A 55,584-nucleotide genomic window follows, 5' to 3' on the forward strand; every position below is an offset into this window, starting at 1 on the left:
AAATAAACAGTTGTTCAGGAATGATGATATCTAATTAAGCTGGGGGCACCTGAGTTCAAGTCCATTTTTGTCAATAAATGTCCACTGAATGACTATGGATCAGTCACACATTCTCAGTTTAATCTTTCCCACAGGGTTATTGTTGGAAGAAAGAAAACTAATTATGCTGCCTTGAGCTCTTGGAAGAAAGATAAGGCATAAATTTAGCAAATACATAACAAAATAAAGAGATAGAATTACTGATTTCTTCTTTTATTGTTGACTTCTAAGAACATAAATATTCAATCTATCAATGAATTGAGAACCAGGCTGAAACATCAGATCATCAGCCTGATCTTAAAGGATTAAGGATACTTGAAAATATACTTAATGTTATTGAATTCAAATCTCCAATATAAACAATGGATAGAGTTTTCATTAGACCAAAACAAAAACATTCTTCTGCATTCTTCTACACTTAATAATTAGTTCATTCTTATTATTAAATGAACTAGCCAATAGTCAAACAAAAATTATATCCATTGGTTTTTGCCTTGTTTTGTTGGGGGTTTTAAATCTGTGTTGATTCTGGACAATTTTGTGGACAAGTCTCTGCCCTTTTCTAGGCAAGACGAGATTATGGAAGTGGCCGCCCATTGCCAAAAGAGAATAACTGGTCCAAGGTCATTCAACAAGCTTTGTATCTAAGACAAGAATCCCAATCTCCTGGTTTCTAACCTGGTGCCTTAATCACTACACCAATTTCGGCTCTCTATTTTTATTTCTAATCTAGAAATGCTACAGAAATATTTTGAGAAATCCTAAATTACCATGTGGAAAGAAGATATGGTGTAGTGGTTAAGATGCTGGGCTAGAAGTAAGATAACCTGAATTTAAGTACAGAAGTCTACTGAGTAACACGGCCAGTCTCAGCCCTTGGAAGAAGACAATGGCAAAATGACTCCTGAAAACATTTCCTAAAAAATTGCATGGCTTGCCCATGTTCAGAACCGAAGTCTGACTCAAAAGCATGCATACATAAATAAATTTAAATTAACAGATGACTGGAAGAAGGCAATCGTTGTTCCTATTTTCAAAAAGGGCAAAAGATAGACCCAAGGAACTACAATAACTAATTGTGACATTTACATCTGTGAAAATTCAGTATAAGAACCTTGAGAACAGTGAGGTGGAAGTCAATATGGAGTTGTTAAGAACAAGTCTTAATAGACTAATCTTGTTTCACTTTTTCATTAACTTCCTTAATAGATTAAGGAAATGCTGTGGATTTGCTTCATTTCAGCAAAATATTTGACAAAATGTCCCATTGACTGAGTAGCATGTGTGGATTAAAATTCAACTTGAAAACTGTCCTCGGTTTCTCATTAATACTTCTTCAAACTAGAGCGATATGCCAGGTGTGCAGCTACAGATTTATCCTGGGCCCAGTTCTTTTCAACTTTTTCACTAATGACTCAGATAAAGAGGTGGCAGGAACATTGATCAAATTTGCCGATGATACAAATGTAGGTGGGATAACTGCTACTCTAAAAGATACAGTACAAACAACATTCAAATGATCTTGATAGGGTAAGGAACAGCTTTGCAAATAAGTACAGATTTAGTTGGGGAAAAATAAATCAAATTTACTTCACATGACACAACAGCAGTGTTCCGATATATGAAAGGCTCTCCAGAGCACCTGAAGGCAGAACAAGAAACTAATCAAGGAGAGAAGCAACTTAGAACTGAGGAGAAATTTCCTGACAGTTAGAACAATTAATCAGTGGAACAGCTTGCCTCCAGAAGTTCTGAATGTTCCAATACTGGAAGTTTTAAAGAAGAGATTGGATAACCATTTGTCTGAAGTGATGTAGGGTTTCATGCCTAAGCAGAGGATTAGACTAGAAGGGGATTGGACTAGTCCAATCCAAAGTCCCTTCCAACTCTCTTATTCTATTATTCCGCAATAAGTATGGATTCTGAAGGTGAGCACAAATGAATAACAAAGCAGAATGTGAAATATGGAGCAACATAGATATTAAAATGCAAACAAAATATTAGACTATAGAAATACAGAATTCCAAATCGGAAAATGTAATCTTTCCACTGTCTTTTCAGTAGCTGAGGCCTATTATCTCTGATTCTGGACACCATACTTTAAGAAAGATTCAGAAGAATTGAGTGAAATAGGCAAAAAGGTTAATAAGGATAATAGTGAATTAAAAATTAAGTCTCATGAAAAGATATTAAAGGAATTGTGTATGAGTGCCAAGAAATGATGACTAAGAAGAATATAATATATTTTAAATATCTGAAAAGTATCATATAGAAAACCTATTTTCTATAAAGTATTTTTTATATATCGTTATATGGGACACAGAGATAGTTTCCAAGAAGGCAGAAAGCAGTTGACAGTTATAACATTATAATCCATTACTCATTAGAGGGGGATCGCTATGGATGGATTCTCAAATAATTATGATGTTCAATAGTTTCTCTCCTTTTAGGAAACTGCCAAATTCAGTAAAGCAACCAGAAGATATAATACATAGTTAAAGAAGAATTTCCAATTTGCTTTTCTAAAGTACATGACATTAACTTGTTTACAATTCATATTCCTGAATCAAAAGAGTGGGGGGAAATATAATATATACAGAATATATATATTTTGTGTTCAGAAGTACCCTGTGTTTAACCCACTGCCTTCTTAAATTTTTCAAAGTGACAAGTTTAGATAATATAAAAAGCTCTTCTCTGTTTGTGACATTGAAGATTGTCTCCCTATCTAGATGAATTGTTTGACATACTACAAAATAATCTCTCTCCCTCTCTCTTTGTCTTTCTCTCTCTTCTTGCATCAAAGCGGTAATGCCTCCACAGACTACCCACATACTATTAACTTCCCTTTCCCCTGAAGTCACCTTACTTCTGCAAAAATAAAATAAAAAAATTGGGGGGACGACCCAGATCATTAAAAAATAAATGTTAAGTTACAACAGAGGAATTTTGTCACTAGCTCCCAAACTGTCCCTCATAAGAATGAAAGGAGGATCTGATAAATCAGACAAAAGGCCCATCTTATCCAGCATTCAGCTGGTCACACTGATTATTAGGATGCCTTTGGAAAATCCACAAGCAGATGCCCAAGACAACGGTTACACAACTGTATCATTAAAAAGTCTTAACACAGCGATAGCTGAGACACTAGTATCTTAATTGTAAACACCATTGCCTGCTTTCCTTAAAAGATAAAAAGCACTCTTGCCTCATCAGATAAGATGTTCTTGTACGTTCAGGAAACCACAAGGGAAAACTGAATAATGTCATGTTGCTTGGGGATGAGGGAAGGAGAGAGGGGGAAAAAGAAGTCAAAGACTTCTCCAAATTGGTTCCCTCATACTCTCAGCCAATATGGGCATCTGCACTGGTCTGGGATAAGGAGAGTTGTACTCTAATATTGCTAATTGGAAGAACTTTGAACAATACGCTGGTTTCACCAAAGCAGCAAAATATAGACTGAAAAGCTTGGACAATCTTGTATCATCCACACTTTTCCTAAGTTACCATCTTGTTTTAATATATAAAACCAACCAAAAAAAACCACAAACCTTCCAATGAAGCAGAAGACTTGTTAGTTATCCTGGCTTTAGAGGATTCATCCCTAGTACAATTTAACATCTGTATACACTCTTAAAATGAGTTAATTAATAGTATGAGTATATCCTGTGAGAGGGAGTTTGGAGTCCTAGTCATTTAAAATGAGCCAGCAGTGTGCAGCAGCTTCCAAAAAAGCCAACACAGTTCTAGGCTGCATAAACAGAGGGATAGAATCAAGATCACGTGAAGTGTTAATACCACTTTATAATGCCTTGAAGTCAAAGACTTCTCCAAATTGGTTTCCTCATACTCTCAGCCAATATGGGCATCTGCATTGGCCTGGGATAAAGAGAGTTGTACTCTAATATTGCTAATTGGAAGAACTTTGAACAATACGCTGGTTTCAGCGTATTGGCGTACGCTGGTAAGGCAACACTTGGATTACTTCATCCAGTTTTGGTCACTACGATGTAAAAAAAGATGTGGAGACTCTAGAAAGAGTGCAGAGAAGAGCAACAAAGATGATTTGGGGTCTGGAGGCTAAAACATATAAAGAGCAGTTGCTGTAATATGTTTAGTTTAATGGAAAAAAGGACTGGGGGTAACCTGATAGCAGTGTTTCAATATCTCAGGGGCTGCCACAAAGAAGAGGGAGTCAAGCTATTCTCCAAAGCAGTTGAAGGCAAGATAAGAATCAGTGGATGGAAACTAATCAAAGAGAGAAGCAACCTAGAACTAAGGAGAAACAATTAATCAGTGGAACAACTTGCCTCCAGAAGTTGTGAATGTTCCAACACTGGAAGTTTTTAAGAAGAGATTGGACAATCATTGAAATAGTAAGGGCAGTACTGGCAAACCTTTTTGGCACAGAGTGCCAAAATGGGACCGTGTGCAGGGGGGAGCCCCGGAAACTGGAAGAGCAGCTCCATGGAGTTCCCGGCATGCATATGCGCACCAGAGAGCTGCTCTTCCGGTTTCCAGCACTCCTGCATGGGCAAAACCCAGGTAGCTGGCGCCCGGAGAGATGGCTCTGCATGCCACTTCCAGTACGCATGCCATAAGTTGGCCATCATGGTTATAGGATTTCCTGCCTAAGCAGTGGGGTTGGACTAGAAGACCTCCAAAGTCTCTTCCAACTCTGTTATTCTATTCTATGTGGGAGATTAATTCCTGAATTACAGATGTATGTGAATATTAGTCTACTCTGTTGAGGCCCTCCCTGGTGCCTGTATTTACAACAGACAGGAACACTTCCTCTACAAAACACACAAGAAATGAGAACTTGGAATTGTGTGACATCTCATGAATTTGGAAACAAAGCTGGAGCTTAACTCTTTCTTCACATTTATAAGAGGAGGTTTTTGGTTTGGAGATGGGAAGAATTGGGGTTCAATGACATATTTAGCTATGAAATTTATGGGCCCCAAACCAATTATACACACTTTCCAAAATAATCTTTATGCTGATATTCTAGAAAAAGGTCCTACACAATGTCTATAAATCCTTTGATTCTCATGTAAACTGTCTCTAGAAACTGGCATTAAGTATGAAGTACTGTATAGAATCCAAGAGATTTAAAGAAATCTGAAAAATCATTGCAAATCAAGATGCTGGCTTGTGGTATGTCAGGTAATTGGCCCATTTCTGCAAGGATCGACAGATGCAGACCAGCCAATTTCCAATTACTTGACACTGTATAGTGGTAGAAAAGTTTATCCTCTTGCCAAATTAAGGTATTAAGAAATCTAATCTGTAGGGATTCCAATTTTGATAAAAAGCATTTCTAAAAGTAACTCGAAAGCATGGGTTCTAATGTTTTCGTGGCCAAAGTAAGGCCATCAACAAAACAAACAGAAAAAGCCAAACATTTGTGCTAATAGGTGAGTATAGACCTTTTGTCAGAAAAAAAAGTGAGTTGCACTAGACTAGATCATCAGTTTTACCTCTTCTCAACTATTCTCAGCTGAGAATAACTCCTCAGCTATTCTAAATTATTGTTTTGTATATCTTTCTGCCGCTGCTTGTCTTCAAGATTCTAAGGCAATATCTTTCTAAAATATTTTTTTCTGTTATAGACTGGCCATTTTTTATACTTCATGGAAAATGTAACAAATTCTATATGTTGCAAAAGAAACTGAGCTATTGTAACACCCAAGAGATTATTAAGGAGTGGTAAATTTTACCTCTTTTGTCATGAGCCCTCTAGGTAAGACCTTATCACATATGGCAGAGGTGCCCAATTTTTACCAGTTTCAGGACTATATCAAGCTTTGAGCATCTTAAAGTCTGAGGAGCTCCAGGATCCATCCATACTGCCTTTTAAAAACTTTGAGAAACTCAAAAGGAAAAATATCCACCCTTCAAAGGATTTGAGGATCACAGAAAGGATGATGCTGACTGCAGTTCTTGAATTATACTCTTCGGAGTTCTATTTTAAGAGATAGTTGAAAAGGAAATAAAATAATATAAATTGCACACCCAGTATGTATTAATGTTATGTCTCCATGATGAATTACAGTTAGCTTCCAATTAAAAATCCTTGGGAAATAAAATTCTTTAATTCTGGCGCCTATTTACCTTTCAGTTTTCAGGGATAAAAATATGAACGTCCTTAGTTTGCTCTCAATCCTTAGCTTGCTGTTTCTACCTGGATACCTTCAGACTCTTTTAATTAATTAGCAGTGGTAAACAAGATACTCAAAAGATTGTTTGACTACTTCTGACATCTGCCTGTTGCAAAATTATCATAAAATGTTAATGGCAATCTGGGGTTTCTGAAAAGAAAGTGTCTGGAAAGAAAAACATTTTTACAAGGATTCATGATGTGTCTAGACAAATACTGATTACTCCCTGAATCCCCAATATTGCATGGAGTAGCAACATCCTCAGTGACATGTTTCTTGGATCCTACCAGGGTCTAGTTCATTTTATTTTATTTATATTATCTTTATGCCTTGGACATTATTTTTATTTTTAAGAATGCTCTTGAGTTCCTCAACATTTCCATGGGCATGCTTAGAAAAGAAAAGGCTAGACTTTGTTTAAGAGGGAGTCTAGTTGCCCAGGAAATAATAAAAGAAGCTCAAGCAGTAGAAACCTAGAAGATCAGTTAGGAAAACTTCACCAGTTTGCCTTCAAATAAACATGGATGTAATGATTTGCAACGTTCTGCATGGAAGCCATTTGATGAAACTGCTAAAAGGATGTTCGCAAAATTCTAAATATTCCCAGAAGAACCTCGGTAGAAAACAGAACAAAATATAAGATCCATTAGAATGATGCAGACATTGTAAGAGAAGTTGTGAACAAGGCACCTAAATATCACCAAAAGGTATGTATCATTAATTCGAGGCAGGTGGCAAGGAAAAAAGGAAGATAGAGCATAGTACAAAAAATTGCCCAAGTACATAAGCATCTGACAGTTTCCCTATATCAACTGAATAGTATCCTCTAAAATATGTAGTATCAGAAGATAGGTAAAGGTAAAGATTCTCCTCGCACATACATGCTAGTCTTTCTCAACTCTAGGGAGCAGTAATCATCTCCTTTTCAAAGCTGAAGAGCCAGTGCTGTCCAAAGATATCTCTGTGTTCATGTGACTGGCATGACTAAACAACGAAGGAGCACAGAACGCTGTTACCTTCCCACCAGAGATGGTTCCTATTTTTCTACTTGCATTTTTACATGCTTTCAAACTACTAGGTTGGTAAAAGCTGGGATAAGTAACGGGCATTCAGTCCATTATGCGGCACTAGGAATTCGAACCGCCGAACTGCCAACCTTTCTGGTTGACAAGCTTAGCATCTTAGCCACTGAGTCACCACATCCCTCTGATCTTAATCCAAGGCCAGTGTTTAAGCATGCTTCTAGAATTAAAATCAAATATCACCAATCCTAATTCAGGGCTATTCTTTGAATGGCCACCCAATTCAGTGTGGTGGTCCCACATGGAAAGAAATGCTTCCAGACAAACACGGGCCTGGATTTTGCCCAATTTGTCCATGCCCAAGTTCAGAAGTATAGATCAGATGGTTATTCACAGGCTATATTAATGCAAGGTAAATTAATGAAGGAGGATAAAAATATTTCCATAGATATATCAGCAACTGCAAAACAAAAAAAGATAAAATATATAATCAAAGTGGTAAGGAACAATTTGTAAGCCACTAGCATTTGGTCAAGCTTCATCATTAGCAAAATGGAAACACCTCACCAGATGATGATGTAATTCGAAAAAAATTAGACTGTGCTGAAATGGACAGACTAACTTTAAAAATAACAGATAAGGAAAACACAGAATGTTACCGTATTTGATTGGGAACAGATTTTATGAGTAGTTAGAGACAAGAGGTAGAAATTAGAGAAAGTAAGACTATGGATGTTTGAATTAAAAATAGTGATGGTTTATAACTACAATCATTACAAGTAACAAAAATGTAAATAAGTCAATATAGAAAGAAACTTCATTAAAAATACTTGTCATTGGTACATGTGTTATCATATTATTATTACTATTATTAGTTTATGTGTTATTATTTTTTCACTGGTCTTTATTTTTTGTACACCACAACAATACATTGTATTCAAAATGCTTATTAATAAAATCTTTTTTTAAAAGTTTCATCATTAGCCTACAGAGATCTTACAAAATGAGTAGTGATATATCTAGGGTGAGAATAGAGAACTAATTGTGGGTATAGAGAAGGGACTACACAACCTTCTCTTGAAAGAGAAATGTCTTCCACTGAACACTGGAAGTCTTTAAAATGATGTTGGATAGCCGTTTGTCTGAAATGGTATAGGGTTTCTTGCCTAGGCAGAGGGTTGGACTAGAAGACCTCCAAGGTCCCTTCCAACTCTGCTATTGTATTGTATTGTAAGAAGGGCTTCCATTCCACAGTTCCATAGAGCATATCTGCACCATCCTACATTTGATTACTGACGTGGTTCAGAGGGGCTGCCTGACCACCGTCCATTTCAACATACTTTGCTAAGTCTAACTTCACTTAGAGCTGCTGTAGCTTCAGGATAACACTATTTTCAAAGAATACAGGTGGCCAAGCCTCACCCAAAGTCTTTTGGCCTGTTCCCTTTGCTTGTAGCTTCACGTAGCTGAGAGCTACCCCACAAATAGATTTAACCACAGCTCCCTGGTATATGGGGAGGGGTGGAGGCAAAACTCTGAGACATCGGGGTGAGTAGATATAATTTCCTGCTCTACTTAAGAGAAAAGAGGCCTCTTGACACTTCCTGTGGTTTGGGTCTGGGAGGGAAGGGAGAGATAGCAAGAGTCATGTGATTATCTTCTCGAGTGGGAGGAGAAACTAGGCGGGGAGAAGTGACTAGGCATCTGCTATAAATGGGCCAAGCACCACTGCTTCCATCTCTCTCTACTTCATCTGGCAGCTGGTGGTCCGGAAAGATTGCAAACAACCAAGAGGTAGTTTTACGAAATTGCTATGGGCTGTTAAGGGGAAAGGTGGGGCTCTATGCATAGTTGTTCAAATTTCAGCTATGAACCTAGAATAATCATTTGTCTCATGGAAGACAATGGATCCATGTGGTCCTTGAGAGCCTCACCAGTGTGTCAAGTCAGATATTCTGAGCAAGAACCAGGGCAAAATCGTTTAAGGGGAAAATAGAGAAAGGAGTGCTTTTGGGTCCATATTTTTAACAAGAAGCAGGGGTTAATATAGGAATTTAACAGACTTAAGGACAACAAAATGGGGTTGTTTTCCTTAAGTGTGTTAAATTCCTATATCTATGGTTGCAAGTAAATGTTTCAAGACAAAAAAAAAATTAAATCACCATTCCTCACATTATCCTATTTTAAACATACTTAGGACGGGAAGCAAAAATGAGGAAGTTACATACGGTAAGTCATAGTCTGACTTAAGAGGAAATATGGCGGAGATGCCAGCGAGGGCACATTTTGGCTTCTTCAGACACTGTGTAAGGGAACTTTGAAATTTAATCATGTGCCCTCTAGTGTTGAGAAAGAAACTCAAACTTCTTTTCAAACCAACTCTGCTCTCCTGCCCAAGAGTGTTAATAGTGTTTAAAGCAGGAGTCTCCAACCTTAGCAACTTTAAACCTGGCAGGCTTCAATTTCCAGAATTCCCCAGCCAGCTTTGCGGGCTGGGGAATTCTAGGAGTTTAAGTCCACCAAGGCTTAAAGTTTCCAAGGTTGGAGACCTCTGTTTTAAAAGAATTCTTTACCTTCTGTTCCATTGTTCACTTGTTCTAAGGCTATTTCTTTCTGTATAGAAACCTATGTTGTTGGGGTGTAAGGAAATTCTTGCACCTTTGCACATAAACTTAATCTGAAAACTCCCCTTTGACTCAGGATACAATCAATCTTCCTTCATGAATCCTGCCTCTGGACCAGGACTGGCTGGTAAGACATGCTGAATTATTTCTTTTCCTCTATTTTGGAACCACAGCGAAATGCAGTGTCAAAGAGCAGAAATGATCCTTTCATATTCAAGAGTTTGTGAAAGCACACTCTGTAGGAAAGCGACCCACTCCTATAGTGCCTGACCCATGCTTAACAATAATGCTCTAAAGGCAAAGTTGAAAGGCATTTGCCAAAAATCATTGAAGGAAGTATAAATTGTCTAAGTTAATTGTATGGAGATTCTCAGTCATCCAGGTCACAGTTCTCCCAAAGGTGCTTTTTCAAGAGGCAACTGGACTTTCTGGTGTTTTGTTTTTTCTTTCAAGACGTTGGCTTCTCATTCAAGCTTTATGAGAAGCAAAACGACTTCAAACAAAAAACGAGAAAGTCCAGTTGTCTCTTGAAAAAGCACCTTTGTCTAAGTTAATACACAAAGGATCTAGTTTAATAATTCTCAACATGTGGTTCAGAGGCCACTAATGGTTTGCAACAGTACTGCAGGTGGCTGAAATAAATTTCTTAAAATGGCCGAAACCCGAAGATAATACAAGTCTCCAAGATTTTTAATATTCATGTTTAAAATTATTGTTTTCCTCCAAAAATCTCCTAAGATTTTAGACAGAAGCACTATACCAAATAATCTATGAGAGTTTTGTATTCTCAAAAATGTTGGTCTTTAAAAAAAAAAAATTTGGTTGAGGTTCAGACTGATCCTACATAGCATGGTGCTTGCGTAATGGGACTCTAACACTTTCAATCACAACGCAATGATTTCATAAAAGAAATTTTCTAAATTGCCGCTTTAATAGGGAGAAGGGCAGTAAGAGATCAAAGACAATGAAGAAAAGAAAAATGGATAGGAGATCTCCGGTTAAATTAACCATAATAATATTCTTTAAATGTCAATATTTTGAGAAAAAAAATTAGGGGAAAGAAGAAATTTCATCAATATATCTCCACCATTTTAAAATCACATTAACAATATATCTGTGAAATAGCTGCTTTGTAAAGCTCTTTTGTTCATTTGGGAAAATATTTAATAGAATATTTAATTCTTTATTTAATCCCAAGTGATAGAAGACTTGACTTTCCTCCAAGGGATTATGAACAAGCCAAGAGGTTCTTTATACTGTATTTCAAAAATGTTTACTGATAACCCAATATACAACAGTCATAAATTCTTATGCTGCTCTTCTATGGGTCTGCTTTGCCACATACTGTGATATTATTTAGAAATAAGTCAAACTGATATCTGTAAAGGTCACATTCAAGTAAATGTGATCAGATCTAAATTCAAAATGAGATCTTCTCTGAGCCAATGGATATATTAACTTTTGTTTTTTAATCTCTGTAAAGCAACACATTACATCATATGCCCTTTAGTATGATGACTGAAAAATAGCATATTCACTTAATTAAATCAAATTGTATTCTGATAAATTGTCTATTACTTTTGAAATTAAAACAAAAACAAATATTTGGTATAGAAATGTTCTTTATACTAGGTAATATCTCATTTCCCGACCCCAAAACATAATTACAACATTCACCTCTTACAGACCACATGTGATAGTATGTCACACTAAACCCGTTTACCTATAACTGCTCCCAAAAATTACATTTACCCATTAAACAATCTAATACATGGTTTTATAGTACTGTACCCTGAAAAATAGCTATACTTTGCTTGTCTGACTGGGCATTATGAAATAGGTATGCTATTCACACTATGCTGTATTGTTTAAAGATGATAGTAAGGTACTGGAGCAGATTAATGTGGATGGCTGCTTTTCTCAGCTTCACTTGCTATTTCTACTAAATCTGTTTATGTTGGATTAATTTTCCACTATTCTCATTGAACTTAATGCAGGTTACATAAGGATCACTCTTCATTTTATCTCTACCAAAATGTTATAAAGCCGTGATTGACTTAAAGTTGACCTGTTTATTGTTTTTCTAAACTGAGTTGAGAAGGAAGGAATTTCAAATAGGATTTAGTGTGCTAAATGTTTCTTTTACAAAAAAAAACAAAAAACATTTTTTCATTAACTAAAACTAAATTGGGGTGCTTTTGAAAGTTAAATCCTGATTTTAAGAAAGATGAAGTCAACTTCTTAATATGAAGACTACAGACTGCGAAAGTTACACTGGTTTTCAAAGCTAATTGCTCACCTTTTTTTTAAATTCTCAACAGAAATACTTGCTTTCTATAACAAAACCTGAACTACACATGTCTGTTTCCACAATCTGCAAAACTTCTGCCAAAGAAAATAGGAGATTTCAAGGTGAGGATTGAGAAATGTAGTATCAAAGAAATATCATTCAATAGCTTTTACTCAAATAACTTTTTCCCAATTCATCACCACTCTTGAATCATGATCAGGCATTCTGCTAAAACCTCAGGCACAGATGATTTATTTCTAATCCAGTATAGAGTGATTCTGTGTCATTTGAAAGTTTTGAACAATTTACATACTACCTTGCAACTCCAAGTGCTATTTGAGCGGAGTGCATGAGCAGAAAAACTGAAATGCATCAGTTTATCTTCCTCTACTCCAATATCACACCTCTTACTGGCTAATCTCTAGAGCTAAACATACAACATAAACAACTGTAGGAAGTTAATTAAACTGGAGTGATGGCTACCAATACTGGGGAGGGGAGTTTCTTTGGTTAAACATGCACAGGGTAAGCCAGATTTTATCACTTACTTCAGGACCAATGACATGACAGATCTGTTGTTTTTGTAAAAAAAATTAATTTTTATTAATGAGATCCCTATATAAAAATCAGTATGATTAGCACTTAAAAAGAGGGTTCCAGAAATCAGGACTGCACAGAGAGAAGTTAAGAGAGGAAGAAATTCATAAAAATAATTTGGGATACAAAATGAGCATTCTATGCCGGTCTTGGTACACACACTGCTAAAACATGCAAGCTGTGCACATATTCATATATTCTCAGCACTTTGCCATGTGAACAGGTTCAAAGGAGCCATATGAAATGACCAGCTAAAAAGTGAAATGCTAAGCACCGGTTTTTCTTTTTTTAAATGTTTTTACTTATAATCTAGTTTACAAGTTACTTAAGTCTTTCTACAACTGGGGCGGTGTGGGGGAGGGGTGTTAGATGTTCGGATAGAAGGAAACGGAAGAAAAAAATATTGGGGGGAGGGAATTATGCCATTCTCAGGAGAATTTGAAGCCTTAGTTCTACACAATTTTGCCATGTGTATCTAGTAAAGCAGTGAACCTATCCAGATGTAATTTATTCACCCTCTGTTATTAGAAGCAGTAGAAACCTTATGTAGGCTGTGAATGTATCTGGGCAGCAAGAATACTTTTAATATTAAAAATGCTGTCTCACTCTTAGCCCACAAAACAGACTGTCAAACCTCTCTCCTGTTAGCGTCTCCCTGTTTTATCAGCCACCAGGGAGCCGTCAGCGGGTGGGGTAGGGGAGACTTAGGGGCAGGACAACTCAGAAGGTGGTTCTGGATGAAGATGACAGTCACAGATCAAAGCTACATTTTATGGACAGTGGACTCATCCATAAAGTAGAAAGCACTACTAAACGCTTGTGTCCAAGTGTAGTGTTTCCTACTTTATGGATGAGTGTACTGTGAGCAACGGAGGCAACAAGGGACAACATAATCAAGAATGGAAAACAGAAGTAGAAGCATAATGTGTAAGTATTATCCACAGATTGTATTGCACAATATTTTATTTAGGTACAGATTCCTTTTGACATAGTGCCATTATATTCATCCCTCTTTCCCAGCATTTGGACTCAAAAGTCCCCAAACTACATTTAAGGCCATTGTTCATGTTTCTGCGTTTAAATAAAATAAAGGAAAAAAAACTAACAAAGTGTTTTTTTTGCTTGTTCTTTTTCTTCATGCTATTTTGTTATTTCCTCCATCTTCCATGTCATATTCTCTCCTCAGCTATATTTCACGTTTTTGAAGAGTCAAACAAAAATAATTTTAGTTGAGCAAAGCCAAATTCAAAACTCTATGATGTTTCATTTCTTTTGCTGGTTACATTTAGAAACTCATTAAATAGTTCCCTCCAAATCTAATTAATTTTGCCAATTATTGAAGAGGTTGGCTGAAGTGTGAAGAATGATGATGATGACAGGATAAGTAAGTGTGTATATGGAAGGGGGCTTTCTAATTCTGAAATATTTCATATCCATTGGTGTAATGAAAATAAATAAAATATTAACACAAACATACATTGAATTTATTCACAAAGGTTGGAAAAGCTAAGGCTTAACAAACATGGGCATTTTAAAATTTCAAACTCAGTTCTGTTATGTTCTCAACCAGTTTGCTGATTAGATACAAAGAAATTTAGTTGCATTAGGCTCCATTGGAGAAAAAAAATATTAAATAATCTATTAACCTAAATTGGACCTTGTTTACAAAAACATCAGAGATTTTAATGTATCAACGGCTTCTCATTAATTAATTAATAATTTATCTAATCAATCAAATATTGTTATTTAAAGTTAACCTAAGGGCTAAAGGCAGTAGGCTAGAAACCAGATCATCTGCTTCAGTACTGGCTTAAGCACAAAGCTAACTGGATGACTTCGGGGCATTTAGTTTCTCTTAGCCTTTGGAAGAAGGCAATGGCAGACTACTTTCTAAAAATGTTGGTAAGAAAATTGCAGGGATTTGTCCAATAATCATAAGGCATCAAAGTACATGCACACACACAGGCTTTTTACAACCAACTATATGAATGCATGCAAGTATGAATATCTAACGATGTTAGAGATCTGCACTTCCTTTAAAACTTGTGTGCAAAAACTGTTCATTTAAAACATTGCCTGCCTCAAGAACTGGCACTTTATTAGCAAAGATGTAGAGAAAAGGGTTAAGTACAGAGTTGTTTTATTTTTATAAAATGAAAAGGGGAAGTACATTTTACCTTATTTACAGCCCTGAATTATTTTTATACATCCCAACCTTTGTCTCTTTTAAAGTCTGCATGCCACACGGGAAGATTAAAGCACAATTCAGTTTACCTGAAAATCCTGTTCAGGCATCACTTCCAGATATGTATCTTTCTTAAGGATTAAAGTACTGAAATGAAGATTCAAGAACTTTCCCCCCTCAGGGGTACCAACCTGGTTGTGGTGTCTTAATTACTATTTGTCATCATATTGTGTATTTCAAAGAACTGTTACAACTATGGTAAGGAAAGGCACCGGGGAGACTCTCGGGAGCTCTCAGAACACGATATGTCACCTTATTCCCTAAAATAAAAAACATGAGTTTCTTGCCAGGATTGAAGATACATGACCTCACCATTTAGAAAGAGGCTTAAAACCCACTATCTATGCATGCTAAGGTGGCCAGGAGGAAAAACAAACAATAGACATAGACATGGGCTGTATATAGTTCCCATCTCCACCAAAATATAGCTACAAAATGGCTACATTTTAGTGATTTAACTTTTGTTTTTTATTTAAAATAAAGAGTTGGAAATGGAACAAGAAGCTTCTAAGTGGCTCCTGTTACGATTGCTACCCTCAACCACTACACTTTCACACAAACAATGCTTTCCAGATCATTTTCCCTTTCGAGTTTACAATTGGGAATCAGTAGTTTGCTTTAAAGTTCTTAAATCAGGCCTAACTCAGCCATAAGTAAACTTAAGGCTTTTTACAGGGTTAAGAGTACATATAACATTTGTTCCACAAAAAAGATGGAAAGGTTTAGCTGAAATAGGACAACCCTACCAATACTGTCTCTGAAGCTCTCCAAATTGAGCTTGTGCATATTCTCTTTTTAGTGCCACAACACACCTATTGCCATTTATTGTCCATGCTAGCCTCAAGTACAAAAAAGATTATCAGTTCCAGGCTACTCAAAATGGGTCCGTGTGTTTCAATAGTTTTACTGAACAGGAAATATCTATAAAAATGCAATTAATTTATTGCATTCATCCAGTAAATTTGCCTAAATATATTAACATATTATTTATGTTTTCTAAAGTTACATTGCTAGTAATTGCTCATGCCAAATAGGGGACTGCTGTTTTATTTCTTGGAATCATAATTCCACATAATTTCAGGATGATTTATTTTTCGTGCTGAGAAACAGCCTTTTGAATTCCACTAACACCTAGTGCATATGTAAGGCCAGCAACAGAAACAGAATGGCACAGAGAAAAAAGATGGGGCATGGAATGACAACTATCAGTCAAAATATGTAATTTTTATTATCTTGGGGTGTAATTTTTCCTTAGTAATTACAAAATTAGATCCATGATTCCAAGATAACTTTAGGCTCTGGCATATCAAATAGTAAAATATGAAATTCCATGCCAAGCGTTTCGTTATCAGTTTGTGATTCTACATGAAGGGAAGAAAATTTTAAAAAGGAGATTCACCATCTGTATACTATTCTGGTATGGGACACGTTTTCCTTTGTTAAGCAAGAGCAAAACAAAACAATATTGGCAAAAGTAGGCTTTGTGTATTAACAGACATGATGGGTAGGATCAATATCTTGGTTTCTTCTCCTCTTCCCCATCCAGAACATTAATTCATAGAAAAATCCTAAAATATTTACTCATATTTCAGTTCGGGGATTGAAATGGGCAAAAGACAAACCAGGATGGCTTTAACACAGAGCCCTATGTAGACAAGTAACCAAAAGCTAATAGCAGACAGCTGCAAGAAAGATAAACACAAGTGGCAGGAAGTTGTGTTTAAAGTGGGAGAGAACAGAGAAAATACTGGGAATCTTTAAAAGCTAGAGGCATTATAGCCATTCCTTTATTCCTTTTAGTCTTGGATGGAAGAGAGAATCTTGTTTTGTTCAGCCGTGTTTTTTTAAATCTGAATTGCTCTCCTGAATGTAATGTTTCAAATGCACAAACGAACAGTGATTTTCAAAAAGAAAAATAAAATTTCTCTATGCGTATCTAATTACACGCCATAGGTACAAATAAGGTATATTGCAGTCTGCTTGAAAGTTTTTTCTATTTGAAAGGGAAGTAGTTTGGACACTATTATTGACTCTGCCCAAACAAAAGGAATTCAAAAAGTTTAGGTTTAAGAGCTTTTAGGTTACTAAGGGACTTTTGGATTTAGTTTAACCATAGTGGCTCAACGATTAATGATGCTGAGCTTGTCAAGTGAAAAGCTGACAGTTCAGATTCGAGACTTGAGTGATACGTGACGGGGTGAACGCCCATTACTTGCTGCAGCTCCTGCCCACCTAGCAGTTCAAAAGCATGCAAATGGGGATAGATAAATAAGGGATTAATTGGGAAGGTAACAGCGTTCCGTGTGCTTCAGCATATAGTCATGCTGGACACATGATCATGTAACTTCTTTGGGTAACACTGGCTCCCTTGGCTAAGGAACGGAGATGAGCACTGCCCCCTGGAGTTGGACAGGGAACTGAACAAGGAAAATCTTTTATTTTGTGTTAGTTAACAATCTTCAGCAGATTGAATAGAGAAAGGTGTGCATGCACGTGTTCTAAATAGATGAGACTTAGGTACTTTTATTCTAATCATTCGTTCATCCTTGAAACAAATCAAAAGCACTGAATAGAGAAAGAAGCAAAAGTAATGTTGAAAAGCCTACGTATTTAATTGAAGATCTCCTTTGACCAGACTTAGAGAAAATTCTGACTCAGCAACAGATTTTGCATTTCATAAGTTTATTTGACAGAAAAAATCTCCTTGCTGTACATATCAAAAAAAATTAAATGCTTTTAAGAAATATGAAGAAACTTCTGTTCCCACCCTCCCTGATTTAGGGTTTCTCAGCTTCTTCTCAGCAAAATTTCAGTCACCTTCCCCCCCTAGAATGCCTGAATGCCCCTGTTCCAGTTCCAAACTTAACCCCTCATGACCTGGCTCAGCTGATCAATATGAAATAGTCTCTTTTGAGGGAGGAATAAAAAGGAAAAAGAGCACTGCATATTAAATTCGTTTTGTTCTGGGGGAGGAGGAGGAGCAGGAATAGTTTAACCCTCAAGTTTGCCACCACCAAGAATCGACTCCACTGTCACAGGCTACTGACAGAAACTGTCTGCTTTTCTTCAGAAAAGCTTGATAGAAACAGTGGGGAACAGAAGAAGGAGCTACTAAATAGCACTGCCTTCCATCTAATTCTGGGTTGGTAACATGCACTCCAACTTTTTATTACAGCCCTCCACCATTTCAAAGGGGGAGGGGGGATCTGAGAAACACTAAATCGAACAGATTAGATCACATATCCCTCTACTTCCCACCCACCCATTTGTGTGGTTTGTTTAAAAACCTTTTATGTCTAAATCAACAAAAATGAGACAGCTCTCTCAAAACACAGAAGTAAAGATTTTAGCTGCAAAATGCACAGGAAAAAAAATGCTCACTGGAGGGGGGGAATCAAATAAACATCACCAACTGTTGAAAGAAGAGGAAGAGGAGCATAGAGGTTGCAGATCCTGGTGGGTGTTGAGCAGAATGTCCAGGGACAAGGGGAATGTAGCTGCCGACAAATGGCGGGCAATAAAGACAGGGACAGTAAAAGAAAAAACTAATGAGAATATAAAGGTGATGGCAAATGAAGAGACCTCCACTCCCCCCCTCATGCAAACACACTGGTTTCCAGTGGACATCAGGAGGTGGGGGGGCTCCCACCTGGAACAGCACTGGAGGCTGGGGGTGGCGCAGTCTGTGGTTGCGAGGACAAGGACTTTCCGCTCTCCAAAAGGCTTACGGGGACCTTGGGGAGAAAAGGGAGGAGAAAAAATTAAGCAATGCAAAACAAGTTGGTAACCTTTTGTCAACTAACTGCTTAGTGATCAGTATAACTATCTACAAATATTTTAAAGTAGATTGTATTAAGGAAACATGACCACTGAAAAACAACTGGTACAAAGATCATGACTGAAGAGAAAAAAAGGAAATTCAAAGAGGGGGAAAAGTGTATATATTGAAATGTATAATGCCACGATTGGAACAATTTTAAGAGCACAATGTATTTCCAATGTACTAAGGATGAAAACAGATTAATATAATGACTTCCATATATTTAAAATCCACATATACAGAAGATAGAGAAATAAATTATAGCAAATTTCCTCAACAGTATGTAAAAGGCAAGTCTTCTCCTTTAATTCTCCAAGTTGAGGAAAGATAACCAATAATTACTAAAGTGGCAACTAGCACCAGAAACTACCACCTTCACCCATTACTGCCACTAATTACTGGCCTTTGGATACGGTCATTACAAAAGGAATCAACTACCCTTTGGAAATAACAACAGGAATATAAGGAATCTTTGATTTACAATCACAATTGACCCCAAAATTTATGTTGCTAAGTGAGAAACCCGTTAATTGAATTTGTCCCATTTAATGACTTTTCTTGCCACATTTGTTAAGTGAATCACTGCAGTTGTTAAAGTTAGTCACATGGTTGTTAAGTGAATCTGGTTTCCCAATTGACTTTGCTTATCAGAAGGTTGCAAAAGGGAATCACATGATCCTGGGACACTGCAATTGTCAGAAATATAAACCAGTTGTCAAGCATCCAAATGTAAACACCATAACCATAGGGATGCTGCAATGGTCATAAATGTGAAAAATGGTTATGTCACTTTTTTCAATGCTGTTGTAACTTTGAATGTTCACTAAACAAATTGTTGTAAGTGGAGGACTACCTGTATTTGCTCTTTTCCATAAAGAGAAAGAAAGTATCATTGAAGTCCTCTAAATTTTTATCATACCAGACTATTTTAAGAACCATAAAATATTATATATAAATTGTCACCTTCTCATTTTTGCTTCTCATCCCCTTTTCTCTCTGTGTGTATTTTTAGATTACAAGTGCAAGGGCAGAAAATGAGTGGAGTTTATTATGGAAGCTTATTATGTCAAGTCTTACAGATTTAAGAAGTCAGCTCTGATAAGTTTCAAGAGAACAAAGGAATAAATGCTTCATCTTTAGCTCTCTGGATCTCACCAAATCAATCAGGAAATGAAGCAGAGCATTTTCTGAAAATGGGATGTGTTCAGACTAAGGACTCCACTTTGTGTGATGACTCCTCCAGATGCTTCCCCAGATAGCAAGCTCAGAGGGAGACAAACCACTTCCAGGCATGTCTGGAGGGGAGTTGGTAAATGGCTCCAAGCAGCTGTGTAAGAGGGATTTGGCTCAAGTACAGCTGCGTCAAGACAGCCCTAAGGCTTCAGGTGGTGAAAATATGGAGCTGCTGCCAGTCAGTGATGAGGAAGAGGAACTGCCTTCTGCATCTCATCCAAGAACACGCAGGGCAGAGAAGGTCAGCCAGATTACTCGCAAGGAGAAAGCCTTGCCCTTCTGGATGGGCTGCACTGGAAGCTGGTTATTTAACACAACAGACAGATGGAAGTGATGCTAGGAACAATGTGTTCATTTCTTAGCTGTGTATTTTCTGCTTGTCGTGATTCTTGCCTCACTCTGGATTGACGCCTTGACTTGGATTGTGCCTTGTGAACCCTCTTGTATTATGGATTTAATTTTGTCTGGTGGGTTTATTTTGATTAGGAATCTTTCAAATGCCTTGTGGACTCATTGGCCATTTGTCTGTGGATTAGCATTGCTCTGCTTGTGGCTGGGCTTAACTGGTACAGTTCTGGGTTTTTGGTGAAGGCAGTTGTGGGGGAAATATTCATAAACACATTAAACCAGTGAGAGCAGGACAGCACACTTTGAAATTAACAGAGTCCCCAGCTGCCTTAGGTTGGCAAGAGAGCTTAAATTTCAGAGAGCAAGTGGATAAGAAACATAGTGTGTATAGTAACAAATTAGCCATTTACTAGAAGAGAAATTAGCAAGGATAACCCTCTTTGACTTCCAGTCTAACCAAGGACATTCTATCCATCATTATCTCATCTTAGCTTCGTCTTTTTCAGACAGGCCCACTAAGCAAATAATGCTCATGGAAATAAAGATGATACTGGTGCTCTGGCAATTTATTTGAAGCAAACTGTTTATTTATATCTAGATGTAAGTGAGAAGAATTCACAGACTTCAAGCTGGAGATTTTAGGATTAAAGACACTAGCACAATTTCACCATACCTTCAGGAAATGAGTAGGAACACAGTGTCAGAAATAACAAAACTATAGTAAGTACAGTCAAGTCAATTGAATCGTTACATTTAATAGGACTTTTAGCAATTGTTAGGTATTTCTAAAACTAGCAAGTCATGCTCGTTACCTTGAAGTTCTGCGACGAGGAGCTCGGGGACTGGGAGATTTGCGTCGCCGTTTTCGCCCTGGAGACCTGCTGATGCTTCGTCTGTTTCTCTGCAGGGACCTCTCCCTAGATCTGTCTCTGCATAGAGAATTAAGGGTATGAAACTGACTTAGATTCAATGTTAAATGTATTCTGAACTAATCCTAAACAATTTCTCAGCCAAGGGAAGTAAGACTTGCTGAAGAGACTTACCTACGTCGATCCCTTGGAGCAGAGGGCGGTTGGGCAGGAGGGGAAATCTGACGCCGTTCTGCTGGGGAGTAGCTCAGAGAGCGGGAATCTCTCAACGAATCAATTGGTTTTCTAGGGCTGCGTGACCTTGCGATAGAAAGAGCCAGTGGTTTTAAAAAAATGATCAGAAATGGAAAAAGACACTAACTGGAGAAATGGATTGAAGATGAAGGATTGGCAGAGATAGCAAATGTAATTGCATTAATTAGGGGAAAGAATATAAATAATTTGTGTCCGCCTGGAACCTTTTTGGGACTTTATACTCAAGAGAAAAAATAAATAAATTTTCATTTTAGATTTTGACAATTAAGTAGTTCACTATTAATAGAAACAGTAAAAAAGTTGATATTATAATTGTATTATGTATCTCACTGTAATGAAAAAAATCTGGGAGTCACTGCTTTTTATTTCTTCCTTTTCTTTTACTTTCACTTTATCTATCTTTTCTTTTTCCCTTCCTCCTTTTTTCTGTTTTTATTTGTATTTTATATTAATATTTTTAATTAAAATATTGTAAATATGAGAAACACTACTCTAAAAAAAAGAGGACCATCAAAAACAGTATAAAGAATTTTCCCTCTGTGTCCATAGGAGAACATGGCAAAAGAAGATACTGTAATGAAAATACTATCAGTTATAAGCTGCAACATTCTTAACAAATATTTTTAAAGTAATATTTTGCAATTTTTTAAAAGTACTTTGAGGTACAGCCAACCACGTACAGTCCTATTGTAACTGATACACCTCTACCCAAAATAGCTAGTGCCACAAATCTTTCACAGCTCTTTTAGCATTTGGCAGTCTTCTTGGACTATTTCCCCAAGATCTCATGGCATTTGTACTAAGCATGTTATGCCAGAAGCCATTCTAAACATTCAGCAAACAGGACAAACTATCTTCTTAGGGTGCCAAGTCAAGGAAGGGAAGGGAAGATCTAGTTCACCTCCAAACTTCAACAACACTGTCAATAAGGAATCGAACTCTGAGCCTCAGGTGCAAAGGATTCATTAGCAGAATACTTACTTTCTCTTCTCTGGAGATGGTTTCTTCTTCAGGGGGCCCTTCACCACTGCCTGGAGTCCTGTTTTAGGCAATGGCGTGGAGGAGGACGAAGATGATGAAGAGGAGGAAGATGAGGAAGAGGAAGAGGCTGAAGAAGATGAGGACGAAGAAGAGGAAGAGCTGCTGCTTGTACTGCTTGAGCTTTGAGAACGGCACTTACGTTTGCCCATTTCTAGAGGTTGCTCATCACTTTTTGTCTCTTTCAGCACTGGGCTTGGTGGCCTTTATGAGAAAAGTAAAGGGAAGAGGGTATAATTAAAGATTGGGTGGCAGCAACTGAGGAAAGTAGGTTCTGCCAGGTTAATTAAAGAAACTCACATTTCTGAATGGGCACAGAAACTTCCAGCTCATGTTGTTTATGGTAAAAGTCCAGGGAAACAACTGATTTGAATCTTTTAAAAGTTTTTCTTAGCAACATATTCAGCCTTTTATCAGTCACAAAATAGTTATAAAAGGAAACCTTATGCGTCACAAAATGACAGCTTTGATTAGAATAAGCAGTGGAAAATGCCACAAAGAAAAGTAACATTGTTACTTCTTACCACACTAATCCTCCACCTTATTTTTTTTCTTTTTTTCCTTACATGTATAGGTATTTCAAACCAAGCGCCACATTGCAGCCTCCTTCCAGATATGCTCCTGAGGTTTATGAGAAGCATAGAAACATTACTGGAAATAAAGTAAAATTGAAACTGATAACATTTTGTAACACACTACTTTCTTTTTCTTTAATTAAAAAAAATCTATCATGCTAGGAACTCAGAAGCTTAGGCTTTCAACTGATAAAGACTACTGCTACTTCATGGAGACTCATTTCCAAGGAAGCAGAGATGAGTCACTTGTATTAACAGATCCAGAATTTAGGCTACTCTTGCAAACAAAAAGTAATCATGACTAAACAGCTTTCCAAGCAGCCAAGGATTCAAAATAGAAGAATGTTTTAATGACAGGTTCTATCAAGCTCTCTTGCTATCCCATTAATTCTCTAGCCATTTCCTTGCTCTGCTATTCCAAGTCTTCAAAAAAAAACCAACCCAACCCTAATTCTCCACACTATTATCTTGAAAGCAGAATTATAAAAGTTACAAAAGCCAAGACTGCATTTAGATTCTGTTAAATATATATTTTGCAAAGAGTATCATCCATTTTTTGCAGGCATACTCTGATGCAGTACAACTCTACAAAACCTGATATAGATAATACTGAGCAAAATTAGATTCTCTAAGAATGTACAGTACAGTATCTATTAGTCATACCCAGTAAAATAAGCAAACGCAGCCTCTGGTGGACAAAGGCCATCATTACAATCTTTCAAAAGTATGACCAATGAAGAAGCATTTCTGAAAGGTCTACTCTACACAGTATCAAGTCTACACACTACATATTGAACAGTCACTTGGTTGATATGGGCAGCTATAAAAAAATTGAAGAAAAAACCAAACATATGAAGAGATGAATAAAAACTTACGTTTCAATTGGCAGTTATTAATATGAGAACCGAGGAAAATAGATGCTGGAAGATATACACAGTGACCAGGCTCAGTAGTACAGTCAGCTGCATGGACACTGGCAAGTTTTGGATGTCCCCATGTACGGAGTGTCAAGTGGCTATCCCTCATACCAGACTAGCCATGTTCCTCATCTGGCTCCTATTCTCTGAAATCATCTATCACCAGAAATTGTCTTAGACTCAAGAGCGACTTCGTTGCTCCTTGAGCTGTTTCCCTCCCGTATCACAGCCAAGCAGAAATATAGAGCTCATTGGCCCTTTTGTATTGGCTCATATAGGAGACCAGATTAGAATTCAATTGACGCAAGAGTTCAATCAAAACTTCATTTTTTAAATGTAGCAATACTAGAAACAAAAACATTGGTTGCGTTATACACGCCTGTATCTATTTTATATATTTGCACAGAATATCTGAGACAATGTTTACAGACTATGGGTATGCGCAACATCTTTTTATGGCAGAGATGTCATTCCGGAGACTGGGATTAGAAGGGATATAAGACATGAATAAAATGAGTGAATGTGCATATATACATTCTAACTGACCATGAATAAACTGGATGTTGGTATTACCAGGCAGTGACTGCAAGTGGTTTATCAGACATGGGAGGGAAAAAGGGATTATTAAGAAGAAAGGTTCTTACTGTTTCGGTTCAATCTCAACCTCAAGATCCTTTGTTGCTTGGTCATGGGGACTGGACTCAGATGAGCTGGACTCAGAATCAGAAGTTGAAGAAGATGAGGATGAGGAGGAAGATGAGGATGTTGATGAACTAGTAGATGAAGCAGATGAACTTCTCTTTGCCTTCGAAGGGGCAGGGGGTGGAGGAGAGGGAAGATCAAGTTGTAGGACTGTGGGACAGCTGCTCCTGGTGTCATCCTCCATGGCGACAGAAGACAACTGCGACTCGGCCTCAAGGGTAGGTAAGTGCCCCTCAGACCTGTCTGCTACTTTTCCTTCAGATACAATCTCTTCTTCTTTGGGGGACGGCACTAGGACAGAAATCAATGCTGGTAAGGGGCTTGAAGAAGCAGAGGAGGAGGAGGAAGCAGAGGAGGAGGAGGAACGGGACGACAATTTAGCTTTTACAGGAGAGAGGGAGCCTGCATGAGAACTGCTTCTCCCTGACAAAGATGCACCAACTCCTGCATCATCTTTCATTATAGCTTGGTGCATGCTCTGATTCCTATCTCCTGGGCTGTTTCGGAGGGCTATGGAATCACCATTCTTTGATACTGGAGGCAAGTCATGTAGCATAGATGGATCAGGAGAGAGGGCTTTTCGCAATTTAGGAGATTCCTCACAAGGTGGAGTTAAAGCGCAAGGAATGGCAATGTTGCTTTTGCTATGCCACAGAGAAGAGCTTGTTGGCTTCTCTTGGAGGTCAGACTTGGGATATCTCTCTAGAACAGGAGGAGAGCGAGACTTTCTTCCTGGAGATGTGCAGGCTTCCTGGGAGCCTGATCTGGAATGCTTCCTCACAGGAGATGACTGACAATCAGGGGATACTCTGGACCCAGTGCCTTTATAGGATGCTGTTACACGTGACGCATCTAATCTGGGAGGTGAACGGGATGCATTTCGACTTGTTGCAGTCCTCTCTGGGGACAATGGCAACATCTGTACTGGTGATTGGGAATGACCTCTGTGCAGTAGTTTAGATTTCTCCTGACGAGAAGAGGATCTTGAGCGGCTTCTAGCTGGAGAGGAAATTGACCGTTCCCTCTGCAACAAACCCCGAGATTTATCTCGTCGCCTGGAGAGTGAACGGGAGCGACTCCTCCAGGAGGTAGAGCCAGATCTTCCTTGTCGCAAAGAAGGTCTGGGCCTGTCACCATAGGATGATGACACAGACCGATATGGATGTGTGCTGGTGCTTGACTTCTCTCTGGAGAGTGATCTGGACCGTCCTCGTCTTGGAGGTGTTTGAGATTTGCGCCTAGGACTCACTGGTGATATAGATCTCCGTCTTCTTGTAACTGGTGTTCTAGATTTTTCTCTTGATCTACGTCGTCGTGGAGGGGTTCTCGATTTCCTTCTAGGTCTTGGAGATGACCCAGCTCTGCAGTGATGTCGGAGTGGTGTTCTGGATTTTATTTGTGACCTTGGGGATGACCCAGATCTACGTCGTCTGGGAGGTGTTCTAGACTTTATTCTGGGTCTAGGAGATGAGCCAGACCTACGTCGTCTTGGAGGTGTTCTGGACTTCAACTTAGGTCTTGGTGGAGACCTGCCACGCTTTGGGGGACTTCTGGATTTTGGTCTAGATTTAGGTGGTGACCTTGATGTTCGCCGTCTTGGAGGTGTTTTTGATTTTATTCTTGGTCTGAGCGGTGACACAGATCTGCTCTCAGATTTCTCTTTCCATTCTGGGGAAGAATCTGAACTGCTCTCACTAGACTGTATTTTTGGCTTCTCTTTAGTTCCAGGATAAGAACCTGATCTACTTCTTCGAGATGCCTCTTTAAAAGACCCTTTCTTCTCTAAAGGTGATCTGGGCCCCATCACTGCAGCTTTAGAAGTTTCTCTTATTTCTGGAGAAGATCCAGGTCTATTGTGCTTAACACTTGGAAATGTGCTGTTCTCTGGTTCTGGAGAATATACTTTGCCTTGCATTGGGGACGAAACTGATTTATTCTTGTTGATTGACAATCCTGCAGAGCGACTAAGTCTGGGAGGTGACTGAGATTTATCATCTTCTGGAGATGTTGATGAAGAAGTAGAAGAGGAAGAAGAGGAGGAGGAGGAAGAAGAGGAGGAGGAAGACGACGAAGAGGAAGATCCAGATCTACTTCGCCTTGATGGAATATCTGTTTTTTTAAGTACTGGTGAAGACTCAGGCGGCATTTGTTTTGAGGAAGATTGCAATTTTTCTTTTCCAGAGAGAGATGAACCTGATTTACTCTTTTGGCATGGAAGTGAAGTACTTTCCATTACTGCCATAGGACTGGATTTTTTGGGACCTGGAGAAGATCCGGATTTTGTTTTAACTTCTTGGAATTTCTTTTGCTTTGGAGGAGTTTTGGATTTGCCATTTAGTTCAGGAGATTGTCTGGATTCACTTCTCCTGGAGGGAGATTTCTCTTGTGCTGCCTGAGGGGACTGTCCACATCTGTCTTGCTTCAAAGGTGAAGATTTTGTCATCTCAGGAGAGTATCTTGACTTGGTCCTAGTAGGTGATCTTGACTGTTCTTTGGTCACTGGAGAAGAGCCAGATGTGCTTTGCCTTGGAGATGACTTAGTCTTCTTTAACTCCAGAGAATCGTTTTTGCATTTATCCTGTGGTGAAGAAGATTTCTGCTTAATTTCTAATGAAGATCCAGATGCAATTGGTCTTAGAGGAGAAAGTGATGTCTCTCTCAAAGCTGGAGGTGATCTAGACTTGCTCTGCCTTCGGTGCGGGGATCTAGGTTTTTCTTTTGTTCCTACAGATCTTCCAACTCTGCTTTGCTGTAGTGGAGATTCAGACTTTGATTCAGAAGCTGCTCGCCTTATTGGCGATAAGGAGTTTTCCTTTGCTGATGATTGACTGGAACTAGACCGACTTTGCCTTGGAGATGATCCCATTTCCTTTTTCAGCATCGGGGATGATCCTGCCCTTGGCTTTGTTTTCACTTCTGGAGAAGACTCAGATCTGTTTCGCCTTCTTGGTAATCTTGTCTCTGGTTCTGGAGAAGACCCAGATATACTATGTCTTGAAGGAGACTCTGATTTCTTTCGCAGTGCTGGAGAGGAACCAGATCGACTTCTCTTTGAAGTGCTTCTAGCTTTTTCTTCAGCTGCTGAAGAAACATCAGACTTCCTTATAAGCCTTGGAGATGAACCACAACTGCTCTGAGGGGACAACCTGGTTTTGTTTTTGAGTGGTGGAGGTGACCTGGATTGGCTACGCCTAGTAGGTGATCTAGATTTCTTTTTTGGTGTCGGAGAAGAACCAGATCTACTTCGCCTGACACTTAATCTAGATTTCTTTTTTATTCTTGGAGAACTAGAACGACTGCGCCTTGGAGGTGTTCTTGATCTTTTCTTCCTTGACCTTGGAGAAGAACCTGAACGACTCCTTCTTGGAGACAACCGAGTTTTCTTTTTAGCTTTCGGAAGTGATCCAGACCGACTACGTCTGGGAGATACTCTTAACTTTCTTGATTCAGGAGAGGAACCAGAAAGACTACGTCTTAGCACCTTTCTAGATCTTTCCCTCATTCTTGTAGATGAATCTGATCGACTTCTCCTAGAAGTAATTCTGGAAACTTTCCGATCTGGAGATGACACAGATCTGCTTCGTCTGGCTGAAATCAAGGATTTCTCTCTTCTTGGAGATGAACTTGATCTTCCCCTCCTGGGAGGTGTCCTAGTTCTAGATCTGCCCCTTCTCGGTTGTGTTCTGGAGCGGGATCTTGCTCGCCTGGGTAGACTTCTTGATCTAGATCTGCCTCTTCTTGGTGTTCTTGAACGTGACCTCCCTCTTCTTGGTGGTGTTCGTGATCTGCCCCATCTTCCACTGTTTCTGCTTCTAGACCATCCATGCCTTTGAGGAGTTCTAGAACGAGACCAACCACGCCTTTGAGGTGTACGGGATCGACCCCATCTGGGTGGTGTACGAGAACGTGATCTACCCCATCGCTGAGGTGTTCTTGAACGGCCTCGCCACTGGGGAGTTCGAGAACGTCCCCTTCGCAAAGGAGTACGTGAACGGGATCGAGCACGTCTCTGAGAACGAGATCTGCCCCTTCTTGGTGGGGTACGTGTACGTGATCTAACTCTCTTAGGTGGAGTCCGGGACCGCGATCTACCTCTACGTGTAGTGGGTGTTTGAGAGAGAGATTTGTCCCTCCGACTAGCTCTTGATTTGGAGCCTTTAGCTGGTGGGGTGCTGGATGGTTCACGTCGAGATGTCTTAGAAGACTGCTTTTGCCCAGAACGAGAGATTTCAGGGGATGAGCTAGATTTCTCTCGCTGGGTAGAGGCTTTATCTTTGTCTTGTCTTTTGGGAAGGATCTCTGGAGAACAGTTGCGAGAAACTGGAGCAGGTTTAGTTGATGGGGAAGGAGAAGAGGAGGAAGAGGAGGAGCAACTACCACTCTCTGAAGGAGAGGGGGAGCGCTGAGGTGTAGAGTCCTCACAAGGCATCTTCTTCAATTTGGTCTCAACAGCCTTAGAAGTAGATGAGGAAGCTGTAAGCTCCTCCTTGCTATCAGGAGAAATCTTAGCCTTGGATGGTGGAAGAGTCCCATTACGATCGTCTGACTGTTTCTTAGCAGATGGAGAGGAACAGGAAGGAGACCTCTTCTCTTTAGAAGTGGGACGCTTTTCTCGAGAATGATCATTTAGCACAGGAGAATGATGCATGCCCTTTGGATCATGCTCAAGTAAGGGGGTGGATTTTCGACCCCCATGCCGAGCAGACTTTCTATCCTTGTCTCTTTCTTTCTCTTTGGCAGGAGATGAAGGACTTGGAGAATGCTGAAAGGTCTCATGTACTGGAGAATGCTTGGATAATTTCTAAAAAGGAATATAAAAAACAGTAACTAGAACTATCCTTTAGAAAAGCAAAAAGGCTCAGCAGCCAGCTCCCAACTATATTACAAGCATTTTGAAAGTGAAAAGATCACTAGGGTTGTAGTTTAATCCTAAACAACTCATTAATTAGCTGTCATTTTACAACAGCATTTCCCAACCTGGGTGACTTTGTGTGGACTTCAACTCCCAGAATGCTTAGCAATGGTATATTCAGTGGAAAATTCTGAGGGTAAAAGTCTACACATAGCAAAATGTTGGACACACTATTTAACAAACTATAATTAGATTTTAAGTTTGCGGAACACTGCTTTAATATATTAAAAGAACAACTTAGAACCCATCATTTCTCCTCTCCAATTTTAATCAACCAGTCAGTATTCCTAAGTCTTTTTGTTCCAAGTGACTTTATTTATGTAAATGTTTCTCTTTCCCAATGCATATATTATTCTTTACCTCCCGCTTTTCTCTGCTTTCTCGAGGACTTGTGCTCCTGCCTCGCTGGACAGGCTCAGCAGAAGATGAACACTCTTTTTCTCCTAAATTTTTAGAAACCACTTCGGTGCCCTGTTTTCGTGAACTCGACGGAGACTTGCTCTGCCGTCTAAAGAAGCTCCTTTTTTGAACAATGGGGCTGCCTGATCTGTAAATGAATAATGATTAGAAAGTTAATCCACAAGAGTCTGCCCAAGTTTAATAGCTACTTACAAGACACAGAACCAAATTGTACCTGCTATGAGAAGCATCTGATGAGGAAGAGCCATCTGGGGAGGAAGAGCGATCCCGACGGTCTTTCTGAGATGCAGACTCACTGGTGGACCTGAGAGTTAATGAGAAACAGTTGACTGCAAAAAAGATCAATTTTAGTTGCACAGCACAGGTAGAATAGGTGGTTTTTACCTCTTCCGTTTCTTTTCCTTGGATTTGTGTTTGCTCCTGGGACTTGGAGATCTGGGGGGAAAAGTTTGTTTTGAATCATTCTTGAACAGTAACGTATGCAGTTACTGTTTCTCCCTCTGTTTCTTTCATATCCTTCAAAGGACATCTATTCTAGCAATATCCAATAATAACTGTCCCTAACACACCAACTCCAAATTCAGTCAGAATGTGAAATTTAGATATACACACGCAGCTTACAAACACTGCAGAATACATGGGATCACACATCTGCTGCCTACAAAATCTTAAAGCAGCCTCTTTTCCCTAAGATCAGGATCCCATATAGACACCATTGTTTTAAGATGTTGAAAACAAGTGCTACATTTGCAACTCTCACACATTCTAAGGCACCTTTGGAAATTAGACCTGTGGAGCCCTAAATTATTGAAGTTAATTCATCCTAGCTTAGGTGATTCTGAGAATAAGTAAACAGAAAGAACCACCACTTTCTACATCCAAACATTTTTAAAATGGCTAATGGTTATTAAGACTCACCTATGCTTCCTTTTCTTTGATTCTGATCTAGAATAAAAAAAAGAACAGATGTTGCAGATGTTTTTAATTATAATTTCCATCAGTGGCATTAGTGTGTCTAATGAACACGAATTATAGAATTTGTGTTCAGCACCAGATTTCCTGTTCCAATATTAGACTTTATTCCCAAGTTACCAGAAAACTGATGTCATGCCCAATAACTTTAGGAAGGCAAGGCTGATGTTCAAAATTGATGCTGGATTACAAATGTGAATTCTGCCCATGACTCCCATCGAAAAGGGTTTTAAGCAGATTTCTGGAAAAGTAAATGCAGCATACAGAGTGAGAAATACAAGCCTATCAGATAGCATGCCCCTAATTTTTACACAATCACTTTATACCACAGAAAACAAGATTGCAAGAATGCAAAATATATATATTTGAAAATAGCACTAGAAAATAGTAAATCATTGTCATAATTAAAACATGATGTCTATAAAATCTAATCCTCACACTAGGAAGCCAGTCATTTTTACCTCCCTACAATCCCATTACCTGTGTTTCTTTTTCTTTGAGCTTTTTTTCCTTTCTCTTCGAGAAGGTGATCTGCTCTCAGACCTTGAAAAGCCAAAAGGGCAAGATACATTTTCTGAGAAACTTTAAAATATAAGAGTTTCTTTTCTTACTTCTAAATCTAAATTCCCCCCTCCCCGACTGAATCTAATGAATCTGAAAAAAGAATTCAAGTGTCTTGGGCTCACCCACCCACCTATCTCTGCCCTTCTTCTTTTTCTTCTTCTTTTGTTTTGGAGATGGTGACCTGGAACTGCTAGAGTCTTTAATAAGACTGAGGAGACAAAATCCAAATAATAAATAAAATTACAGATGTCAATTCACAATATTCTACATAAGCAGCAACCTATTATAAATCCTATCTTTCAGTACTTTTTCTTACAAAAATATATCTCACAGGCACAAAAGTCAAATATACACAAATTCTAATTAAAAATGGAAATCAATCATGAATTATCTAATAATTAAAGGGGTTTCATTAAGATATAATATTACTGCCCATGTGCAATGCTTGTTTAATATTCCCTCCATTTCATGTACTTTATTTGAATTTCTCTTTTTAAAGTCTCTTAAAAGCTCGCTGTGTTGTTCTTTTTTTACTGTAGAGACATAACCAGAGCTATCTTATCACCTCTTTTTGCTTATTTACTTCCTCTTACCTATATTGCTTCTGCTGCTCTTGCTGTTGTTTTGCCATTGCAGCTGTTGCTGCCTCCTTGGCCCTGCGGTTGGGGTCAAAAGAGCTGCCATCCACATAACTATCACTGATCCCAAAAGCAGCTCGCAGCCTCTCATTCTTCTTTTCATTGGCCTCAGCCAACTGATGAGTCTCTGTAATACTGGAAAAGAAAAGTAATAGTTAATAGAACAAATATATCATAATACAAGGATTCTATCAATAAGCATATTGAAAGACAGCATATTTTTTAGAACAACAGTTTATCTTAAGATGAAAAGTAGCTATCATAACAAAACTACATAAAATCCACAAATGCCTTATTTACCTAGACTTCTGCTGTTGTTCCCCCTCTTTGACAACTGCCACATCTTTTTCTAGAAGCATCATCCGAAAAGTGGCCACTTTCTCCTGAATCTCTCCTTCTCCATACCTATTGCATGCATCAGAACAGAATTTAGTGGGTTACAAAGAGATGTTCAATTTAAAAGCTAAATCACTCCAATGAGTTATGAAAATATTCCTAAAATGCATGGATTATAAAATATCCAAGAATTCACCTTACAGAAAGTACATAGCTTACTTAGCATAGAATATTGATTAAAACCAAAATGGAAACAAAAGTTTTAGCTCAAATTCTGCTTCTATTTGGACTCTTTTAGAACATCTTCACAAATCATTCAGTCTCCTAAGCCTTCTGGCCATTAATCTCTGAAAAACGTGGCCAATAATAGCCTATCTTACTGGACTATTATTCTATGTATTACTATTACTGCATACTACTACCATGAATTTCTATATAATATTCAAAAATGGTTTACAATATTAGGCATTGTTAGTACAATACATATTATTTTCAACCATTTTCATTTCTAGTATATCGCAAATCTGATTACTCAAATTTTAAAAGACTTGTAATAACCAAAGTTCTACTAAGTATGTAAAAATTTTATTCTTAAATTTTGATAAAGAAATGTTTTCTGAACAAATTCCACTGCTCAAAATGAAAACTGAACATAAAAAAACATACAGCTAACATCCCAATACTGTATTCCTTTACCCAATACATAGATATTATATTTACAATACTTGTTCTGCTCATAATTTCAAACAAATAATAAATGATAAATAATAATCTGTGTCAAAGCCCAGAAGGGAGAAATTTTGGATGCAAAGAGTACTGATCATATCATTACCAAATCTGTATATTCTAATAACACTGTTCGTTTATTTGCTCCTACTAGTTGACTTATTATTCTCACTGCTCTTCTCAATCATCCGGATGTCTTGAAAATGTCTTAGCTTTGACCATCCTGTAACAACTCACCCTTGCTCTTCCATGAGCTCAGCCAGTTCTAAGCATTTCAATTCAACCTTCCTTTTGCGCTCGTGATCCAGGATGTCCTGGTTGGGTTTTTTAACCAAAGATGACTCCAGTTTCCTCAGCTCCTCTTCTGACTTGTAGTCAGTCCGATCCTTCTTGTGACGCACTGCCGAGAGGTTCCGTTGCACGTAACCGTTGGTGCCACTGCCCCGGGGAGTGGGGAGTCCTATCCCATTGTACATGGCTCTCACAGACTAGCACCTTTGGTGCCTGATACTTAAAGACAGTATAGAAGAGCAGAAGAAAAAGCAAAAGAAAACTTTTTTCACATCACCATATGGATATATCCACCATCTGCAATCAAGACTGCAGTCTTTTTTAATGAACTGATTACTTTTCCTTTTTGTTAAAAGTGCCTTATTCTCAAATCCATTTCATGTCCCAGACAGTTACACATTTTATCACTCTCTCTTATTCTTCCTGGAAAATGCCTATTTTCTCCCTATTCATAATGTATACCTCACCACCAGATTCCATATTTTAATTTTCTTAACAGTGGGGCAGAATTTAATGGCACATGCTTTCCAAAGGAACCCTTTTATTAAATAATTTCATATGCTCTGCACAACTGCAACCACTCCCCAACTATTTATCAGCCTACAAATTTCACCCTTATTATCAAGATCTAAACACCTGGATTCAGATCTATTTTATCTTAATATATATCCTGTGCTCCAAGCATACATTTATTTTTTTAAAAAAAAACACCTTCTTTATATTATATACATATCTGGTTTATTTTCAATGGTCCCAGTTCAAAATCCCCTTCCCAATAAAGGAAGCAATCCTTACTGGGACTTACTTCAGAGTAAGAATTGGCCTGCACAATTCATCCACTAATCTTTTTATAAGCTTATCATAGAACACCCCCTCCCTTTTTTAAGGCTGAACAACCCTATAAAGCTACCCGCTATCCCCTAGATCCTTATCATTTACTAGTAATAATGATTTATACGGCATTATCCTTCTCCTTCCTTTACAGGATCCTGCTTTCTTTTCAAAAGCTGATTAAGTTTATGCCTTCTACTCTTTAAAAGCAAGCTCTCCAGTCCAGCTCAGTCAGCAAACAACATAAACACACATTTCCATGTCTTCTCTCTAGCAACATTATAACCGAAACAGCTTGATCGGTGTCTTTTTTTTAAAAAAAATCCTTAGACTAATCTAACAGTCTGGGTTTGGATGGTGGTCCCACATTTATACATATTAATCAGGCCCAAAAACTGATTTGGTTTTTTTTTTCTTTTTATTTAGCCAAAGGCTGGGTAGGTGTTGCCATCTGTTGTGACGTTTACTTCTTACCTTCCCTCCGAAAAGTCCCCAACCCTACCGACCTGTAAGGCCTAGCCAGCCCCCTATCCGAATTCCTTGCCGCCTCAGGCCCGATCTTCCTCCGTGGAAAGCATCCCAGCCTATTAGGCCTCCTCCCTCAAAGGCCCGCAGAGGCCCGCGATTCACCTTTACCCCTGGTGCTGCTTCGAGGGTCCTCCCTGCCTTCCGAACGCACGAAGGGCAAACTGGCTTGCCTCTTATTTCAGCACCCGTGTAAAGGCCACCCCACGTTACACGTACGTATACACACACCCCGTGCCAGAGGCAACTTCTACCCTGCCCCCTCCACCCGCAGACGTCTCCAGGCCTGCCCCGCCACCCCGGGCTCCAAGCTGCTGCTTCTTCACGTCCCTCTCCTCGCACAGCCCCACGTCCCCCGATCCCTCCTCTGCCTTTCGCCTGCGCCACTCGCTCGCTCACCCGACGCAGCAGCAGCAGCAGCCGCCGCGGCGCAGGCGGAGGGTGAGGGGAAGGGGGAGGGGGGGCAGGAGATAGCCTGGAACCTCCCCCCGTCCCCTCCAATTCGCTCTCGCCTGGAACCCTCTCCGCCCGTTGGCTTATGGGAAGTGAAGTTCGCAAAACGGCTTGGTAGGTCCTCCCTTCCCGCAGAGGACGAGAATAAAGACTACTCGTCCCGAGATGCCTTTCAAGCAGCACGAAGGTCGGCCGCCATTTCCTAAAGCGCTCTGGGGGGAGCGAGAAGGCAGCCACGGGACCGAATTTTCTCGGTTTCTCGTCTCGCTTCGCTCCGAGCTTTTCTCCCTGCCCTTTAGTCGCCTTCGCCTGACAGACAGACGCATACGCGGGACACTTTAGGAAACACAGCTCCAATCGCGGGGGGTTGGAAGAGGGAAAAGGGAATGTAAATATCCGTTCGTCCCGTCAGCCACCGCGCTGTTCTAAATTAGAATTGAAGGGGAGTGTAAATCTCGCGAGAATTTCAAAGCAGAGGACATGTGCGTTGTGTCTACGTTCCTGAAACGGTGTTCCTGTGAGAGTGGGTTTTCGGAGAATGCTGGGAATTATAGTTCACATACGCTTTTCCTGTCAAAGTTGTCGCCCCAGTAACTTTCATATGCGGACTACAGATTCCAGCTGGAATTGCGAACTCACTTCCTCAGTCAAAAAAAAGGAAGTAATTGTTTTCCTAGAGAGAATTCCCCGTAAAGCCCGATGGAAAACTTTTTTAAAATCTTCCGTACTGCTGCAGAGGGCGGATGAAAGCGAAAGCCATGCTGGTTATGTTTTCCCATCATGCACGGTCCTTCTTCCATTTTGTTTAAAAATATATGTGCTGTTTTCTGTTTCACGATGTGATACGTTTTGAAAAAAAGTGGTAGTATTAATTTTTAAAATCTGCGTTACCAAATATAAGGAGACCTGCTGGGAAATTTGATTTTTTTTTCTGTTAATAGGAAATGGATTCAGACTTCCCTAAGCTCCCAGAGGCCCCTCAACTCTTAACACATCAAAATATTCTAAACTGCCCAAGAGTTGCCAAGACAATGAAAAGACTTAATGGTGGAAATACAGAAGACGTCAAAATGTGGGATGGTTGTTCAGTCTCACAATAATACAGCAATTCATGTGTGCTAACTTTACTTAAAACTATTTTCAAGCTGCTATGCTCACATTACCTCATATCCTCAAACAAAATCCATTTGTGATATAATATAATGGGTGTGTTTGACCTAAACATGATTAAACTGGTATGCATCACTTGGCTCAACTCAGATTTTATGGAATTTCATGATATATTGAATTATTAACAAATCGCACAAGCTGTCTTTATCATTTTACCAAATGATTGGTTCCCTTGAGCTTGATACATCATGTTAATATAGCCAACTTTGAGAAATCCTTTCTATTTATTTACAGACTGGTTTCTGGCACTCATCTGAGAAAATGAGTATTGCATGTTGGAAAAAATGTCAAACTGGGTTCAATTCCAAGTGGAGAGAAAGACACTGGAAACATGGAAACTGCTTGGAAGAATGGTTTTAATGGTGAAGCAGAACCACATGGTTTGAGGTCCTGATGCGTGCAGCACGTGCATGCACAGTTCAATGAAAATTGTTCTGTGCATGTGCAGATGTCAAAAACAAGATGGCGGCAGCGACAGTGGCGACCAGAGAACCGGTTCAGGGATATGGCAGGCCTGAATCGCTGCCAGTTCCGGCAACCCAGGCCACCATACCACTACCACATATATACACGATATATTTATACTGTCTCTTGGGCTTTGAACCTGCTTCCTGTGAAAGGAATGTATTCCAATTAGTTGTCAGACTCCCATGTGGCCATGCATGGGTAACTTTGTAGGTTGTCCTGAGTCCCAGGCTTGGTTAAATCTTGCTGGGTGATGTAATGAAGGGACTTTGGGCAATTCCTACTCTGGCTTAATGGCTTTGTCCTGGTTTGGATCTTGAGTGAGGGCTAATCCTATCACCCTGGATCTGAAGGTCTTTTGTAGATAAAATGGCCCAGTCTTTTGTCTCGTAGATAAGCTAGCACCAAAATATCTGCTGGGGCTGAGTTTCTCTGTCTCTTAAGATTTCTATTTTTCTTTTAGGGGAAATATTTTGCCTTTTTAATATTTCCTAGAATATTTCATTTTTCTAAGAGAATAGCAGTAGCAATAGCAATAGCAGTAGACTTATATACCGCTTCATAGGCCTTTCAGGCCTCTCTAAGCGGTTTACAGAGAGTCAGCATATTGCCCCCAACAATCTGGCTCCTCATTTTACCCACCTCGGAAGGATGGAAGGCTGAGTCAACCCTGAGCCGGTGAGATTTGAACCGCTGACCTGCTGATCTAGCAGTAGCCTGCAGTGCTGCATTTAACCACTGCGCCACCTTGGCTAAGTGGGGTGCTAACTTTCTACACACACTTAAAGAAAAGGAAAACGGTATCTCCAGATGTCTATGTGGGTTCAGTTCCAAGGTGGAAGAAAGACACTGGAAACATGGAGACTGCTTGGAAAGATGGTTTAGTGGTGAACAGGACCACATGGGTTTGAAACCATATATTAAAGTCATATACACACATATACGAGCTTTCTGTTCCTGTACAAGAAATGTATCCCATTGGCTGCCAGACTCCCAGGGGGCAAAGGTCTTAGCTAACTTTATAGGCTGTCTGTGTCCCAGGCTTGGTTGAATCTTGCTGGGTGATGGGCAATTCCCTATTGTGGCTGAATGGCTTTTTCCTGAGGGATAATCCCATCATCTTGGAGCTGAGGTCTTTTATTTTGCGGATAGACTAGCCCAATCTTTTGTCAATGTAGATAAACTGGGACCAAAATACTGGCTGGGGGAACAGAGCTGGGGTATTTTGCTTCTGTTTCCTTTACGATTTTTTTATTTCTCTTAGGAGAAATATTCTGCCTTTTTAATATCTCTTAGAATATTTCATTTTTCTAGGAGAGGAGCGGTAGCTAACTTTTTAATATTTCCTAGCTAACTTTCTACAACAGTTTCAGTATATATTCATTAGAATAAAGTAGGATAGTAAAAAAGGTTTTTGCACAAAAAAAGAGAAAATACTCCTTGTAAAAACTGTTCTCTGGGAAGGGACTAATGACCCATCAAGCGAATTAATGACCCATCATGCAGTAATGGAGAACTGTACCAGGGAGCAAGGTGGTATGATAAATTGCAGGTCATGTCGGAGGTGATCTTATAAGCACATTCCTGTATCTAGTAAAATTGACCACAGACTATATTTGCTGGAACAAAATGGATATACCGTATTTTTCAGAGTACAACACATACTTTCCCCTCCTAAAAGAAGGTGAAAATGTAGGTGCGTCTTATACACTAAATGTAGCCAAAAACACAATGGTCAGCGGCAATCCCTGCAGCCTGGAACAGCTGATTGGGGGTATTCCAGTGGTGGGTTTCAAATTTTGTTAGAACCTATTCTGTAGGTGTGGCCTGCTTTGTGGGAGTGGCTTGTTGGCCATGTGACCGGGTGGGAGTGACTTATCGGCCATGTGACCAGGTGGGTATGGCCAACTTGTAAAATGTGGTGAAACTCACTTAACAACGCTCTAGCTTAGCAACCAAAATGTTGTCTCAGAAACTCTGGCATTTGAAGCACGCAAGTCTTAAAGCTGTCAAGTTAACAAGACCCTTGCAGCCCTAACCCTTTAGAAAAAAACCCCAGGGGTGTTCAAACTTGACAGCTTTAAGACTTGTGGACTTCAACTCCCAGAATTCCTCCTCTCACTCTTCATCTTGGGCTGGGGGAGGGAGCTGGAACCGGTTCTAAATGGCACTGTAGATTTGTGGAATCTCTTCTATAGAAGAGGTTAGAACTCGCAGGAACCCACCCCTGGGGTATTCCGAGAGGCTGATTCACCCGCTAATCAGCTGTTCAGGCTCAATCAGGCTGCAGTAATGTGCTGAAGCTGACCTGGCTGTTCACTATTTGCTGCAAGGATGTGTCAGAGTTGCAGCAGCAATCACATTGAGAAAGCACACATAAGTAACTGATTCAGCAGGATTCAATAACTTATCTTTATATATAACACATTAAGTAAATATACAATACCAAAAGCAAGTTTTCCAATGTGATAGTTCAGTAGAGGAAAGAAGTTTCTCTTCCAGTTTTAGTTTCAGATATTAGCACAACATGCAGTTTTACTACAGAACAAGCCACACCCTGGCTTCTTGCTCTCCTTCCAAACAGCCCTCAACTCTCTCACACACTGACAGGACACTAGCCAGATGAATACATGGATGCTGGTAGGCAGAGGCAGAATATTTGTTTTTCTTATTTTCCTCCCCCCAAATTAAGATGTGTTTTACACTCCGGTGCACCTTATAGTTCAAAAAATACGGTAATTGAAATTCACTTTTACAATACTTGAAGTACACCAGCACGTTAAAATCTCATAAATCAGCTAACTGGATATCTTTCAAGTAACTGATCTGCAGATTTTTTTTCAAAGGTTCCTGGGTATAAGGCAGATAATGGTAAAAGTATTCCCAGGATATTAAAGGCAAGTAGGGTCCCAGAGGCAACCTCTCCATATTAATATAAAGCATCCTGTAAGCCACCTTCCAAATGAATTCATCTACTATTTTGCACATTTCTGTCAGACAATTTGGTACTATTTTTGTATTTAAACTTGGATTTTTAATAAAAAGAAATGGTTATTCCTTCAGTGACTGAGTTCACAAATAAGCTATGGTTTCCTTAACAATGATAAGTGGAGTAAAAATGGTTGTTTGGATTTAGATAACTCACTCAATCAAAATCAAAGAAACTTATGATTTAAGGTGATGTCTGCCTCAATATCACCCAGTTAGCAACAGGATTTCATCAACTGAATTATCATTAATAAAAGTGAATTGTGGACTAAGTCATAGACGTAGTGCTATTGTGTAACTTCCACTGTCATTCCTCACAAGTGACATTTCCAACAATGAGGGAGGCATAATGCAAGAAGAAATCTAGACATACTGCTATTGTATAACTTCCACTGTCATTGGTGGGGTTTTTTTTTTGCACTCTGCAAACCTCCCCAAAACGATCCATTTTTCGTGAAAACGGGCCCATTTTTTCAAAAAAAAGGGGCATGAATAGCACTTAAGAGGCTTGTAGAGTGCTCCAGAGGGTTGGGGGTGGGACAAGCAAAAAACAGTCCTTTTTTTTTGTGAAAACGGGCCCATTTTTTGTCAAAAGGGGGCATAGATAGCCTTTGGGAAGCTTATAGAGTGTTGCTGGGAGGCAAAAATGGGCCATTTTTTGCTCATTTCTGTCCTCCATAGCCCCCTGAAAGCCTCCTACAAGCTATGCACGGCCAGTTTGGTAAAGGGGGTGGAATTTTGAGAGGCAAAAAATGCTGTATTCGGTGTATAAGATGCACCCAGATCTTCACCCTCTTTTTTGAGGGAAAAGGGTGCATCTTATATTTTGAAAATGTACGGTAAACATTCTACAAAGAAACATTCTGTAAGCCACTTTGCAAATGAATCAAATTCATCTATCTGCTCTAATTTATTGCTATTTATGTATAACCTGCAATTGTTCATTAGTGTTTCCTATCAGCAGTCTTGATATGATACATTAATTTTCAGGCCAATGCTGCATGATACAATTTGTCACACTGTAAATCTTCAGGTATTCAGCCAACAATGCATTGTTTAAATACAAAAATGCATGGACCTTCATGTTTCCAGGCAACACCTCAAGCATTTCTAATACATTTATCTATAAGTTTAATCAACCGAGGGGACATGATACATCTTGTCTTACTGCTCACAACGGGTTTAATAAACAATTGTTGGACAAATTATAACTTGGCAATATATGAGAATGCAGTGTTTTAGGACATGGCTAAGTTGCTATATGGCCATGATGGCGAACCTATGGCATGCATGTCACAGGTGGCATGCAGAGCCCTGTCTACCAGGTGTGCATGCGTGTCTCCCGCTGGCCAGCTGGTTTTCGGGTCACGGCTGTGCATGTGTGGCGTGTGGGATGTATGTTGGAGACATGTCTGCATATGTGGGTGATGGGGGGTTGTCCGTACCTGCACAGGAGGTGGGGCACACACGGGGCATCACATGTGGAAGTGCAGGGAGTGGGGGAGCACAGGGGGGTCACATGCGCATGTGGGGGGGGAGCACATAGGGGTCACACATACATTGCATTATGAGTACACAGGCACGCAGTGATGAAAATGTTAGCCATCACTGCTATGTGGTGCCCATAAATAGGAGAAGTGAGAGTCTTTTTCACAAAACTACAAGTGTGGGTGTATGTAAACATATTTTCACGTAGGATTTAAGATATTTTATATGAGAATCAAGCTTTCATAACAAGTAAGGAAGAAATAACTAATAGCAAATAACTACCAAACAGTTACCAAAATCGCTGAAATGATTCTAGAAAACAAGAAAAGAACTTTGCATTGCCTCCTATGATTATATAGAACATGATCCTTCTACATAGAGAAACTTGAGGAATATAATGACTTCACAAACATCTGGGTTAACAATGCAGAAGGAAAGCCTAAGATGACCAGACGTCCCAATTTTGGCAGGACAGTCACAATTTATAACAATTTGTCCCGTGTCCCGGGGCGTTTTTAAAAAGTCCCGATTTTCTGGCTTCATGTTGAAAGCCCAGTGGATTTGCTTAAGAAATCCTAACAAGGGCAAGACAAAAGACACTCTGTCTAAACCCTGTCTCTGTCTCAGTACTTTCATTGAAGATATTAAAACGTTAAAGCAAGAAAACAGACCCCCCCACGCCCCTTTTACCTCCTTTTATAAGAAAAAAATGACCCAGTCCCATAGAGCTCCAAGAAATACTTAGCTAGAGAAGTCGCGAGTGTTCCTTCCTGGATTTTCTGGAGGGGAGGGGCACGGAGGTTGGAGGTCAACTCGTATGGAAAAAATGGTGACAAAGTTTCTTTGAAAAATATTTTCCTGGGACTAATAATTTCACCATTTTAATTTGATCAGTTCTTTGTATTAACATCTACATCATTCTGGATTGACTTGGAGTGTCTGCCTGCTGGTAAGTGAGCCGGGTTTTTTTCTTTTATTTTTTTTAATGTATTTTAAAATAATATTTTATTTATTGTGCATAGGATTTTTTAAAATAGTTTTATTCTGTGTGGATTTTTTTTTAATTGTCTTAGAATATTTTTAAAAAGATTATATCCAAAATAAATTGAAGTGAAACCATTTTTAAAAATTCTATGCACAATACTTTGAAATATATTGTGCATAGAATTTTTTAAAATAGTTTTACTTCAATTTATTCTGTGTGAATAGTTTGAAATGTTTTACTTCAATTTATTCTGTGTGGATTCTTTTTGTTCTGCCCCGGGCAATGAGGTTCTGCTCGGGCAGCCAGTTAACTCCACGCTTGGGAATATCTTTCAGATCATGTTTATTGTCAGGAATCCTTAATAACAAAACTTACAGTTCAGTAATGAGGTTCTTCTGACTTTCCCTGATCTGTCCCTTCACGTAGTGTAAAAATACATTAATTCCTCTAACCCATGCTGCTGGTACAAAGCTGCTTCTGCTAGTGCTGACAGGGATTCAGTGAGTGCACAGTAATAAAACAATTTCCCGGGCAAAATATCCCACTGCCCAATCAGGGAGCACAGATGTGGTCACATGTTATGGGACTACATTTCCCACAAGATAGTTGCATTTCCCATGAGATAGCTGCTTAAAGGAGACAGCTTCTAATTTTTAAATTAGCTGTATACTGTTGGGGCAGCACACTACCCACCTGGAATTATAAATTCCACTATCAACTAACTTTTAACTAAAGATAAACAAAGGCATGGCATAAAAATGCAAACTGACTGCCTAACTAACTGAGATAGACAAGGCATAGCATCAAAACAGTGCTAACAATCATGTAAACACAAAGCATGCAAAGTTTGAGGTTCAATCTTCTAGCTCAGTCTTTTAGTTCATCATTACAGGGTGGAGCTTGTTGCACAAGTCCCATAGGCCATGAGTTCCCGTGGGCACAAGTCCCTTAGGCCACAAGTTCCAATACATGTATTTGGGAATGAAGTTCCCTGCTGGTTCTGGCCAGTCACCTGTCTTCTGGCTCAGTAAGATGGCTGGTGTAAGGGCAGTTGGTATTTCAGGATCCGAAAACTCTGGAACCAAGGGTTGAGAGTTGATGATGGCTGCACGCTCTACAACGAGGGTGGTGAAAATGATTACTGTTAAGCCCAACATGAGAGACTTCCGTCTGGAGAGTTGTTTGAAGCGAGTTGATTGGTGGGACTGGTTGACGGGTAGTTGTGTTGCTAGTTTCACCCTTCCCATGATGAGACTGATGTGGACATTGTTCTCCCCACCGTAGACGATGTGAACGTTGTTCTCCCCACCGTAGATCTTGATGTATCCTATAGCTGTTACCGCCTTCATTGTGGCGAAAGGCAAGGTGGTAACGTACTTGCGCTGGATAGGAACGCCTTGGAGACAACTCAGGGATTCTTGCCATACTGGCCGTTCTTGCTTCTGTTGGTTGTGCCGTTCGTTGCTGGACCACATGAAACATAAATAACTTTGATGGTTCTCTCTGACACGGAATAAGTTGAACATCTGCTGGATGTTGTCAGCTTCCTTTCTGGGCTGAATGAGCATGCTGAGTCGACTGTTGGTGAGGTTGGGACTTTTGAAGGGCACCTTATACAGAGAGAGACCTTGGGATTGCATGCTGGTATCAAAAAGTGCTCGAATCTGGTCTGGCTCTTGTGGCTGGCAGGTGAACTGCGCCTGCATCTCCAAAGCTTCTCAACGCACTCTAGTGGCTGGCAGGTGAACTGCGCCTGCATCTCCAAGCTTCTCAACGCACTCTAGTGGCTGGCAGGTGAACTGCGCCTGCATCTCCAAACTTCTCAACGCACTCTAGTGGCTGGCAGGTGAACTGCGCCTGCATCTCCAAAGCTTCTCAACGCACTCTAGTGGCTGGCAGGTGAACTGTGCCTGCATCTTCAAAGCTTCTCAACGCACTCTAGTGGCTGGCAGGTGAACTGCGCCTGCATCTCCAAACTTCTCAACGCACTCTAGTGGCTGGCAGGTGAACTGCGCCTGCATCTCCAAACTTCTCAACGCACTCTAGTGGCTGGCAGGTGAACTGCGCCTGCATCGCCAAGCTTTTCAACACACTCTAGTGGCTGGCAGGTGAACTGTGCCTGCATCTCCAAAGCTTCTCAACGCACTCTAGTGGCTGGCAGGTGAACTGCGCCTGCATCTCCAAAGCTTCTCAACGCACTCTAGTGGCTGGCAGGTGAACTGTGCCTGCATCTTCAAAGCTTCTCAACGCACTCTAGTGGCTGGCAGGTGAACTGCGCCTGCATCTCCAAACTTCTCAACGCACTCTAGTGGCTGGCAGGTGAACTGCGCCTGCATCTCCAAACTTCTCAACGCACTCTAGTGGCTGGCAGGTGAACTGCGCCTGCATCTTCAAAGCTTCTCAACGCACTCTAGTGGCTGGCAGGTGAACTGTGCCTGCATCTTTCTCAACGCACCCTAGTGGCTGACAAGTGAACTGTGGCTACATCTTCAAGTCTTGCAATGCAACCTAGTGGCCAAAGAAGGGAGTTGGACTCAAAAATCGACAACGCATACTAGACATTTTCTGAATTAATCCTAGTTATAGAACCTTTCTAACCATGACAGGAGGGTCAGACATGCCTGAACCCACCATAGTCTCAGAATTGGTCATCCAAAACTCAGAATCAAATGTCCAAGTATCAGAAAAGGCAGAAACACATCAAATAGCCTATGACCTAAGACAGCACATTACGCAGATTATGCGGCCAGACCTCTTGAAGGAATGGGACAGGGTTTATCGAAAACAGGAAAGTAGCTGGAAGCAGTTGCAGCATCTCTGCGACAAACTCGAAGACGATTTACCCCTAAAAAGCCTCCATTCTTTATGGAAAGATACAGACGAAATCTACGAGCTATGGAGATTTTATGGAAACCACCTCACTGATATCCAATTACAACTAAATGATGATGAAGAACTCCAGAAGAAAATGCTGCACATTCATATGTTAAACAAAGAGCGAAAAAAGCAGTTCCGATGCAGCAAAGACCTTATACAATCCAATCTGAAAAGGGAGACAGCCCCAGATGAGAAGGCTGAGTCTAAAACATCTCGACAGTCATATGTAGCTCCCTCTCATGCTTCCAAGAAAGCATCCTTATCCAATCCCAAGGACGAGAAGGCTGAGTCTAAAGCATCTCGACAGTCATATGTAGCTCACTCTCATGCTTCCAGGAAGCGTCCTTATCCTACCCCAAGGACACATCAGAAACAAATGCCATATCTGAAGTGTCTCATCGTTCGCGAGCACCATCTCAGGGGTCACATGCAGCCCCCTCTCATGCTTCTAAGAGGACATCCTCATCTAGCCCAAAAGTTACACAGGGAGAAAAGACTGCATCAGTGAAGTCTCATCGTTCACACACGACATCTCAACAGTCACACGCAGCTTCCTCCCACGCCTCCAGACAGGCCCCCTCTTTCCAATCAAAGGCAGGTAACAGCGTCTCACAGCAACCTTCCTGTTACAGCCAAAGGCCACGGATATCTGCAGCTGCAGAAGCACAAATAGAAGTTGAGGTGGCTGAGTTGGATCTAGAGTTTATACGAGAAGAGCAGCTGCTGAAGGAAAAGTCGGCAACCACGGCAGCAGAGAGGGCAGCTGCAGCAGCCAAAGCTCGGGCAGAGTTGGCAACCATGGAAGCAGAGAAAGCAACCGTAGCAACCAAAGCTTAGGTAGAGAAAGCAGCTGCAGACGCCAAAGCTCAGGCAGAGTTGGCAACCATGGAAGCAGAGAACGCAGCTGCAATAGCCAAACTTAAGGTTCAACTGGAATACCTTCCGCGCAACCAGGAAGCAAAAGAAAGACTAATGCGGGCCAAAGTTCTACAGATGAAGGCTAACTGTTCCTCCCTCGACGGCAGTCCTAGGAAGCTGGAAAAAGATAACCAGCACAAGCATGTGAAGGCCTACATGGATGACCCAAGTCCACCACAACAGGAACAAGGTGGAAAATCTCGATCTGGATCACGAGACACAATACTCGACAGTCTCATCAATGTCCAAAATGAAGAAACGCACGGAAGTGCACAGCTCCCACTGCCACCGTCACTAGAATGGGACAACCCACCAGATGATTGCAGTCAGATTGCGACACCAGAGGTAGCAAGCATCCCACCTCACCTGAAGCACACGAGTAACCACTCTCCTGTTCTAGATCCCAAAGCCGAAATCCTGCTCTTGCCAGGAACAGATTCCTCCAACGCTTTCACCCCTCAACAAGTGGTCATAGGTCCAAAGGACTCCCCATCCGCCCTCGAGACAGAACTTGGAAGGGGCATCTTTGGGATGGTGTATGTCGATCGACCTCAGGTCCCAACCCAGACAAACGTCTTCACAGCTTCCACTCTCAGCAATGGAAGAACATCCCACTTGAAACCATGCCAAGAACATTTCACGACCTCATCGATTGAGCCAGTTTTAGGAGCAACAGTGTTCCAGACCAGCAAAGAAGACAATGGCTTGGCCTTGTCAATAAAGAACAAAGAATGTGTGAGGTTCATGGTCAAGGAATTCCTACAGGAGGCCACCAAGATTTGGATGGCTCCAATACCTCTTTCCATACCAAGGCAACTTGATGAAGAATGCTGGCACCCACCATCCTTTAGAAAGTGCCAGCCACAAGAGCCAGACCAGATTCGAGCACTTTTTGATACCAGCGTGCAATCCCAAGGTCTCTCTCTGTATAAGGTGCCCTTCAAAAGTCCCAACCTTAGTCTTAGACTATTTAAAAAAAGATTCTATCCAAAATACAAAATACCAGCTGCAGGTATTCACTTAAGAACTGTGGCAAGAAAGGTGGTATAATGGGCTTAGTGACCAAAGTTACAATGGCATTGAAAAAAGTGACTGATGACCATTTTTCACACTTAGCGACCATTTTCACACTTAGCAACCGTTGCAGCATCCTCATGGTCACGCGATCAAAATTTAATGTTTGGCAACAGATTCGTATTTATGATGGTTTCAGTGTCCTGGGGTCATTTTAATTGCCTTTTGTGACCTTTTAACAAAGTCAAATGGGGAAACCAGATTCACTTATGTTACTAACTTATCAGCTGCAGTTATTCACTTAAGAGCTGTGGCAAGAAAGGTGGTATAGTGACCAAAGTTACAATGGCATTGAAAAAAGTGACTGATGACCATTTTTCACACTTAGCGACCATTTTCACACTTAACGACCGTTGCAGCATCCTCATGGTCACACGATCAAAATTTTGATGTTTGGCAACAGATTCGTATTTATGATGGTTTCAGTGTCCTGGGGTCATTTTAATTGCCTTTTGTGACCTTTTAGCAAAGTCAAATGGGGAAACCAAATTCACTTATGTTACTAACTTAAGTAACTTAAGCTGCAGTTATTCACTTAAGAACTGTGGCAAGAAAGGTGGTATAATGGGTTTAGTGACCAAAGTTACAATGGCATTGAAAAAAGTGACTGATGACCATTTTTCACACTTAGCGACCGTTGCAGCATCCTCATGGTCACGTGATCAAAATTTTGATGTTTGGCAACAGTTACAATTTATATTTGTAAATTGTAGTTATGTTGAAATAAAAAAAATATTACAATACTATTTTTGCGTTGTATGAAAATTTTTGTTGCTCCGTATACATTTTTTAATCAACTGCATTCCCCCCCCCCCCCGTCAAATGTGTCCCTCTTTACCAATCTGAAAATCTGGTCACCTTAGTAAAGCCCTCTCATTTAAATTGAGGAGTCTGAACAACTTTAGCAGAATTACGTGGCCATTAATACAAATATAGTCACAAATCCTATTAAAACCAGCCTAAACATTTACCTTCATCCTCTCCAAAATGGTATGCCTTGATTTACTGATATGTTGTTGATAGAAGTATTCTCTGTGCTGTTCCTCCATTTCTATTCTTACTGTAACCTTTGGAAAGTCCTGCTTCTTAGCAACCAACAATATTAAATACCATGTTATATATTCCACATATAGGAGCAGCACAGTGGCCTAGAAGTGAAGACACTCACCTTCTACTCAGAAGGTTAAGAGTTCAATTCTAGGCAGCAACAGATGTTTCTCTATTAGGACGCAAAAAGAAAATATTTGCTGCGAACTCCATATAGGAGTCAGGAAAGGCATCCGACTAGTAAACGCTCAGCTGCACTCCAAAATAAGAGATTAAAAGGTCATAAAAATAATACATATATTTGTGAATATATGTTTGTATCATGCCAGTTCTAACCTCTTCTATAGAAGAGGTTTCAAAATCTACAGTACCGTTTAGAACCGGTTTCAGCTCCCTCCCCCCGCTCATCCGCACATCATCAAGATGAAGAGCGAGAAGAGGAATTCTGGGAGTTGAAGTCCACAAGTCTTAAAGCTGTCAAATTTGAACACCCCTGGGGTTTTTTTCTAAAGAGTTAGGGGTGCAAGGGTCTTGTAACTTGACAGCTTTAAGACTTGCATGCCTCAAATACCAGAGTTTCTGAGCCAAATTTTGGTTGGTAAGCGCCAAGCTACTCCCACTCGGTCACATGGCCGGCAAGCCCTCCCACCTGGTCACATGGCCGGCAAGCCACTCCCACAAAGCAGGTCACACCTATAGAAGAGGTTCTAAAAAATTTTGAAACCCACCACTGGTGTGTATACTGTACACACACATACACACACATGCACACATACACAGAATTATAGAACACTGCAAGGGAAAGGGACCACTTGGACCATCTAATGTAAAGTTTCTCAACCTTGGTAACTTTAAGATATGTAGGTTTCAACTCTCAAAATTCCTTCCAGAATTCTGGGAGTTGAAGTCAACTCATCTTAAAATTACTGAAGTTCAGAAAATTTTATCTAACCAATTGTTTGCTATGTGCAGGAAGAACAATTCCTTGTTCTTCATTGAAAGTGAGTTATGCAGCTTTTTCTTAAAAGTTTCCCAAGATGAAAGTTCAACAGTTTCTCCAAATAATGTAGATCAGGATTATCATACACCTATTGTCACAACCCTGTATTCCTTTATCCAATATATAGATATTATTATATTTAAATACTTGTCCTACTAATAATTCCTAACAAATAATAAATAATAAGTAACACACTGAGTGTCAAAGACCATTAGTCCCTGCCCTTAATGTTCTAACATGCCAATACAATTAAGAGCCTTTATTAGGACTTATCTAGTGGCGATACGGGCGGCAAAATGTGCGCATTTTTCCGCTCTTATTGCATCCGCAGAATCTCGCCCAGCCGCCCTGTTTAGGATAGCCCTCTCCCTCCTGAATGGGAGGGATGCGGACGAACCCTTACAGGGTAGAGCTGAGGAATTTGATCAGTTTCTGTCGGATAAAATCGCTCGGATCCGGACAGACCTGGACTCCACTTGGACGGTACCAGCCGAAGCACCGGGGGAAGGTCCTGATCAGATTTTATGGAGCGAGTTTCAACTTGTTGCTCCTGAGGAAGTGGACAAGGCCATGGGAGCGGTGAGTGACTCCACCTGTTTACTGGACCCGTGTCCCTCCTGGCTGGTCTTGGCCAGCAGGGAGGTGACACATGGCTGGCTCCAGAGGACTGTTAACACCTCTCTTCTGGAGGGATCCTTCCCGCATCCCTAAAGGTGGTGAGACACCTCCTTAAGAAACCTTCCCTGGATCCAGCCATTTTGAACAACTATCACCAGTCTCCAACCTCCCCTTCGTGGGGAAGGTGGTGGCCTTTCAACTCCGACGGACCTTGGAGGAAACAGATTATCTGGATCCCTTTCAGGCCTGGTTACGGCACTGAAACTGCTTTGGTCACACTGATCGATGATCTCTGGCGGGCCAGGGATAGAGGACATTCATCTATCCTAGTGCTTCTTGACCTCTCAGCGGCCTTTGATACCATTGACCATGGTATCCTTCTGCAATGGTTACACGAGGTGGGAGTGGGAGGCACCATCTTAAAGTGGTTCTCCTCCTACCTCTCAGACAGGTCACAGTCGATGTTGGTTGGGGGACAGAGATTGACCCCCAAGCCCTTCAAATACGGGGTGCAGCAGGGCTCGGTCCTGTCCCCCCTCCTATTTAACATCTACATGAAGCCGCTGGATGAGATCATATGCCGGCACGGGATTAAATATCATCAATATGTGGACGATACTCAATTGTATCTGTCCGCCCGTGCCAACTCAGCGAAGCAGTTGAAGTGATGTGCCAGTGCCTGGAGGCTGTCAGGGTCTGGATGGGAGCGAACAAGCTTGCACTCAATCCAGACAAGACCGAGTGGCTATTGATGTTGCCTCCCAAAGATGGTCCAGACATTCCACCTCTCAGCCTGGGGGGGTGAAGTTATACAACCCTCAGAGAGGGCCCGCAATTTGGGGGTCCTCCTGGATCCACAGCTGATGTTAGAACACCACTTGTCAGCTGTGACCAGGGGGGCCTTTGCCCAGGTTTGCCTGGTGCACCAGTTGTGGCCCTATCTGGACCGGGAGGCACTTCGAATAGTCACTCACGCCCTCATCACCTCAAGACTGGATTACTGTAACGTACTCTACATGGGGCTGCCCCTGAAGAGTGTTCGAAGACTGCAGTTGGTCCAGAATGCAGCCGCGCGAGCGATAATGGGTGTACCTAGATACACCCATGTTACACCTATCCTCTGCGAGTTGCACTGGCTCCCCATTGGTCTCCGGACCCGCTTCAAGGTGCTAATCATTACTTTTAAAGCCCTACATGGTATTGGACCTGTCATTCACCTCCCAACAACCAATAAGATCACACAGGTTGGGCCTCCTCCGGGTGCCGTCGACCGGACAATGCTGGCTGACGGCCCCCCGAGGGAGGGCCTTCTCTGTAGCTGCACCGGCCTTATGGAACGAGCTACCCGCAGAGATCCAGACCCTTACCACTCTCCTGGCCTTCCGTAAAGCGACCAAGACTTGGCTGTTCCGGTAGGCCTGAGGCTGTTGATTAAAGTCCAGCCCCACGTGATTGAATGGATGATATTTTATTTTAAATAACTGTATTTTTAATATTTTTTAGGTTTTTACTTTTGTTATAAGCCACCCAGAGTCCCTAGGGAGTGGGAGGCGTACAAATCTTATTAAAGTTGCAAAGTTAAAGTATTATTCTGAGATATCCCAAAGGTGTTTTTTTTTTCAGAAGGCAACTGGACATTCTTGTTTTTTTCTTCTGAAGGCATTTCACTTCTTAGCCAAGAAGCTTCTTCAGCTCTGACAGGGTAGTTGGGAATGGAAGGATTTATATTCTTTGCAGACATCTGGTAATCTGCATCCCTTTAAAGGGTCTTTGAAGCATTTGGAGGTTTATCTGTGTCCTCAGGATGTTCAAAAGGGAAAAAAAACCAGTTGTCTCCTGAAAAAGCACCTTTGTTGACTTGGATGACTTTTATTCTGACATATGTTTTCCAGAATTCATCTTCCTAATAGGAAGGTGGACATACATTGGTCTTAACTGCCACAGCATACTCTGCAAGGCTCAAGATATTTACTAAAATATCAATTATCAGTCATCAGATTTTAAGGATTTCACTTCAGTGGTACAGTAAATAACAAAAAGAATGAAAATAAACTCTTCTTTGATGCCATATTCTGGATCAATTAAAAATAGAAGGGAGAAAAATACACGTGCATGTAGAGGGGAGATCAGCTATGCAATTAACTTTGTGTGATAGAAGTGTCTTCATGCTGAACATTTTGTACCCTATGATTATCATTAAGTGTTGTACCTTAAGTTTCTTGATGAATGTATTTTCTTCTTTTATGTATATGAGAGCATATACACCAAAGACAAATTCCTTGTATGTCCAATCACATTTGGCCATTGAATAATTCTATTCCTATCGGACAAACAACTTGAAAGAAAATTTGAAACTTTGTTATTATATATATATTGATAGCAGCGAGGATCTTATATGTATAAAAATGGATGCACCAATTCCCACAATGGAAGAGTAGATAATAAAGGTGACAGAGTTGGCAAAGAAGGCAAAATTGAATGTTTAAATTAAAGAAAAGAACTAATCTAGTTTTGTTTCTAGTTGGAAACCTCTTCTGGACTTTTTGCTCAAAACTAAAAAATAAATAAAATGTTGATTTTAGGTTTCGATGATTAGAATTATTTTGTAATTATAGAAATACTTGAACTGCTGTGAAATGTAAAGCATTTCACATTTTTAAATCTGCACTGAAGAAAGTCGTAAGTCATTAATTTATTTTCTCTCTTCGAACTTTTTTCTCTCCTCTTCTTATTTTCCTAACTTTTATTTCTTCTATATTTTTATCTTATAATGATAAAACATTTTTTTTTACAGAACTCTATAGACAAATCATGTTGATACTTATCTCTAAGTATTGCAGCTGTGCTGGGAAGCCCAGAAGGGGGCATGCTAGAACAAAAATAAAAGTCTGCAGCTTTAAAGGTTAATCTGCACCAGTCTCTTATGTTGCTTTCAGATAGGTCAAAAAAACAAGAATGATCTCTGCATATCCTTCATTGAAATAGGTTAATTGTTTCCAGCAGCTATTCCCTTAGTGCTTTCAAAAGCAGCCTGGAACCTAGGGCTTAACAGGGCGAAACTTACCTTGCTGGCCATTTCCCGTGCCAAATTCTGCCAATTTCAGTTCTCAAATTTCTGGCGTGGGCTGCCCTTCAAGGTGTAAATCAGATTAAAGTCTCCGTTAGTGTAGAACTATTTTCCCAGAGAAACCAATCAGATATTTGCAGGGAAGTCTGTAAGCTCCTAACTATTACTTCTGAACAATGTGTATGCGTTGGCAGGGCTGAGTTGGCAGGGCTTACCAAACTAACCAAATACAGGTAGACCTGGCCTGACCACAAATGAGCCCAAAATTTCTGTTGCTAAGTGAGACATTTGTTAAGTGAGTTTTGCCCCATTTTGCAACCTTTCTTACCACAGTTGTTACTGTATCGTTAAGGTGGTCAAAGGGTTGTTAAGTGAACCTTTGCTTGACAGACAGTCGCAAAAGGGGATCACATGACCCCAGCACACTGCAACTGTCGTCAATATGAGTCAGTTGACAAGTGTCTGAATTTTGATCACATGACCATGGGGATGTTGTAATGGCTGTAAATGTGAAAAACGGTCATAAGTCACCTTTTTTCAGTGATGATGTAACTTTGGATGGTCACTAAATGAAATGTCATAAGTCAAGGACTACTTATATCCAAATATTGTGCTTTACCAGCTGATTTTTCAGTCTGTTTAGTGCGATACTAAAACCTAGGTTGATTAACCCAGGGAGAGGCAATTGGTGTTCCCAAAGGCCTGTTTTGTGTCCCCTACCTCCCAGTCCCTCAGCCACCATTATTAGAAATCAGTGGCATAACTACTCACCATTCTGAGAAAGGAAATGTACTAAAGCTGAATAACATGTACCGTATCTTTCAGCGTATAAGACACAACTTTCCCCAACCCCCTAAAAGAGCATGGAAATGTTGGTGCGTCTTATACACTGAATACAGCCATTTTTGGCCTCCCGAAGCCCCGCCCCCACATCCCATTTTTGTGAAAAATGGGCGGAAAATGTGCCATTTTCCGCAAAAAAAGAATCATTTTTGCCTTCCCCCCCAGCTCCCAGAAGCACTCTGCAGGCTTTAGCAGGGCTAGGGGAAGGGGAAAATGCCCCAGTTTTTGTGAAAAACATCCCATTTCCCGCCCATTTTTCACAAAAATGGGGGCATTTTTCCTTTCCTCCAGGCCTGCTAAAGCCTGCAGAGTGTTCCTGGGAGGCGGGAAGGACAAAAAAAAAATTCTTACTTACCTCTTCAAATTCTTGGTGCGTCTTATACATTGGTGCATCTTATATTCCGAAAAACACAGTAATTTAGACACTAAAGCACACTTGATAATATAAAAACCTCTAACCCTCCATCGAACCAAACATCTTTGCCCTCCTTTTGATATCGTAGCTTCACATTATAGCTTTTGGGGTTCTATGCCCTTTAACCCACATCCACAACAACAAAAGTTTGCCTGCTCCTGGAGTAAACTATTAGTAAATGCTTTGTTGGTAGACATGTGCATGTTACATAGAACATGTGACATCGGCAACAAAATTCTGGAACACCAGGTGCAGCTTTTCCAAGTCCCTGCTAGCTAGCCAATCAGCCGTGTTTAGTTCAAAGATACCACCTATTTCATTTCCCTCAATCTGGGGCTTTTGTGCTGGAATTCATCCTCAGTAAACTCCCACTCTGCCTAGCCAGTGCTTAATGTTCACGAAAGGTTGATCAAAGTTGAAATCGAACATAACTGGATATATGATTTTCGTTGTTTTTTATTGTTTTATTGGCGTTTTTTTTTACTATTGTTATATTTACATTTTTAAAAAATAAAAATTACATTTTACTGTTGTAAGCCTCTCAGAATAGCCCCACAGAGAGATGGGTCACAAAGAAAGAAAGAGAGAGAGAGAGAGAGAGAGAGAGAGAGAGAGAGAGAGAGAGAGAGAGAGAGAGAGAGAGAGGGAGGGAGGGAGGGAGGTTGCTTGCTTGCTTATTTCATCGTCTCTTGCACTTCCTCTTTATCCAGGTTCTTACACACACACACACACACACACACACACACACACCACTTAGGCTGGTTTCTCACATTGTTCTAAGCCATAATATGGTTTGTTCATAGCATGTTGTGAGGTACCTAGTCCACAAGAGTTTTTACCATGACAGCATTGTTGTTCTTTAAGGTATCACAAAAAAAAATCAGGTACAGAGTAATAAAACTACTTTTCTGCTGGTTACCACTTTTAAGAAGGACATTTTTTGTTTCTATCTCCCAAATATATGGAGGAGGAGGAGGAGGAGGAGTGCCAACCCTATTGTTCTCTGGTGCCACATGAACAACAGCGCTATTTGCACAGAACTCACACTGTTTTCTTTGTGTGAAAAAGGAGAGAAGGGAGTGACAGCTTTATTCCACTGCAATTGTAGCCCTGGCAAGCCCTCCTTATCAGAAGGGATAGAGTGAGGCTCTCACTGAGGCACTCCTCCTCAGAAGAGGGGGCCCCCGCTACTCTCTCACCACGCACTCAGAAACGCAATGGAA

At 40.3% G+C, this 55,584-nt stretch overlaps 1 protein-coding gene across 4 annotated transcripts; it reads right to left on the reverse strand.

Moving 5' to 3' along the window:
- Positions 1–17,646: 17,646 nt before the first annotated feature.
- SRRM2 (serine/arginine repetitive matrix 2) lies at positions 17,647–35,493 on the reverse strand. Of its 4 annotated transcripts, none has more exons than XM_087713757.1 (15): positions 35,353–35,493; positions 33,544–33,816; positions 32,545–32,649; positions 32,200–32,379; positions 31,737–31,814; positions 31,523–31,585; positions 30,989–31,015; positions 30,455–30,505; positions 30,285–30,374; positions 30,011–30,197; positions 24,681–29,539; positions 22,488–22,748; positions 21,426–21,551; positions 21,195–21,311; positions 17,647–18,715 (listed from the first exon to the last, which is right to left on the reverse strand). In XM_087713757.1, exons 2-15 carry the CDS (start codon positions 33,780–33,782, stop codon positions 18,706–18,708), a joined length of 6,393 nt encoding a protein of 2,130 aa, XP_087569883.1. In that variant the 5' UTR covers positions 33,783–33,816; positions 35,353–35,493; the 3' UTR covers positions 17,647–18,705. The 4 variants fall into 4 exon arrangements, with proteins under 4 accessions (XP_087569883.1, XP_087569884.1, XP_087569885.1 ...); XM_087713758.1 differs by lacking the exon at positions 35,353–35,493 and adding an exon at positions 35,059–35,238; XM_087713759.1 differs by lacking the exon at positions 35,353–35,493 and adding an exon at positions 34,903–35,039.
- Between the last annotated feature and the right edge of the window lie 20,091 nt (positions 35,494–55,584).

Source organism: Thamnophis sirtalis, unplaced genomic scaffold (genome assembly GCF_051295495.1).
Source record: "Thamnophis sirtalis isolate CommonGarterSnake01/CBP01778 unplaced genomic scaffold, rThaSir2_p1.2 scaffold_4, whole genome shotgun sequence".
Lineage (NCBI taxonomy): Eukaryota > Metazoa > Chordata > Lepidosauria > Squamata > Natricidae > Thamnophis > Thamnophis sirtalis.

Coding starts and splice junctions, on each gene's coding strand:
- SRRM2 (XM_087713757.1), bottom strand. CDS start 33,782: ATGTACAATGGGATAGGACTCCCCACTCCCCGGGGCAGTGGCACCAAC. Junction 31,016..31,522: donor TCAAAGAAAAAGAAACACAG/GTAATGGGATTG, acceptor TTTTTATTCTAG/ATCAGAATCAAAGAAAAGGA. Junction 30,375..30,454: donor AAGGAAAAGAAACGGAAGAG/GTAAAAACCACC, acceptor ATTAACTCTCAG/GTCCACCAGTGAGTCTGCAT.